General features: G+C 45.2%; 2 protein-coding genes and 1 long non-coding RNA gene across 3 annotated transcripts; 1 reads left to right on the top strand and 2 right to left on the bottom strand.

The window, feature by feature from the left end:
- Positions 1–14,191: 14,191 nt before the first annotated feature.
- LOC123452747 lies at positions 14,192–22,820 on the top strand. The gene is made up of 2 exons (XR_006632651.1): positions 14,192–14,269; positions 22,664–22,820. It is a non-coding gene; the product is annotated as an uncharacterized LOC123452747 (long non-coding RNA).
- Positions 22,723–28,246, bottom strand: LOC123452744 (probable inactive receptor kinase At2g26730). The gene is made up of 2 exons (XM_045129454.1): positions 26,514–28,246; positions 22,723–23,516 (listed from the first exon to the last, which is right to left on the bottom strand). The coding sequence occupies exons 1-2, from the start codon at positions 27,853–27,855 to the stop codon at positions 22,864–22,866; spliced, it is 1,995 nt and encodes a 664-aa protein (XP_044985389.1). The 5' UTR covers positions 27,856–28,246; the 3' UTR covers positions 22,723–22,863.
- A 10,970-nt stretch (positions 28,247–39,216) lies between these two features.
- Positions 39,217–40,649, bottom strand: LOC123398826 (probable arabinosyltransferase ARAD1). The gene is made up of 2 exons (XM_045093274.1): positions 40,395–40,649; positions 39,217–39,786 (listed from the first exon to the last, which is right to left on the bottom strand). Exons 1-2 carry the CDS (start codon positions 40,641–40,643, stop codon positions 39,235–39,237), a joined length of 801 nt encoding a protein of 266 aa, XP_044949209.1. The 5' UTR covers positions 40,644–40,649; the 3' UTR covers positions 39,217–39,234.
- Between the last annotated feature and the right edge of the window lie 31,440 nt (positions 40,650–72,089).

Here is a 72,089-nt window from a genome sequence, read left to right as displayed (position 1 = left end):
ATCCATCCGCCCATCCCTAAGAGGAATAAGCGAGAAGAATCAAAGAAGATGGTGATCCTCATGGGTTCATCAGAGGAAAAGAAGGATCTCTTCTCTTCATCAACACGAAGAGCAACCACAGACGCATCACTCATGCACAGGTACCCCCTGATACATCCCCACCAAATCTTAATATATTTGTATTGTTATCCTAGGACTCGGAAGGACTGTGTGAATTTTGGCTCAATTTCCACATCCCATGTTGCCTGATCAGTTGCTCCTTGGTGTCTTTCTTCAAAAAGGCTGGATATTGTCAAATGGTAACACATTTTTAGTTATTCTACTACACTGATCACACTTGTACTCCCTCCGCTTCTAAATATAAAACCTTTTAGAGATTCCACTATGAACTACATATGAATCATATTTTAGAATGTTGATTCACTCATTTTGCTCTGTATCTAGTCTATAGTGAAATCTCTAAAAGGTCTTATATTTAGGAACGTAGGGAGTAGATAGTATTAGATACTATACTCCACACACATGGCCATTGCATAATCTGGATTGTTGCCTTGATGTTTTTCTTTAACAAGGCAAAGAGCATATTGTTGTTACATTTCAATATGTTCCTCCTTATTCTATATTACTGAAGGCCTTTATAGATGCGATAATCTTGGCATGGAAGGTGCTCCATTAATCCATTCATCATCTTCTTTTCTAGTTCCTTGTTGATGCGCTTTTGTTTGGTTTTTTGTCGGGATGGGAACCGGACACCTGGTTCCTGTTCAAGACGTATGGAGAATTTGTGGTTTGGCATTTTGGTTGTGCAATGGGCATTGTGAACTTGTAGAAATGAAGTGATCTCAGATTGCAAATCCATCAAGCATCGTACTAACCTTTGTCAATGTTTCTACTGTAGCAATAGAGCGTCAGCAGCTTTTTGAAGCCCTCCCTACCAACTGTCTAACAAGACATATATGAAAGCCCCTGGTCGGTATCGTAGCAGTTTTGCGGTTTCTTTTGTGTAGCTTAGTTTTCTTTTGGCAATAATGATCCTCTACTCTTTGCAAACCTTCCTCCTCTAGTCTTGGTGTTGCGTTTGGTTAATTTGTTAGCCTATGCTTGTAGGCGTAGACTGTTTTTCTGTTCTATGAAATGCTAGCTTAGATTGAGTTATTATTATTTTGTTAATTTGATGTTGGTGTAGACTTTGTTTCCATATAGGCATGTAAACCACAGCCGTAACCCAGATTGAGGTTTCTTTTATATTTGATGTCCTCCTTAGCTTACAGCTTGGCCCATTGTTTGTTGTAGGTGGCATGGAGCTTGGCCCATTGTTTGTTGTAGGTGCCCATTGTTTGTTAAAGTGAAGACTTGCATTGGAAGCGCTAGAGAAAATGGAAACTTGTGACTTGTTTATTGATATGCCTGGCTGGTGACAATATCTCTAGTTGGTTTGTGTCTTGTGCTTTGTTTCTTGGCAGGTGGTTGTGCGGAACTGTTGGAGGCTGGGATTGAAGTCAATGAGCTTGTCGGTGTTGCCATGTGACTTTGGTGGAGAGGAATTCGAGACCTGTGGTGCTTTTTCCCTGTTTGGTTTGAAGTGTTGTACAGCTAGCTAGTGTTGGAATGAAAACAGCAAGTTGAAAACATTTTTGCTTGCTAATTGATATTTTTTCGAAAAGGAGGCATCGCCCCGGCCTTTGCATCGAGTGATGCATGCAGCCATATTATTAATAAAAATGAGGTAGTCTGAGTGAATTACAAAGTAGTCCAAGAAACCAAAGAAAGAAGAAAACAAGAAAAAGAGTTACACGGCGATCAACGCCAATACCGACGATATCCATCAGCAAACAAGTACTATGGTCCAATCCTATTAGCATGCCGCCATCCATATCGGTTGAAGATAACCTGAGCTACCATCTCCCATCGGACACACCCACTAACCAAGGGCTCCCTGGTTTCCACAGGAGTGAGTAAGGACCACATGCGGATCAAGACGGTAGCCCTGAAGATAATCTGCAAAAAGTTAATATAATTCATTCTGTTAAAAACTAGATCATTTCTGCAGTTCCATATAGCCCACAGAATAGCACAAGTTCCAACTCGAATTAGTTTGGCGTAAAGTACATTAACCCCATCCAGCCACGTCCCAAATAACATGTGAATGCTAGTAGGCGGGGTAATATTGGAAGTAATTTGGATTGAACGCCATAATAATTTAGCCATATATTTTTGCTTTCTTGGCCGAGTCATAAGGAATGAGATTGTTGTAGAGGTGGTGTAGGTAAACGGTTGGCTTGCTAGCATATAGTAGGTACTATCCTTTTGCTTGGATGAGCCGTGAGCCATCCATGGGTTATTCTTGGCTGGCTGATGACTGTGGTGCAAATGGTGTAAATGATCCAGAATCTCATTCGTCGTGTTGATATGGGTTTACACTTCACATATAGCGAGCACATACTGTTTTATCATATCCTGAGCTATTATGGGGAGTAAGTTGTTTGTGCCTTGTGTAGCTTGCTGTGAAATCAAAGTTTTTTTTTGCACAAAGGTTGAGAAATTGAAGTTGTTGTGGTGAAGTTGTTGTCTTTGTTTATTTATGTCTCAAATGAATTGTTGAGACAGGAACGAGAGTGATATGCTAAAGAACTGAATTTCTTTTCTTTTTTGGGGGAGACATATTCATGCATGGGGTTCGATAATGAATGATTTATGTTATATGTGTTTGTTTCCTTGTTTATCATTACCCATTCTATGTAGTGAAGGAGATGTATGTATGTTCTAAGGTTCTAGGTATGCAATTGTGAATGCAGACGGATCATGATAAAATTATTCACTTTGGGATGTATTGTTGCCAGTAGGAGCCCAAAATTATGCGCTAAAGAAAGTAGTAGAAACAAGTGGCTTGCTAGCTCGGTAGCAAGTCAACACACACAGCCATACTTGTCGATCGTCCTGTCTGATGCCGATCGATACCATTATATTTTTGCGACCATTTCGTCCTCCTCCTGCTTTGCCAAGAAACACAAACGAGAGCCATGACAATGTCAAACCAAACCATTCGGTAGTGAGACAGAACACACACAATCATATTCGTCAGTCGGTCGTCTTGTCATACCGATTGATGCCATTATATTGTTGCGCCCAGTCTCTGCTCCTCTTACACGAACGTGTGTGTTCCAGGAAGAAGAGGAAAATACTAATAGTTGGGCCAAAGTAGTATGCGTAGTGTGTACATAGATATCCGTCTATGAAAAAAAGAAACAGAAAAAAAGATGGGTAGATACTACTCTTAGAAAGAGATGCAAAGGTTTCTACTTCCGCTTTACCTGTTCCGATTCCAGTTAAAGGACAGGTGGATGCTAGGGAATCCATGTGCACCTCTGACTTGATCCATATCCTGCTAGTTACGTGAGAGAGAAAATAAAATAATAAAGTATAGGTGGATGCTATGGAATCAATACGTAGCGATTTACTCCTTTCCTCGAAACCAAGCGCCCTCTCCTCCTCCCGTGTTGCATGCCATCCATCGTCTTATTCCATGCCTCACGCGGATTGACCTCCCATCCGACGGCTCCCCGTTTTCCTTCTTCCTCTATAAATATGGATCCAATCCCTCCTTGCCGCACCCCCCCTTCTCTCCATCTGCTCCTCTCCTCGCTTTATCTATGACGCATGCATACATGGAGTTCCAAATCCGAGCCACGCCGTTCCTTCCGGTGATGTGTTGTCCACAAGAGAGCACACCTACCGGCCCTATTGATCTCGTGGTCTTTTCAATCTTGTCCTGAAAACGTCCCTCTCGTCCTATTCGGTGACCTCCGTTCCATCCAATCCCTCCCCCTCTTTCCTTCTTTTGAAACTGATTTGGATAGAACTGTTCTCTAAACTTATTTGAAGGATTTATTTTGGGCGATGCATATGTCGGGCATGGCTGCATGGTGAGTAGCCGCATCACTGTGCGCATTGCAGAGGAGGTCTTGCATCTGCGCGCTTTGAACAACGGACGATGGAGGGCGGCCAGAGGAGGAGCAACAACTTCGGTACAATTTTTCTCAGTTTGCCTTGTGACTTTTACCGATTTGTAGGCTTGGCAAGAGATTGATTAGGTGCTAGTGTCCGGTGTGCATTTGCTTCCTAGTTTACATACAATTGGAGACTCTTTTTCATTTCCTGCTTTTTGTAAAGTTTGATGTTATGTCTTGCCTCCGATATATAAGTACAATACTGTACTGCAATTGTGTTTCACTGAAGAGCTGTATGAGGGTGCAGATTCAGTTAGATTCTTCCATTAGGAAAAAAATACTACTCGTACTAAACTACGGTTGTTGTTGTTGTTTGACTTTACACTACATTTAGTGTCTGCTGCTATTTTTTGGCTGAAAAATCTTCTCAGTCGACAGTAAATTAGAGACTCCGATAAGAAAGGATTCTAACTTGAAGTTAGATAAGCGTGCTAGCTTATAAATAAACTGTTATTATCCAACTGTCCAATTCATTATTTCAGAATAGGATATGATGTTTCATGATAACAGATGTGGCAAGGTATAGATATTTGGGTTTGCCAACATTTGGATTTTTCAAAAGAAATTTTGCTTGCTGCTAGAAAAAGAACTTTATTAATTTAGTTATTTATAGGAACTTGGATTGTGTTTGTGGGGGTGTTTCATTTCTGTCAGCCAGCAAAATTGTTAATGTGCATACTGGTAAAACTTCAATTAACCGAATCGTGGGAACATCATGCATGCTGCGCTCTGACGGCTAAATAAGCAAGCCATGTTGATGCTACAAGAAAGTTGTCATACTAAGCTTGTAATGTGCATACTCCTAATGGCTCAATCAACTGAATCGAGTGACCCTCCTGCTCCACTCTGCACTTATATAATTCAGCAAGCCATCCTAATGATCAAAACAAGCTATTATACTAATTTGTTAAATATGAACTAGTATAACTCAGGCGACGAACTTATTTCGGTCGATCCGTGGCATGGTAGTAAATCAAGGCAAGATGACAAGCGAATGGCCTTTAGTTTCACAGTCTTGTGCTGGTTAGACTATCGACATTTATGTCTTTCTTTCTTGTGCAAAACAGAACACTCAACATTCACCAAAGATTGTTGTAATGGCACATGTGCAAGACGGAACCTTCAAGATCCACCAAATAAAGATTGAGATATATGTGTAGGAGGAAACGCCAGTAGTTTAGGTCTGTTCTCTCTCTCCCTCTCTACAGTTATTAGTCGTCAAGTAATATGAATAAAGTAGTTGTTGTGGCATGCATTGTTTCCCTCCCGCTTCGATGTGAAATGAACAAAATACAAGAAGACATTTTATTCTTCCCGACCCGTTATGCTGCCGAAATTTCTAACGAAAATTTTAAGACTTTGTCAAAATTTTGGCCTTATTTGTAAGGAAATGAAAACTTTAGGGTGCCGGTTGCAAAATGTTTGGCCTTGTTTGTAAGAAAAAAGGTTATGCAAATAATGCAGAAAGAAATGTTTGGCCTTGTGAGCGTGTCTCTCGAAATGAAAAACAACGCGTTTTTGTGCGAGAAACACGGTTTTGCTTCCGTGAGAGACACTTTTGCATTTGTTAGAGGCACCGCCACGCCTCTCGGACAGAATCAAATCCATTTTTTGGCTTTGTTTTGAGTTTTAAATTTAGTTTTGCCCAAAAGGTAAGAAAGTCCGGTGAAAAACCAAAAAAGCCAAAGAAACAAGCTAAAAACGCGTGCGAAAAAATAATCCAAAGGAAGCGACCTGAATTTTATAATGAAAATACTATTATTATTATTATTATTGTATAGATTTGAACTAAATACAGGATGTTTATTTTCGGACGAGCGATCAGAGTACAATGTTTTATTTGTAGTTTCTTCTCCCGGGTACAATACGCGAATCGAATCGAAGAACAGGTGCAATGAGTATGGATTTTGTTTGAAGAATTTTCTCATGTCTCATGGTTATGTTAAGAACTTTGTATAAGCGTTATGTAGTTTCAATTCTAGTCGAGACCTGATCCGCTAATAGTTGCACTATATTTGATTCTTTTTTTAAAAGACTGTATATCCACTCATGGTAATCAACAATTTTTGTCAAGAACAATACAATATTAATACATGGTTTTCATGTGTCTATTGTAGGACAGACCAAATGCATGGCTATGAGATCGTTAATTTGTCTGTGCATTTATATCACATCTCTTGCACTTGAGCAGGATCATATCCTCAAGCTTCATGGTAATGATTTCGTTGTGCGATTGAGGTTCTTTGTCTTCATAGAACAATGGCTTTAACTTGGAGTAGCTAGGTTGACGAAGATGACTTCATTGATGAAGATAACTTGGACTAGTAAACATGTAGATGCAACTGTAAACCTCTCGCCCTCTCTAGAAACTGCCTACAGTAGAGCGCATGGCGAGTTCTAGGTGTTCCTCTTTTCTCGTTGGCAAGACCAATGGTATCCTGCGCTTCCGATGGACATTATGCCTGCCGGAGGGGCGGGAGATCCTGGATCTGGTGCCTGGCGGTGTATATAGTCCTAGATTTACTAGGTTTTGTGTTTTTTTGCATTGGTGTCACGGCGAAGGATGCCTTGGTGTGTTGAATAAAGTGGCCCGGACTCCTTTGCCTACCTGTTGTCGTTCTTGGCGCTGGCGAGAAGCTGGGGTCCTTTTGGTCTCGCTTGTCTGCTTTCTCTTCTTCGTGTCATACTTTTAATGCCATTGCAATTTCTAGTATCCTAGGTTGTGCTTCTCCTGATGGTGATGATTCTGGTATACTAGTTACTGGATTTAGCCCTCAAGTTTAGACCTGTGAGTTTTTCTGCTACATTGTTTTGTTTACATATATGTGCCAGTGTAGTATTGTTGTAGGATATGCTGCTATGGGGAGTAGGGATCATTTTGTGGTTTGGTTCATCCTAGCTTATTTCATTTCTAGATAACATGATTACTAGCATCCACTTATGATTTGTATGATCTGTGTGTGTAAACGGACAGTTGATTGGCTAGTGCTCCCGTCCTGTTCTTTTTGATGTGCTAAACTTATTTATTTGTTTGATTTGGAGTAGCAGTAACCCGACTCCATGGACGACGACCAGGACCCTATGCCCAAGCTGACGATGAGGATATCATTTGGTCTGACCTGAACGGCGACCATGAAGACGCCCTGCACAAGGTCGATCCCTAGCGTACCACCATGACCTTTTTTTACTATTATTTTGATGTGGTTCAAAATTCTCCTTTTCTAATCGTTCATTCTTCGCGTGACAACTCTTCTAAGTAGGATGGTTGTGTGATCTCTCTGTAATTTCCGATGAGATTCTGTATGAGGCTAGTTGAATTTTGGCTCTTTTTTGTATCATATTTGCTCTCACATGATGTATGTGTGGTTGACGGTCACGTAATAGCTAAGGTTTTTGTTTTGCTATTGAACGGGAGTACTTCGGTTTGCACGCTATCTAGCTCACTATTACTGTCACCCGAACATGCTATTGGCTGGACATTTGGTTAGCGCTCCTGTGTTGGTGGACTTCCTTGTAGCTGTAGCTTTCCTGTAGTGGTCCTTGTAGCTGTAGCTTTTTTGTAGTGTTGAGAACAAGAATTTTTTAAAGATATCATTTTTGCATTCAAAACTATAATTAATCGGAACCTGGTGATTTCTTTTTGATGTATGCAAATGATGTGACCCATGAATAGGAAGCAACCATATTAGTACCTGTCTTTTTCGGAAATTGGTGTATTTATCGAAAATACATTTCTGAGCCCAGGCTCATCTGCACCCCTGCTGAGCAAAAAATCAAAACAAATACTAAAACAATTCAAAAAATTCCAAAAAAATTAGGTGATAGATAATTTAATGCATGAGGTTCGCTCCAAATTTTGTAAAATTTGAACATCTAAGCACCTCTCGGCATTAATGACAAATCCGGGGTCTCTAAAAAACTTTAATGTACATGCACTGTTTTGACCTGATTTGTCTTTTTTGCCGAGAGCTGCTCCGATGTTCAAATGATATATAAATTGGAGCGGACTGCATGCACGGAATTATCTATCACCCAATTTTGTTTTGGATTGTTTTGATTTTTTTAGTATTTATTTTGATTTGTTTACTGAACGGGTGCACATCAGACTGGGCTATTTTTTTTGGTGTTATAAAGTTCATTTGTGAAAGCTGGACTATTTTTCTGTTGGGACATGCAAGTATTATGCTTGTAGAACATGCTGGTTACTTAATAGTTGGTATACTTTATCGTGCTCTTACACTTTTCCTCCATGCAGCCACTTGACCCTGTGTTGTTGGCAAAGAAAAACTTTTTGCTGCAGTAATCGATGATCAACCCTACCAAGTTGTGTGCATAAGCAATCCATGGACGGACTCCAGAGTTGATCCATCCATCCGCCCATCCCTAAGAGGAATAAGCGAGAAGAATCAAAGAAGATGGTGATCCTCATGGGTTCATCAGAGGAAAAGAAGGATCTCTTCTCTTCATCAACACGAAGAGCAACCACAGACGCATCACTCATGCACAGGTACCCCCTGATACATCCCCACCAAATCTTAATATATTTGTATTGTTATCCTAGGACTCGGAAGGACTGTGTGAATTTTGGCTCAATTTCCACATCCCATGTTGCCTGATCAGTTGCTCCTTGGTGTCTTTCTTCAAAAAGGCTGGATATTGTCAAATGGTAACACATTTTTAGTTATTCTACTACACTGATCACACTTGTACTCCCTCCGCTTCTAAATATAAAACCTTTTAGAGATTCCACTATGAACTACATATGAATCATATTTTAGAATGTTGATTCACTCATTTTGCTCTGTATCTAGTCTATAGTGAAATCTCTAAAAGGTCTTATATTTAGGAACGTAGGGAGTAGATAGTATTAGATACTATACTCCACACACATGGCCATTGCATAATCTGGATTGTTGCCTTGATGTTTTTCTTTAACAAGGCAAAGAGCATATTGTTGTTACATTTCAATATGTTCCTCCTTATTCTATATTACTGAAGGCCTTTATAGATGCGATAATCTTGGCATGGAAGGTGCTCCATTAATCCATTCATCATCTTCTTTTCTAGTTCCTTGTTGATGCGCTTTTGTTTGGTTTTTTGTCGGGATGGGAACCGGACACCTGGTTCCTGTTCAAGACGTATGGAGAATTTGTGGTTTGGCATTTTGGTTGTGCAATGGGCATTGTGAACTTGTAGAAATGAAGTGATCTCAGATTGCAAATCCATCAAGCATCGTACTAACCTTTGTCAATGTTTCTACTGTAGCAATAGAGCGTCAGCAGCTTTTTGAAGCCCTCCCTACCAACTGTCTAACAAGACATATATGAAAGCCCCTGGTCGGTATCGTAGCAGTTTTGCGGTTTCTTTTGTGTAGCTTAGTTTTCTTTTGGCAATAATGATCCTCTACTCTTTGCAAACCTTCCTCCTCTAGTCTTGGTGTTGCGTTTGGTTAATTTGTTAGCCTATGCTTGTAGGCGTAGACTGTTTTTCTGTTCTATGAAATGCTAGCTTAGATTGAGTTATTATTATTTTGTTAATTTGATGTTGGTGTAGACTTTGTTTCCATATAGGCATGTAAACCACATCCGTAACCCAGATTGAGGCTTCTTTTATATTTGATGTCCTCCTTAGCTTACAGCTTGGCCCATTGTTTGTTGTAGGTGGCATGGAGCTTGGCCCATTGTTTGTTGTAGGTGCCCATTGTTTGTTAAAGTGAAGACTTGCATTGGAAGCGCTAGAGAAAATGGAAACTTGTGACTTGTTTATTGATATGCCTGGCTGGTGACAATATCTCTAGTTGGTTTGTGGCTTGTGCTTTGTTTCTTGGCAGGTGGTGGTGCGGAACTGTTGGAGGCTGGGATTGAAGTCAATGAGCTTGCCGGTGTTGCCATGTGACTTTGGTGGAGAGGAATTCGAGACCTGTGGTGCTTTTTCCCTGTTTGGTTTGAAGTGTTGTACAGCTAGCTAGTGTTGGAATGAAAACAGCAAGTTGAAAACATTTTTGCTTGCTAATTGATATTTTTTCGAAAAGGACGCATCACCCCGGCCTTTGCATCGAGTGATGCATGCAGCCATATTATTAATAAAAATGAGGTAGTCTGAGTGAATTACAAAGTAGTCCAAGAAACCAAGGAAAGAAGAAAACAAGAAAAAGAGTTACACGGCGATCAACACCAATACCGACGATATCCATCAGCAAACAAGTACTATGGTCCAATCCTATTAGCATGCCGCCATCCATATCGGTTGAAGATAACCTGAGCTACCATCTCCCATTGGACACACCCAGTAACCAAGGGCTCCCTGGTTTCCACAGGAGTGAGTAAGGACCACATGCGGATCAAGGCGGTAGCCCTGAAGATAATTTGCAAAAAGTTAATATAATTCATTCTGTTAAAAACTAGATCATTTCTGCAGTTCCATATAGCCCACAGAATAACACAAGTTCCAACTCGAATTAGTTTGGCGTAAAGTACATTAACCCCATCCAGCCACGTCCCAAATAACATGTGAATGCTAGTAGGCGGGGTAATATTGAAAGTAATTTGGATTGAACGCCATAATAATGTAGCCATATATTTTTGCTTTCTTGGCCGAGTCATAAGGAATGAGATTGTTGTAGAGGTGGTGTAGGTAAACGGTTGGCTTGCTAGCATATAGTAGGTACTTTCCTTTTTCTTGGCTGAGCCGTGAGCCATCCATGGGTTATTCTTGGCTGGCTGATGACTGTGGTGCAAATGGTGTAAATGATCCAGAATCTCATTCGTCGTGTTGATATGGGTTTACACTCCACATATAGCGAGCACATACTGTTTTATCATATCCTGAGCAATTATGGGGAGTAAGTTGTTTGTGCCTTGTGTAGCTTGCTGTGAAATCAAAGTTTTTTTTTGCACAAAGGTTGAGAAATTGAAGTTGTTGTGGTGAAGTTGTTGTCTTTGTTTATTTATGTCTCAAATGAATTGTTGAGACAGGAACGAGAGTGATATGCTAAAGAACTGAATTTCTTTTCTTTTTTGGGGGAGACATATTCATGCATGGGGTTCGATAATGAATGATTTATGTTATATGTGTTTGTTTCCTTGTTTATCATTACCCATTCTATGTAGTGAAGGAGATGTATGTATGTTCTAAGGTTCTAGGTATGCAATTGTGAATGCAGACGGATCATGATAAAATTATTCACTTTGGGATGTATTGTTGCCAGTAGGAGCCCAAAATTATGCGCTAAAGAAAGTAGTAGAAACAAGTGGCTTGCTAGCTCGGTAGCAAGTCAACACACACAGCCATACTTGTCGATCGTCCTGTCTGATGCCGATCGATACCATTATATTTTTGCGACCATTTCGTCCTCCTCCTGCTTTGCCAAGAAACACAAACGAGAGCCATGACAATGTCAAACCAAACCATTCGGTAGTGAGACAGAACACACACAATCATATTCGTCAGTCGGTCGTCTTGTCATACCGATTGATGCCATTATATTGTTGCGCCCAGTCTCTGCTCCTCTTACACGAACGTGTGTGTTCCAGGAAGAAGAGGAAAATACTAATAGTTGGGCCAAAGTAGTATGCGTAGTGTGTACATAGATATCCGTCTATGAAAAAAAGAAACAGAAAAAAAGATGGGTAGATACTACTCTTAGAAAGAGATGCAAAGGTTTCTACTTCCGCTTTACCTGTTCCGATTCCAGTTAAAGGACAGGTGGATGCTAGGGAATCCATGTGCACCTCTGACTTGATCCATATCCTGCTAGTTACGTGAGAGAGAAAATAAAATAATAAAGTATAGGTGGATGCTATGGAATCAATACGTAGCGATTTACTCCTTTCCTCGAAACCAAGCGCCCTCTCCTCCTCCCGTGTTGCATGCCATCCATCGTCTTATTGCATGCCTCACGCGGATTGACCTCCCATCCGACGGCTCCCCGTTTTCCTTCTTCCTCTATAAATATGGATCCAATCCCTCCTTGCCGCACCCCCCTTCTCTCCATCTGCTCCTCTCCTCGCTTTATCTATGACGCATGCATACATGGAGTTCCAAATCCGAGCCACGCCGTTCCTTCCGGTGATGTGTTGTCCACAAGAGAGCACACCTACCGGCCCTATTGATCTCGTGGTCTTTTCAATCTTGTCCTGAAAACGTCCCTCTCGTCCTATTCGGTGACCTCCGTTCCATCCAATCCCTCCCCCTCTTTCCTTCTTTTGAAACTGATTTGGATAGAACTGTTCTCTAAACTTATTTGAAGGATTTATTTTGGGCGATGCATATGTCGGGCATGGCTGCATGGTGAGTAGCCGCATCACTGTGCGCATTGCAGAGGAGGTCTTGCATCTGCGCGCTTTGAACAGCGGACGATGGAGGGCGGCCAGAGGAGGAGCAACAACTTCGGTACAATTTTTCTCAGTTTGCCTTGTGACTTTTACCGATTTGTAGGCTTGGCAAGAGATTGATTAGGTGCTAGTGTCCGGTGTGCATTTGCTTCCTAGTTTACATACAATTGGAGACTCTTTTTCATTTCCTGCTTTTTGTAAAGTTTGATGTTATGTCTTGCCTCCGATATATAAGTACAATACTGTACTGCAATTGTGTTTCACTGAAGAGCTGTATGAGGGTGCAGATTCAGTTAGATTCTTCCATTAGGAAAAAAATACTACTCGTACTAAACTACGGTTGTTGTTGTTGTTTGACTTTACACTACATTTAGTGTCTGCTGCTATTTTTTGGCTGAAAAATCTTCTCAGTCGACAGTAAATTAGAGACTCCGATAAGAAAGGATTCTCACTTGATGTTAGATAAGCGTGCTAGCTTATAAATAAACTGTTATTATCCAACTGTCCAATTCATTATTTCAGAATAGGATATGATGTTTCATGATAACAGATGTGGCAAGGTATAGATATTTGGGTTTGCCAACATTTGGATTTTTCAAAAGAAATTTTGCTTGCTGCTAGAAAAAGAACTTTATTAATTTAGTTATTTATAGGAACTTGGATTGTGTTTGTGGGGGTGTTTCATTTCTGTCAGCCAGCAAAATTGTTAATGTGCATACTGGTAAAACTTCAATTAACCGAATCGTGGGAACATCATGCATGCTGCGCTCTGACGGCTAAATAAGCAAGCCATGTTGATGCTACAAGAAAGTTGTCATACTAAGCTTGTAATGTGCATACTCCTAATGGCTCAATCAACTGAATCGAGTGACCCTCCTGCTCCACTCTGCACTTATATAATTCAGCAAGCCATCCTAATGATCAAAACAAGCTATTATACTAATTTGTTAAATATGAACTAGTATAACTCAGGCGACGAACTTATTTCGGTCGATCCGTGGCATGGTAGTAAATCAAGGCAAGATGACAAGCGAATGGCCTTTAGTTTCACAGTCTTGTGCTGGTTAGACTATCGACATTTATGTCTTTCTTTCTTGTGCAAAACAGAACACTCAACATTCACCAAAGATTGTTGTAATGGCACATGTGCAACACGGAACCTTCAAGATCCACCAAATAAAGATTGAGATATATGTGTAGGAGGAAACGCCAGTAGTTTAGGTCTGTTCTCTCTCTCCCTCTCTACAGTTATTAGTCGTCAAGTAATATGAATAAAGTAGTTGTTGTGGCATGCATTGTTTCCCTCCCGCTTCGATGTGAAATGAACAAAATACAAGAAGACATTTTATTCTTCCCGACCCGTTACGCTGCCGAAATTTCTAACGAAAATTTTAAGACTTTGTCAAAATTTTGGCCTTATTTGTAAGGAAATGAAAACTTTAGGGTGCCGGTTGCAAAATGTTTGGCCTTGTTTGTAAGAAAAAAGGTTATGCAAATAATGCAGAAAGAAATGTTTGGCCTTGTGAGCGTGTCTCTCGAAATGAAAAACAACGCGTTTTTGTGCGAGAAACACGGTTTTGCTTCCGTGAGAGACACTTTTGCATTTGTTAGAGGCACCGCCACGCCTCTCGGACAGAATCAAATCCATTTTTTGGCTTTGTTTTGAGTTTTAAATTTAGTTTTGCCCAAAAGGTAAGAAAGTCCGGTGAAAAACCAAAAAAGCCAAAGAAACAAGCTAAAAACGCGTGCGAAAAAATAATCCAAAGGAAGCGACCTGAATTTTATAATGAAAATACTATTATTATTATTATTATTGTATAGATTTGAACTAAATACAGGATGTTTATTTTCGGACGAGCGATCAGAGTACAATGTTTTATTTGTAGTTTCTTCTCCCGGGTACAATACGCGAATCGAATCGAAGAACAGGTGCAATGAGTATGGATTTTGTTTGAAGAATTTTCTCATGTCTCATGGTTATGTTAAGAACTTTGTATAAGCGTTATGTAGTTTCAATTCTAGTCGAGACCTGATCCGCTAATAGTTGCACTATATTTGATTCTTTTTTTAAAAGACTGTATATCCACTCATGGTAATCAACAATTTTTGTCAAGAACAATACAATATTAATACATGGTTTTCATGTGTCTATTGCAGGATAGACCAAATGCATGGCTATGAGATCGTTAATTTGTCTGTGCATTTATATCACATCTCTTGCACTTGAGCAGGATCATATCCTCAAGCTTCATGGTAATGATTTCGTTGTGCGATTGAGGTTCTTTGTCTTCATAGAACAATGGCTTTAACTTGGAGTAGCTAGGTTGACGAAGATGACTTCATTGATGAAGATAACTTGGTCTAGCAAACATGTAGATGCAACTGTAAACCTCTCGCCCTCTCTAGAAACTGCCTACAGTAGAGCGCATGGCGAGTTCTAGGTGTTCCTCTTTTCTCGTTGGCAAGACCAATGGTATCCTGCGCTTCCGATGGACATTATGCCTGCCGGAGGGGCGGGAGATCCTGGATCTGGTGCCTGGCGGTGTATATAGTCCTAGATTTACTAGGTTTTGTGTTTTTTTGCATTGGTGTCACGGCGAAGGATGCCTTGGTGTGTTGAATAAAGTGGCCCGGACTCCTTTGCCTACCTGTTGTCGTTCTTGGCGCTGGCGAGAAGCTGGGGTCCTTTTGGTCTCGCTTGTCTGCTTTCTCTTCTTCGTGTCATACTTTTAATGCCATTGCAATTTCTAGTATCCTAGGTTGTGCTTCTCCTGATGGTGATGATTCTGGTATACTAGTTACTGGATTTAGCCCTCAAGTTTAGACCTGTGAGTTTTTCTGCTACATTGTTTTGTTTACATATATGTGCCAGTGTAGTATTGTTGTAGGATATGCTGCTATGGGGAGTAGGGATCATTTTGTGGTTTGGTTCATCCTAGCTTGTTTCATTTCTAGATAACATGATTACTAGCATCCACTTATGATTTGTATGATCTGTGTGTGTAAACGGACAGTTGATTGGCTAGTGCTCCCGTCCTGTTCTTTTTGATGTGCTAAACTTATTTATTTGTTTGATTTGGAGTAGCAGTAACCCGACTCCATGGACGACGACCAGGACCCTATGCCCAAGCTGACGATGAGGATATCATTTGGTCTGACCTGAACGGCGACCATGAAGACGCCCTGCACAAGGTCGATCCCTAGCGTACCACCATGACCTTTTTTTACTATTATTTTGATGTGGTTCAAAATTCTCCTTTTCTAATCGTTCATTCTTCGCGTGACAACTCTTCTAAGTAGGATGGTTGTGTGATCTCTCTGTAATTTCCGATGAGATTCTGTATGAGGCTAGTTGAATTTTGGCTCTTTTTTGTATCATATTTGCTCTCACATGATGTATGTGTGGTTGACGGTCACGTAATAGCTAAGGTTTTTGTTTTGCTATTGAACGGGAGTACTTCGGTTTGCACGCTATCTAGCTCACTATTACTGTCACCCGAACATGCTATTGGCTGGACATTTGGTTAGCGCTCCTGTGTTGGTGGACTTCCTTGTAGCTGTAGCTTTCCTGTAGTGGTCCTTGTAGCTGTAGCTTTTTTGTAGTGTTGAGAACAAGAATTTTTTAAAGATATCATTTTTGCATTCAAAACTATAATTAATCGGAACCTGGTGATTTCTTTTTGATGTATGCAAATGATGTGACCCATGAATAGGAAGCAACCATATTAGTACCTGTCTTTTTCGGAAATTGGTGTATTTATCGAAAATACATTTCTGAGCCCAGGCTCATCTGCACCCCTGCTGAGCAAAAAATCAAAACAAATACTAAAACAATTCAAAAAATTCCAAAAAAATTAGGTGATAGATAATTTAATGCATGAGGTTCGCTCCAAATTTTGTAAAATTTGAACATCTAAGCACCTCTCAGCATTAATGACAAATTCGGGGTCTCTAAAAAACTTTAATGTACATGCACTGTTTTGACCTGATTTGTCTTTTTTGCCGAGAGCTGCTCCGATGTTCAAATGATATATAAATTGGAGCAGACTGCATGCACGGAATTATCTATCACCAAATTTTGTTTTGGATTGTTTTGATTTTTTTTAGTATTTATTTTGATTTGTTTACTGAACGGGTGCACATCAGACTGGGCTATTTTTTTTGGTGTTATAAAGTTCATTTGTGAAAGCTGGACTATTTTTCTGTTGGGACATGCAAGTATTATGCTTGTAGAACATGCTGGTTACTTAATAGTTGGTATACTTTATCGTGCTCTTACACTTTTCCTCCATGCAGCCACTTGAGCCTGTGTTGTTGGCAAAGAAAATTTTTTGCTGCAGTAATCGATGATCAACCCTACCAAGTTGTGTGCATAAGCAATCCATGGACGGACTCCAGAGTTGATCCATCCATCCACCCATCCCTAAGAGGAATAAGCGAGAAGAATCAAAGAAGATGGTGATCCTCATGGGTTCATCAGAGGAAAAGAAGGACCTCTTCTCTTCATCAACACGAAGAGCAACCACAGACGCATCACTCATGCACAGGTACCCCCTGATACATCCCCACCAAATCTTAATATATTTGTATTGTTACCCTAGGACTGGGAAGGACTGTGTGAATTTTGGCTCAATTTCCACATCCCATGCTGTCTGATCAGTTGCTCCTTGGTGTCTTTCTTCAAAAAGGCTGGATATTGTCAAATGGTAACACATTTTTAGTTATTCTACTACACTGATCACACTTGTACTCCCTCCGCTTCTAAATATAAAACCTTTTAGAGATTCCACTATGAACTACATACGAATCATATTTTAGAATGTTGATTCACTCATTTTGCTCTGTATCTAGTCTATAGTGAAATCTCTAAAAGGTCTTATATTTAGGAACGTAGGGAGTAGATAGTATTAGATACTATACTCCACACACATGGCCATTGCATAATCTGGATTGTTGCCTTGATGTTTTTCTTTAACAAGGCAAAGAGCATATTGTTGTTACATTTCAATATGTTCCTCCTTATTCTATATTACTGAAGGCCTTTATAGATGCGATAATCTTGGCATGGAAGGTGCTCCATTAATCCATTCATCATCTTCTTTTCTAGTTCCTTGTTGATGCGCTTTTGTTTGGTTTTTTGTCGGGATGGGAACCGGACACCTGGTTCCTGTTCAAGACGTATGGAGAATTTGTGGTTTGGCATTTTGGTTGTGCAATGGGCATTGTGAACTTGTAGAAATGAAGTGATCTCAGATTGCAAATCCATCAAGCATCGTACTAACCTTTGTCAATGTTTCTACTGTAGCAATAGAGCGTCAGCAGCTTTTTGAAGCCCTCCCTACCAACTGTCTAACAAGACATATATGAAAGCCCCTGGTCGGTATCGTAGCAGTTTTGCGGTTTCTTTTGTGTAGCTTAGTTTTCTTTTGGCAATAATGATCCTCTACTCTTTGCAAACCTTCCTCCTCTAGTCTTGGTGTTGCGTTTGGTTAATTTGTTAGCCTATGCTTGTAGGCGTAGACTGTTTTTCTGTTCTATGAAATGCTAGCTTAGATTGAGTTATTATTATTTTGTTAATTTGATGTTGGTGTAGACTTTGTTTCTATATAGGCATGTAAACCACAGCCGTAACCCAAATTGAGGCTTCTTTTATATTTGATGTCCTCCTTAGCTTACAGCTTGGCCCATTGTTTGTTGTAGGTGGCATGGAGCTTGGCCCATTGGTTGTTGTAGGTGCCCATTGTTTGTTAAAGTGAAGACTTGCATTGGAAGCGCTAGAGAAAATGGAAACTTGTGACTTGTTTATTGATATGCCTGGCTGGTGACAATATCTCTAGTTGGTTTGTGGCTTGTGCTTTGTTTCTTGGCAGGTGGTGGTGCGGAACTGTTGGAGGCTGGGATTGAAGTCAATGAGCTTGTCGGTGTTGCCATGTGACTTTGGTGGAGAGGAATTCGAGACATGTGGTGCTTTTTCCCTGTTTGGTTTGAAGTGTTGTACAGCTAGCTAGTGTTGGAATGAAAACAGCAAGTTGAAAACATTTTTGCTTGCTAATTGATATTTTTTCGAAAAGGAGGCATCACCCCGGCCTTTGCATCGAGTGATGCATGCAGCCATATTATTAATAAAAATGAGGTAGTCTGAGTGAATTACAAAGTAGTCCAAGAAACCAAAGAAAGAAGAAAACAAGAAAAAGAGTTACACGGCGATCAACGCCAATACCGACGATATCCATCAGCAAACAAGTACTATGGTCCAATCCTATTAGCATGCCGCCATCCATATCGGTTGAATATAACCTGAGCTACCATCTCCCATCGGACACACCCAGTAACCAAGGGCTCCCTGGTTTCCACAGGAGTGAGTAAGGACCACATGCGGATCAAGGCGGTAGCCCTGAAGATAATTTGCAAAAAGTTAATATAATTCATTCTGTTAAAAACTAGATCATTTGTGCAGTTCCATATAGCCCACAGAATAGCACAAGTTCCAACTCGAATTAGTTTGGCGTAAAGTACATTAACCCCATCCAGCCACGTCCCAAATAACATGTGAATGCTAGTAGGCGGGGTAATATTGAAAGTAATTTGGATTGAACGCCATAATAATGTAGCCATATATTTTTGCTTTCTTGGCCGAGTCATAAGGAATGAGATTGTTGTAGAGGTGGTGTAGGTAAACGGTTGGCTTGCTAGCATATAGTAGGTACTTTCCTTTTCCTTGGCTGAGCCGTGAGCCATCCATGGGTTATTCTTGGCTGGCTGATGACCGTGGTGCAAATGGTGTAAATGATCCAGAATCTCATTCGTCGTGTTGATATGGGTTTACACTTCACATATAGCGAGCACATACTGTTTTATCATATCCTGAGCAATTATGGGGAGTAAGTTGTTTGTGCCTTGTGTAGCTTGCTGTGAAATCAAAGTTTTTTTTTTGCACAAAGGTTGAGAAATTGAAGTTGTTGTGGTGAAGTTGTTGTCTTTGTTTATTTATGTCTCAAATGAATTGTTGAGACAGGAACGAGAGTGATATGCTAAAGAACTGAATTTCTTTTCTTTTTTGGGGGAGACATATTCATGCATGGGGTTCGATAATGAATGATTTATGTTATATGTGTTTGTTTCCTTGTTTATCATTACCCATTCTATGTAGTGAAGGAGATGTATGTATGTTCTAAGGTTCTAGGTATGCAATTGTGAATGCAGACGGATCATGATAAAATTATTCACTTTGGGATGTATTGTTGCCAGTAGCAGCCCAAAATTATGCGCTAAAGAAAGTAGTAGAAACAAGTGGCTTGCTAGCTCGGTAGCAAGTCAACACACACAGCCATACTTGTCGATCGTCCTGTCTGATGCCGATCGATGCCATTATATTTTTGCGACCATTTCGTCCTCCTCCTGCTTTGCCAAGAAACACAAACGAGAGCCATGACAATGTCAAACCAAACCATTCAGTAGTGAGCAGAACACACACAATCATATTCGTCAGTCGGTCGTCTTGTCATACCGGTTGATGCCATTATATTGTTGCGCCCAGTCTCTGCTCCTCTTACACGAACGTGTGTGTTCCAGGAAGAAGAGGAAAATACTAATAGTTGGGCCAAAGTAGTACGCGTAGTGTGTACATAGATATCCGTCTATGAAAAAAAGAAACAGAAAAAAAGATGGGTAGATACTACTCTTAGAAAGAGATGCAAAGGTTTCTACTTCCGCTTTACCTGTTCCGATTCCAGTTAAAGGACAGGTGGATGCTAGGGAATCCATGTGCACCTCTGACTTGATCCATATCCTGCTAGTTATGTGAGAGAGAAAATAAAACAATAAAGTATAGGTGGATGCTATGGAATCAATACGTAGCGATTTACTCCTTTCCTCGAAACCAAGCGCCCTCTCCTCCTCCCATGCCGCATGCCATCCATCGTCTTATTGCATGCCTCACGCGGATTGACCTCCCATCCGACGGCTCCCCATGTTCCTTCTTCCTCTATAAATATGGATCCAATCCCTCCTTGCCGCACCCCCCTTCTCTCCATCTGCTCCTCTCCTCGCTTTATCTATGACGCATGCATACATGGAGTTCCAAATCCGAGCCACGCCGTTCCTTCCGGTGATGTGTTGTCCACAAGAGAGCACACCTACCGGCCCTATTGATCTCGTGGTCTTTTCAATCTTGTCCTGAAAACGTCCCTCTCGTCCTACTCGGTGACCTCCGTTCCATCCAATCCCTCCCCCTCTTTCCTTCTTTTGAAACTGATTTGGATAGAACTGTTCTCTAAACTTATTTGAAGGATTTATTTTGGGCGATGGATATGTCGGGCATGGCTGCATGGTGAGTAGCCGCATCACTGTGCGCATTGCAGAGGAGGTCTTGCATCTGCGCGCTTTGAACAGCGGACGATGGAGGGCGGCCAGAGGAGGAGCAACAACTTCGGTACAATTTTTCTCAGTTTGCCTTGTGACTTTTACCGATTTGTAGGCTTGGCAAGAGATTGATTAGGTGCTAGTGTCCGGTGTGCATTTGCTTCCTAGTTTACATACAATTGGAGACTCTTTTTCATTTCCTGCTTTTTGTAAAGTTTGATGTTATGTCTTGCCTCCGATATATAAGTACAATACTGTACTGCAATTGTGTTTCACTGAAGAGCTGTATGAGGGTGCAGATTCAGTTAGATTCTTCCATTAGGAAAAAAATACTACTCGTACTAAACTACGGTTGTTGTTGGTGTTTGACTTTACACTACATTTAGTGTCTGCTGCTATTTTTTGGCTGAAAAATCTTTTCAGTCGACAGTAAATTAGAGACTCCGATAAGAAAGGATTCTCACTTGATGTTAGATAAGCGTGCTAGCTTATAAATAAACTGTTATTATCCAACTGTCCAATTCATTATTTCAGAATAGGATATGATGTTTCATGATAACAGATGTGGCAAGGTATAGATATTTGGGTTTGCCAACATTTGGATTTTTCAAAAGAAATTTTGCTTGCTGCTAGAAAAAGAACTTTATTAATTTAGTTATTTATAGGAACTTGGATTGTGTTTGTGGGGGTGTTTCATTTCTGTCAGCCAGCAAAATTGTTAATGTGCATACTGGTAAAACTTCAATTAACCGAATCGTGGGAACATCATGCATGCTGCGCTCTGACGGCTAAATAAGCAAGCCATGTTGATGCTACAAGAAAGTTGTCATACTAAGCTTGTAATGTGCATACTCCTAATGGCTCAATCAACTGAATCGAGTGACCCTCCGGCCCCACTCTGCACTTATATAATTCAGCAAGCCATCCTAATGATCTAAACAAGCTATTATACTAATTTGTTAAATATGAACTAGTATAACTCAGGCGACGAACTTATTTCGGTCGATCCGTGGCATGGTAGTAATTCAAGGCAAGATGACAAGCGAATGGCCTTTAGTTTCACAGTCTTGTGCTGGTTAGACTATCGACATTTATGTCTTTCTTTCTTGTGCAAAACAGAATACTCAACATTCACCAAAGATTGTTGTAATGGCACATGTGCAAGACGGAACCTTCAAGATCCACCAAATAAAGATTGAGATATATGTGTAGGAGGAAACGCCAGTAGTTTAGGTCTGTTCTCTCTCTCCCTCTCTACAGTTATTAGTCGTCAAGTAATATGAATAAAGTAGTTGTTGTGGCATGCATTGTTTCCCTCCCGCTTCGATGTGAAATGAACAAAATACAAGAAGACATTTTATTCTTCCCGACCCGTTATGCTGCCGAAATTTCTAACGAAAATTTTAAGACTTTGTCAAAATTTTGGCCTTATTTGTAAGGAAATGAAAACTTTAGGGTGCCGGTTGCAAAATGTTTGGCCTTGTTTGTAAGAAAAAAGGTTATGCAAATAATGTAGAAAGAAATGTTTGGCTTTGTGAGCGTGTCTCTCGAAATGAAAAACAACGCGTTTTTGCGCGAGAAACACGGTTTTGCTTCCGTGAGAGACACTTTTGCATTTGTTAGAGGCACCGCCACGCCTCTCGGACAGAATCAAATCCATTTTTTGGCTTTGTTTTGAGTTTTAAATTTAGTTTTGTCCAAAAGGTAAGAAAGTCCTGTGAAAAACCAAAAAAGGCAAAGAAACAAACTAAAAACGCGTGCGAAAAAATAATCCAAAGGAAGCGACCTGGATTTTATAATGAAAATACTATTTTTATTATTATTATTGTTATTATTATTATTATTATTATATAGATTTGAACTAAATACAGGATATTTATTTTCGGACGAGCGATCAGAGTACAATGTTTTATTTGTAGTTTCTTCTCCCGGGTACAATACGCGAATCGAATCGAAGAACAGGTGCAATGATGCATGAGAGCGCGTGAATCTATTATCGCAAAGGTAAAGGGGACTGAATAGATCACAAAAAAGACATTTACTTTTCTTGAAAGAAAATAATGAAACTGACAGAGGGGAAGAGATGAGACTGACAGAGGGGAAGAGAGAAAGAAGAAAATACAATTAATTCATCCAACAAAACAATGCCGAGATGTCCGGGGCTACGATGTCTGGGCGGCCGGGGACCGCTCCTCCTCGGAGGTGGTCGCCCGAGCGCTCTCCTCCGTCGTGGTCTGCCCGTGGCCGGCCCCGATCTCCTCGATCATCCTGACAACGTCCGGCGCGTCCGGGCGCGCGTCGGGCACGGTGGCCACGCAGGCCATGGCCACCTGCAGCAGCGCCACCATCTCCTCCTCGGCGCTGGCGCCCAGCCGCACGAGCTCGACGTCGAACACCTCGGCGGTCCACTCCTCGCGCACCACCGACTGCACCCACCGCGGCAGGTCGAGCGTGCCGCCGTCGCCCTCCTGCAGGGACGCGTGCGTCGGGGACTTGCCGGTGAGGAGCTCCAGCAGGAGCACGCCGAGGGAGTAGACGTCCGCTTCCAGCGTGGGCCGCCGCGTGTCCACCACCTCCGGGGCGCGGTAGCCGTTGGAGCCCGCGCGGACAGACGACGGCGCGTAGATCGGGTGGAGGCAGAAGTCGGAAAGCGCGGCGGCGTCGTGGTCCGGCCGGAGGAGGACGTTGGTGGACTTGACGTTGCCGTGCGCGAGCTTGTGCGCCGAGTGCAGGTGCGCGAGCCCGCGGGCGGTCGACAGCGCCGACCGCATGCGCGCGTCCCAGTCCATGGGCGTCCGGCCGGAGCCCCGGCTCCCTGCATTCGAATTCAAATTCCATTCCGGTGAGGAAATCCTTTGACGATCAACAGTCTGACATTAGCAAACTTGCAATGTGATGTGCTTCTACAGTACGACTGATTAAATGAATGGGACTTGATCTGACAACTTGAATGAATGCTCAAATAGTCTGCTGGTAATCTAAAGACACCCACCACAATCATGCAAGACTAAAGAGAGGAACGAAATCAGTCATCGTGATTGATCATCTGGTCCACAATTAAAGAAGACAAGTGAGCAACATTTTAAGAAAAGAAAAATGTGGTAGCTCGTACGAGTACTATGCAATACAATGGTTTGGATCTTTACAAGAGGGCAGTGCAGCACATCATGCACTGTTGCAACAACCACCGAAGCAATCAATCAGCTCCCGTAGTAGGTTAATGAAGCAGGACCCAAACCTAAGATAGATCCTCGTTGAAACAGAGCAGACATATTGGGGCAATAGGTATGATCTGCTAGACATTCCACACCATCAAATACGGACGGAACAGTAGGTCAAAAACAGCGGTGCTAATCATACTCGCCCAAAAATGTACTACCAGCTTCATCATTGAAAAAAACACAAACGAGCACTAGCATCAAAACACAAGAGGAACTTCAACCGTACGACCCAAACGGACGTGTATTTTATCTGTATTCTATTCGTTTGGGTCATCCGTCTGCTCGTCCGTGTCCGGTTTTTTCAATGGGTTGATCGGTGCGTCCAACGAAGGCGGATGCATTTTTTGACATGTCCGCTTCGACATTTCGTCAAACACCTGATGGGCGAGTCTTTCCTTGAACTGCCAGCTCTGTGCCGTCGTCCTACTCGCGGACAAGGCCAGCGCCCGGCCGCCCCGAGCTTCCGCATCCTGCGCCATGTGCTTGCCCTGTCTCTGCGCAATGTGCTTGCTTGCTCCAGCCTCGTGCTCCAACGAAGGAGCAGCAGCACACTAGCAACAACAGCGAAATGGCCGCCTCGTGCTTCAGCATATGAAGCAGCAACAAAGTAGCAACAATAACAAAGAGGAAGGCGCCCCAATGCATAACCACCCCGAACTCCCACATCACCCGCCCTGCTCTGCGCCCGCCCGTGCTCCGCCCCGCGGCGCGTGCTCGTTGAGCCAACTGTTGGTGCACATGATCACATCTTCTACTTCGGCCTAGCAACCGACAAGCATGCCATTGACTCCGATGAAGCTCTCGGTTCTCCCATGCTGGAGTTCCCAGGCACCCCGAACATACAGGTGGTCCTTTATAGCCCTAACAAGCCATTTGAGCATGTCTTTGTGGTCGATAGAAAGAGGAAGAGGAGTGGCCTGATTGAGGAGGAGATCAGTATTTTACCAACATGACTGAGGCCGTGTAGGAGGTGGTAACTACTATTAGGGAGAGCAACTCCCTCGACGTCCACCCTGACCTGTACAACGCCGTCATGGAGCAAGGTGGCTTTATCGATTAGGCTCTCATGGCAGCTCTTAGGCACCTGCTGGACAACAAGTTCCAGGGTGTTAGGTTTGTTGCCATGGCAGATGTTCATAGGGTGCTCTCTCACAGGAGCTGGCTGGACAAGCACTACTACTAGAGCTTATTGCTGGTTATCGCATGCATGATCCTGGACGGCGATGGCGATGACGACATAGATTTTGTATAGCTAGGGCTTGAAACTATTTGATGGTCTTCATATTTTGTTGAGGTGCAATATACTAACCCCTCATGATGCTCGTAAACTTGTGATGGTAGGATGATACCCTCTTTCAAATGTGGTGATAGGATGATACCATAGTAGTGCTACGTTGAACTTGCTATACCATATGATCATTACATGCTTACTACTTCCGCTCCGTTGCTTGCTGCTTGATTGCTCCATTGCTTCTTGCTGCTTCAACTGTTGCTCTTGTGCACTGCCAGGACAAATGGCATGTGGTGTTGATCGGGAGGGCATCGGGTGTTTACAGTTCAACAACAGCCGCCGCAGAGGATTTAAGACTAGTCAGGCGGTCAGAAAATGCTTACACCAAGTATGCACAAAAACATGCTTTATTGTTGAAGTTGGTGTGGTAGATGTGATCATGTGTAAGATAAGAAGACCCCGCACTTTGGGGGTGAAGAACTTTATCATCATAATGTAGTTTGTCGTCATTGCATTGTTGTGACGTTGATGTGATAGATGTGATCATGTGTAAGATAACCTCGCATAGTAGAACACATGGTTCGCACCTATACAACCAAATTACGTACCTATAAACTAATGCGATGCAGCAAGTACGATGTGGCATGCGTACGTAGATATATACTGCTAGCTACCTTCATTGTGAGCAGGGTTATTATTGACCGTGGGACCCGGCACATGGCGACTCTTTACGCCCTCCCACCAGTGCACACGGGCATTTCCCTCTCACTGAGGATTATCAAATGTGCTACAGTAGTGACATCACGGTACTGTATGCCCATATGATAACGACGGATATGGCGCCAAGGGTGCAGAAACGCCACACTACCCTTTCACTGGCGCTACTTGGCTATTCAGTCCAGTGAGTGAGTGAGTCCCTTGTGTGGAATGTAAAGAGAAGAGGGCCATGGCCATCGTCGTGGTCGCTTTACAGGCCAAATACCTCGCGGCCAGCGCACGCACACCATTATCTGTCTCTCTGTCTCTCTCGGCCAAGTGTCGCGTCGCCCCCACCATGAGCATTTCCAGCACCGACCCCATCATCTCCTCCTTTGATCCCATGCACATGCCAGGATTTTCACCTCACTCCATCGGGCATCAAAGCCACGACCAAAGAGAAAAAGATCGAGAAAACAATGATGAAACAAAAGAAAAAGACACGGAGCAGAGCAGGGCGAAAAGCGCGCCAAACAACCGCCGGCCGTCGACTCCACATGCCGTCACGTCGAATTGTTTGACTGAATTCCGGCGGCGGTGCTATGCAATGGCACTGCGATGCGGTTTTGGTTTCTGAAAAAAGAGGAGGAAGATTATGGCTGACCGTGGAGCATGGCGGAGAGGCTGCCGGCGGGGAGGTAGTCGTAGACGAGCAGCTTCTCGTCCTTGGAGAAGTAGTATGCGCGGACGGGGAGAAGGTTGGGGTGCTCCACGCCGCCGACCACCGTCTCCATGTGCGCCTCGAACTCGCGCCGGGACACCGACACCTCCTTGAGCCGCTTCACCACCACCGTCGTCCCCTCCTCCAGCACCGCCTTGTACGACGTCCCCGCGCTCCCCTTCCCCAGCACCTCCGCCGACGCGCGCAGCAGGTCCTCTAGGTCGAAGCTGTACCCCGCGCCCTTCCCCACGAACACCAGCCGGCTCGCCTCCCCCGTCCCGCCTCCCGCCGCGGCCACAGACCCGGAGGTTCCGGCGTCGTCCTTTGGCGAGGACGCCGTGCCCGTGCCGTCGCCGGACGACGCCGGCGGTCTTGTTGTGCCTGTCGCCGCGGCCGCCGTGCCCTTTGCGCCGTCCGTGCGCGCGCCTCGCCGGGACCTCTTGCAGCAGAACAGGATGGCCAGAACTAGCAGCAGCGCGACGACCACGGCGGCCACGATGATGCCGACGATCGCAGCGGTGGATACCTTCTTCTTTTTCGGTGGCTTGCCGTCGCTCGGGCCCATCCCTGGCGCCGGCGACGGGGATGGGAAGAAGGGGCTGCAGGGGGGCAGCGGCGTGCCGCACAGCTGGAGGTTCCCGGCGAAGGCGTCGGCGGGGAACCGCGCGAGCGCCCGCGGGATGGACCCGTTGAGACGGTTGTTGGAGACGTTGAACACCTTGAGCTCGGGGTTGGCGATGCTGGGGATCTTGCCGGACAGCCGGTTGCCGTCGAGCCTGAGCGCGCGGAGCGCGGCGAGGCCGCCAAGCGCGAAGGGGATGGGGCCCGACAGGTTGTTGTGGGAGAGCACTAGCCGCTCGAGCGCCGCGAGCCCGGAGACCCCCGGCGGGATGGCGCCGGAGATGGCGTTGTCCTGCAGGAAGACAGAGCGGAGGGCGGAGAGCCGGAGGATGTCGTCGGGGATGGCCCCGGACACGCGGTTGGCGCGGAGGGACAGCACCTGGAGGTTGGTGAGGCGGCCTATGGTGGACGGCGGGATGGGGCCGACGAGCCCGACGCCGGGTAGGCGCAGCTTGATGACGGTGGAGTTGGCGGCGTCGCAGGTGACCCCGACCCACGCGCAGGCCGGCGTGGACGCGCTCCACCCAAGCTTGCGCTCGTGGGGCGTCGCCGCGAGGAACGCCAGCAGCGCCGACTGCTCGCTCGCCGGCGGGTCCGCGAGTGCCAGGCATGCCAGCAAGGCGACTACGGCGGCCGCCAGCAGCAGCGCCGCCGCGGACGCCATTGCGAGTTGAGACGGGCGCGTCGGCTACGAGCTAGGCGGCATTGCTGGGGCTAGAGCAGAGCTGGAGCTGAAGCTTGGTTTGGGCGAGGAAGAAGCGGGAGGAGGGGATCTGATGCGAGAGTGAGGGAGAAGAGCAGCATGGACATGGTGGTTCAGGCAGGACAAGCGCGGTTTTGGTGGGGAAGAGATTGGGGACGGTTGGGCCTCGTTTTTTCGCACTGGACCGGGCCCACATCAGCCTATGGCAATACGACGATGGGGCCTTAATATTCTCATGGATAAAAAAAACAGAATTAGATAATGGAAGAATGTTGTCGACTGAAAAACAGTGGAGCGTCCAGCTTAGCTTAGCTAGCGACCAAAGGAGAAAGAGAGGGATCTTGATGTGGCTTGGGGACGAGGCAAAGCGCGAAAATCCTGCCCGCGCTGTCCGAAGAGCATTCGCTCGACACGGAGAGTGGTGCCGAGCGAGCCTTCTTCTTGCGTGCGTACGCCGTCGCCGGTCGCCGTCCGAGAGCTCCAACAACCGGGGGCACGTTAACGACCGGCCCACTGGCCCGGCGCTTCATACTCATGCTGGAGACGAGACTTGCCGCATGCATACATAGTTTGTTCGTTGTAAAATCGTTCGTCGTGGTGTCATACCCATTTCTGTGTTTCTTTTGTTTCTCAACTGATTGATGACGGCTTGTGTCCTGATTGATGACGGCTTCTGTCCTGACATACCCTAGCACGGCGAGCGCTCGCGAAGCCGCCGCCGGCGCCGGAGCTCCGTCGATCGTCGGCCTCGCGCGCAGCCTTTTCTTGCCGCCGCGGATGACCACGCCGACGGGTGGCGTCGCGCCGGCGCCGTCCCATGCCGTCGCCGCACCGTCGAAGCTCCCCAATGCGGCGGGGTCGGAGAAAGGAAAAACATTCGCGAAGAAGAAGGCGGCGGACGGCTCCGGCAGCTCGAAGGCGAAGAAGAAGCTTGTTTGTGTTAAATTCCACATGTTCATTGCATTTTGATGAATGTTTCAAACTTATTTTGTGTCCAAATGCTATATATTTGCGCGCTCCTGGAGCAGCGCGCTCTGCATTTTTGCGCGCTGGAGCGGTGCGCGCGTTGCATTTTAGCGCGGCTGCTGGAGCCAGCGCTGCGTGACGCGTCAAACTAGGCGATGGGCGCGCGGCAAACATGTTTTTTGAACGCGGCGCGAAGCGCGGCTGTTGGAGATGCTCTTAGAACAACTTCAACAGATACGCTACGGTGCGACGCGCTATATTTTTTTGCAGCATGGAATTGGCCTTTTTTAACGCGCGGTGGCGCTTTTGCTCTAGCAAGTATAGTAAAATGAGGCGCCACACTGCCGCTCCAACAGAAGCTGTAAAATACAAGCGTGCTATATTTAAAGCGTTCGCGTCTAGTCCAAACAACATTTCTTTCACTACAATATAATAGATCTATAATAAATAGTTTAACTACAATTACAACTCAAACAAATAGTTTATTTTTCAATACAACAGATAGTTTAATAATATAACATGAAACATAAAAAAAAACTAATTTTGACGGTCATGTCATGCCCACCACTCCTTGATTAGATGCTTTCGAAGATCATCGTGCGTTTCGGCACGTCAAATGACATGATAAAAGGCAACACATCGGGCTAACCTCGTAGCCATCCTCCGCACTTGCACGGGATGTCCTAACTATTCATACTGAGAATAGTCTAAATCTTATCCACGGTCATTTTCGATGATCATGTTATGCATGATCACGCAAGCGTTCATGATATACCAATGGATCTTTTGATTCCAAAACCTAGCCGGTCCTCTTACAATAGCAAATTAGGTTTGCAAAATCTTCAAAGCTCTCTTCACATCTTTCCTAACCGCGGGCTGAGCATTGTGGACACTCGCGGAGGCCCCCAATGGGCAAGATATGGCAGCCGCCATACCTTAATTCTAAATAATAAAAATTGCATACTTCGTCCATTCTTAAATATAAATGTTTGTAAATATTTTACTATTAACTACACATGGATATATATATATATATATGTTAGAGTATAAATTCATTCATTTTGCTTCATATTTAGTCCATAGTAAAATCTCTAAGAAACTTGTATTTAGGAACGAAGGTAGTTCATATGCATATATCGATCTATCTGTTGTCTCGTTCAAACACATTCAAAAACTGATGAAAGAAAAAGGCCGCTGGCCTCATGGGTCGACCCATCCAGTTGTTGTGCCAGGAACCGGTCGAGCTCTATTCGATCGAGCTCCCATGCACAACCACGACCAAACTCCACCCGCACACACACAAGCGACTCAACCCTAAGCAGCTAGCACATCGATGACGGTTGTCCAGGTCACGAGGACACAGACGAACGACTGACGACATGGTAGCCTATGAAGGCCCCAAACTGAGGGCTAAGAGCATTTACAAACGGGCCTCTTAAACTTGAGCAGGCCGTCCGGATACTAACCAATCACAAAAAGTGGTTCACACGGGCAACGGATTTGACACTAATTAGTACGGATCCGTCGACTGGAGTGTCATCCCATGTGGGTTGGAGGAGACAATGATCGTCCGCACTGCACTTCGTCGCTCTGACATCCGGCCAACGGTAGAATCTGTCCAACGCAATTCATAGCTTTCATCCTCCAATGATCTGCGACGCACTTCGCCACACCTTACATTTTTTGTCCTCCGCCTCTGATTGTGGAAATCAAGATTTTTCTTACCTTACGGTGTCTTCAACGGCTTCACAAATGTTTGCCACCTGGGGTAGATGACATCCGTAAGATAGTAGCCATAGTTGTATGTATGGACATTTGCTACAAACTCCACCGGTGTGGTTTCACCATTTGCAATTTTATTCATAAGTGGTGACCGATTAAGAACGTTGATGTCATTCAAAGATCCAGGCATTTCAAAAAAACATGCCAAATTCAGGTCTCCTAATAGGCCACTACTTCAAGGATTATAGTTAAATCTTTGTTTTGGCCGTGGAATTAACCATGTCATGCCTTACGATAATTCTTCCAACTTCGATACATGCAATCTATTAAGCCAAGCATACCTGGGAGCAAGCGTTGCTCATCTCCAAAATCCTTGTGGTGTCTTCAACATTGGAAGCTCTCAAATATTCTGTAACAAACACTTGCACAATTCCGACTGCGAAGCGCTTGACACACATGATGGCTTGACTCTCACCCATGGCCAAGTGGTCATCAACGAGATCCGCCAGAATACCGTATGCCAACATACGCAAAGCGGCAGTAACCTTTTGAAATGTGCTATGCTCGAGTTCTCCGGCGACATTCCTCATTTGCTGAAAAAACCGATCGTGGCTCGCTTGTTTCTGTGCAATGCGTTTGAACAGCTCAATGCTCATCCTGAAACGGCGTCGAAAGTAGGACTCATGGTATGGGGCATTATCCGCAAAATAGTTCCTTATCAATCTGTTGTGGGTATCGATCTTATCCCTTCACAATTTCTGCGACCCATAACCGAACCACCATGCCTTGATTTTTATTGACGTGCATAGCTACGGTTATTGCGAGGTCCTCCTCCTCTTGCATATCAAATTCTTCATCGAAAGAATCGTAGGATGAGCTCATCTACAATATTCAAACTAGTTTAAAACCATGAAAAATGCATCAAAGTCGTCTACAAAATATAAAGTTGGAATATACATACCTTGCAAGCGTTTCGTCGAACACCTTGTGAGCGTCAAGCTCCAAACGACCGCCAGACGATGTTTGTCGGAAGGATGGTGCGCTCGAGCGGCGGCAACGAGTGAGGGAGGTGGAGAAAGCAGTGACGATGCACGGGGAAGGGCGGGGAAAGCGGTGGCGACGCGCCGGAGCAAGGGAGGAAGAATCCGCGCGACGACGCGTGTGCCTTGAAGGACCCGGCGGTTGGTGGAAAGGGCAGGGAGAGTCACGCACGCAGAGTAAACCATGCATAACACGCGTGCTAGTTTTCAACGTCTGCTGAAACGCTCATGTCCGCTCTGCGTGCGTTAAAAATGATCTTTTTCTAGCACGCCGCTTATATAGCGTGCTCTGTTCCCTATTTGTGCTACTGAGCCGGAGGACACCTTCCATGCTCTTTGTAGATGCCCCCAGACAGTGGCGTTATGGAAAGTGATGACGCAGCAGTGGGGTATCCCGGATATACGGCAGGTGCAACACACAGGGCCGGAGTGGCTCCTCCATATTCTGCTAGATCTATCTGAAGAGCATCGCATGTGTACACTAATGACGATTTGGCGTTGTTGAATGACCCACATGCTGATCATGTCAAAGGGAAGATGGTGTTGGAAATATGCCCTAGAGGCAATGATAAATAGTTGTTATTATATTTCCTGTTTAAATATAATCGTTTATTATCCATGCTATAATTGTATTGAATAAAAACATAGATACATGTGTGGATACATAGACAAAACAATGTTCCTAGCAAGCCTCTAGTTGGCTAGCCAGTTGATCAATGATAGTCAAGATTTTCTGACTATATGCAAGTGTTGTCAGTTGATAACTGGATCACATCATTAGAGGAATCATGTGATGGACTAGACCCAAACTATGAACGTAGCATATTGATCGTGTCGTTTTATTGCTATTGTTTTCCGCGTGTCAAGTATTTGTTCCTATGACCATGAGATCATATAACTCACTGGCACCGGAGGAATACCTTGTGTACATCAAACGCCGCAACATAACTGAGTGACTATAAATGTGTTCTACAGGTATATCTGAAGGTGTCCGTTGAGTTAGTATGGTTCAAGACTGGGATTTGTCATTCCTTGTGACAGAGAGGTATCTCGGGGTCCGCTCGGTAATACAACATCACACACAAGCCTTGCAAGCAATGTGACTAAGTGTAAGTCATGGGATCTTGTATTACGAAACAAGTAAAGAAACTTGCCGGTAACGAGATTGAAATAGGTATGCGGATACCAACGATCGAATCTCGGGCAAGTAACATACCGAAGGACAAAGGGAATGACATACGGGATTATATGAATCCTTGACACTGAGGTTCAACCGATAAGATCTTCGAGAATATGTAGGATCCAATATGGGCATCCAGATCCCGCTTTTGGATATTGACCGAGGAGTGCCTCGGGTCATGTCTACATAGTTCTCGAACCCGCAGTGTCTACACACTTAAGGTTCGGCGATGTTTAGTATAGTTGAGTTATATGTGTGATTACCGAATGTTGTTCGGAGTCCTGGATGAGACCACAGACGTCACAAGGGTTCCGGAATGGTCCGGAAACGAAGATTGATATATAGGATGGTTTCCTTTGGTCACCGAAAAGTTTCGGGCAATTCTGGTAGTGTGCCGGGAGTGACGAATGGGCTCCGGGAGTTCACCGGGAGGGGCCCACCCACCCGAGAGTGAGCCCAAGGCCCTAGGGTGGCGCCACAAGTCCTTAGCGGGCTGGTGGAGTCAGCCCAAGGAGCCCATGATGCCACATAAAGAAAATACCAAAAGAAAAGAAAAGGAAAAAGGAAAGAGGGAGGTGGGAAGGAAGAGGAGGACTCCTCCTTCCCAAACCGAATTGGAGGAGTCCTCCTCCTCCTCCCTGGTGGCCGGAGCACCCTTGAGGCCTTGTACCTCAAGGCTAGCCCCTCCCCCTCCCTCTTATATATAGTGGTGGTTTAGGGCTTTTTGAGACACAACTTTGCCACGTACAACTCTAGCCTAAACTACACAGTTCCACCTCTAGACCGGATTCCTGCGGAGCTCGAGCGAAGCCCTGCAGGAGTAGATCATCACCATCACCGGCGCGGCGTCACGCTGTTGGAGAACTCATCTACTTCTCCGTCTCTCTTGCTGGATCAAGAAGAACGAAATCGTCATCGAGCTGTACGTGTGCTGAACGCGGAGGTGCCGTCCGTTCGGCGCTAGATCGGAACGGATCGTGGGACAGATCGCGGGACGGTTCGAGGGACGTGAAGACGTTCCACTACATCAGCCGCGTTTTTAACGCTTCCTGTTGTGCGATCTATAAGGATACGTAGATCTAAATCTCCACTCGTAGATGGACATCACCATGATAGGTCTTCGTGTGTGTAGGAAAATTATTGTTTTCCATGCAACGTTCCCCAACAGATGGTCGCTAGTCCTCTGCTCAAATTACGTACTGTACCACATATGGTGCACCGTGAGGCTCAACCAGCCCGGTGGGAGGCGCCCCCGGCAGGCTGGGCAACGCTAAACATTGATCGGTCATTTTCAGCTCAAGATGGTATAGGCGGAGCCGGTATGGTACTCAGGAATGAAACCGGTGCAGTCATCTATTCATCCTGTCGTGAGCTTAGACATTGTGTGTCTGCACTTGAGTCTGAAATTGCTGCATGTATGGAAGGGATTTCCCTTGCAACCCAGTGGACTACCATGCCGGTCGTCATCCAAACGGATTGTTTGGATGTTGTCAAATTGATTACGGGTACTGATGATGACAGATCAGCTAATATAATGATGGTGCAAGAGATTAGATCATACCTCTTGCACAAAGGTAGGGACTTTTTAATCAAGCATGTTAGGCGGGAACAAAACTCAATTAGCTATTTTTTTAGCAAATATTGGTAGAATAAAGAAGCGCACTGTCGCGTGACTTCGGTCAAAACCAGATGAGGTGCCTCATCTTTGTAAGACAGACTTGGCCGTCGCTTGATTAATACATTCTCTTTCACACAAAAAAAAGAAGAAGTTGCTCTTACATGAGGAATCTGAGAGCAGCTCCGTACCAGCTTCCACCATCATGGCAATCGTTCCTATGTACTTCATCTGTCCTAAAATAAGTGGCGCAAATTTTATATTAAATTATTATAAATTTTATACTAAACAGTGATATTTATTTTGGAACGCGGTCGAAATGGAAGAATGGCGTCGAGAGAGAGAGAAACAACGGCTAGCTAGCAAGCAAGGAAGACCAGAATCCTGAGTGGCTTGTGGCAGCAGTAAAGTGGAAAATTCCGTCCGAGTTGTCCGACTCCGACCTGACCACACAAACAGATGTAAGGATCGACGAACTGCATGCGACGGCCAAAGGTCCTCCGCGTGTCGCCTGCAAATCATCCTGCAAATCGTCGTGCTCTGTATTAAAGGATATTCATGATTCACCAGAATCTGAATACATAAGTTCAAATAATACAGCTCCCCTAAAAGAAGTAGTGATCTTTAAAAAATCATATGAGAAAATCGATAATTCAACTCTGCTTCGAGGCTCAGCTGCTCACGCTCACGAAACAAATCAAAAGAAATACTAGAATAGTTAAAAAGAATCCAATTTTTTTGGATGATAGATAATTTGATGCGTGAGGTCCACTCCAAATTTCATATTGTTTGGACATCTGAAAAACTCTCAGCAAAAAAAAAAATCGGGTCAGAAAAGTTCATGAACAGTTAACCTTTTTTACATATCTAGATTTTTCTTTGTTGCTAAGAGCCTCTCAGATGTCAAAATAAGTTAAAATTTAAATCGGACCTCACACATTAAATTATCTGCCACCCATTTTTTTTTTGATTTTCTTTGAATTTTTCTAGTATTTCCTTTGATTTTTTTTCCCGTGAGCGGGGATGCAGATGAGCCCGGAAGGAGAAACATCACTCCCTTAGAAAAGCCGATACTCTATGCCAGTTAGACGACACAGGCGTCTGGCCGGTCACCTACTCATAGCAGGGGCGAATCTAGCCCAACGGGCCGCCCCGGACCCCTTTGTACACCATACAGATTGCTACAGTATTTCGCTACACTATACACATGATTTGAGCCTCATGCCTCGGGCCCGGGCCCTCGGCTTGGGGCCTAGATCCGCTACTGGGTCATAGGATCACACAATATTGAGCTCGTCGTCTTGTTTCACCCTCACCCTCCCTATGCGCAGCTTGTGCCTCGCAACAAAGAAAAGTTCCACGCACATCACCGTCCGCTCTCCTACTTTTGCCTCCACCCATTCTTCTCGTTGTTGTCCTCCCGCGCCAGTGCGGGCGGCTACCACGTCCCGAAAATCATGGACAAGCATCGGGTGGCATTTTCTCTAGGACGAATCAACATGGCGGTTTATATAAATTTCAAACTATGTCACATGGCATTTATTATTAAGAGAAGGCTTTTTGATTTATTAAAGAGATGACATTTTTTATTAAGATATGACATTTTTATTTATTTAAGAGAGGAGTTTTTTATTAAAAGAAATCGTTTTTTGCTATTAAGAGAAGGCAATTTTATGTTAAGAGATGGCATTTGTTTATTAAAAGATGACATTTTTGTTTATTAAGAGATGACATTTTTTATCACGGCATTTTCTTTCTTTTGTGTTCACATGGCAACTCAAATTATGGGACCACAGCAAGTTCAAATATATATTTAACATCCACGTTTCATAAATTCAGAACATGTCATTTTCAAGTTTTAGAGTTACTTTGTGTTTTTATACGGATGTAGCGTTGATGGGCTGTTACAAGGCAATGGCGATTCCATGTGTAAGCTGTGGGGTCAGCTGACCCCACAACCTTTGGATTGCAAGCCTACTTTTGTTCATATTTGTACCAAAAATTAAAGGAAAATGCTTGCCATCCTCCAGCGGATCTTAGCGGACGCGTCTGTCACCTTTTTTGCGTGACACGCGTCGAAATAAGGTCGCCCACACCATGTTTTGTCGAACATATTTATGCAACAGAAGCTATGTTTCGGAAACATATGCGATGTTGCGATGGTCCACGACATATTTATATCTTCCAACAAAACATTTTTTGGATATTATTTCTACAACAAGATATGAGTTGGAAAAAATGCCACAAAATCTCAGTTGCAAATTTTTGCTACAAACATCTGTTGCAAACATTTCAGCAACAAGACGTATGTTTCAAAAATAATTCCGCAACAAGACGTGTGTTGCAGAAATAATTTTGCAACAATGCCTATGTTGCAATAATGGAGACGCGTCCGATCGTTCGATGCTACAGATCTAACGGCTTGTGACCCGGATGATCCTTTTAAAAGATCAGTTGGAGGATGCGTAGCACTCCCCCAAATTAAAATATTTTAGAGAGATTAGTGCATGTGAACCCACAACTCTTCAGTACTGGCACCGCCGCTGTTACAAGGAGACCCCCGGCATGACGTCCGCGTATCGAAAATCACTAATTAAGGATCACTTCTTATAAAGGTCGCTCCAACCTTGCGATATTGCGATAAATGGGGCATTCCATGTGTATCATTTGTCACAATATTAGAGTTTTTTTTCGTACATTCATTTATTCAACACGGTTTATCTCTTAAATCGTACGCCTAATTTTTGATTCGTTTTCATCATTTGATATTTTGCATTGAGATATTCAAAACTAAACCCGATGTTGATAAGTTTTGATGAACTTTTTTCAAAAAAAAACAGAATGAAAAAAATCCATACCAGTTGAGGGAAAAAGCTGCGTTTTTCTTCGTTTCGAAGAGGCACAACCATACCTATCATGAACGCAAACTCATACTTTTCACGGAATAGGAAAAAGGAAAACTTGTTTTCTTATTTCCGAGAGCACGGCAGCAAACTCGTACCTCTCATGAAAGTAAAAAAGAATACATTTTTTCATTTTTAAGAAGCACGGCCATGCCTCTCGTAAATAATAAATAAATAAAATACATTTTTTTTCCTTTTTGAAAGGCACACTCACGGAAATAAAAAGAAAAGAAAGAACACATTTTTTTTCTGGAAGCAAATCAGTTCCTCTCACGAAAACAAACCCATGGCTCTTCTGGAAGTAAAAAAAAGTGTTTTCATTCCATTTTTTGAGAGGCACGATAGTGGCACTTACGAACGCAAACCCGTACCTCTTGCGAAAGTTAAAAAAACATATAATTTGTTTGTTTTCAAGAGAAGCAACAATGTCATTCGCGGAAGCAAACCCGTACCTCTCGTGGAAGTAAAAAAACACTTTTTTTATTTGTAACGCATGGCGCGAAAAAAAGCCTTTTTCTTGTAATTTTTTTGTCTAAAAGCTAAGAAAGACAAATGAGAAATCAAAAACAGAAAAATCTTTAAAAAGCTAAAAACATGTGCGAAAATAAAAAATAATAATAATAAAAAAGTCTAAAACTCCTTCCTTAATTGCTCCTGTGCGTGCCACAAATGGAGGGACCTTCGTCCACTCTCCATGCGGCTGATTTTTTTTATTTTTTTGCTCCTGGTTTTTAGGCGGGTTTATTGTAGTGTCAGGTTATTTCTACTAGTACAAATGCCCGTGCGTTGTAACGGGCAAAAAATGACGTAAAACCTGCTTGTGATAGTACATGCCATAAAAGTTTGATAAACAACAATAATAATCTTATACTGATATCGATTTACAAAGTATGAAGTGTCATTACTTATATACAATTTTGATAAACATCGATAATAATTTTATAATGTTGTCGAGTGTGGACGCAAAGAAACCAACCTAATATTCTTCATCTGATGGAAGAGTAGTGGTGCATGGAATAGTCTAGTAATCGGTTTTATATTTTGTTTTTCCAAAAAACACAAATATTTCAATATTTCAAAATAGTTAAACAAAATTGAAATTTTTAATCTTATTATTAGAATTGCACTAAATACTACAGATCTTCCTCTGTAGATGCTGAGAGCCAGAGATCCACTGCGCGTCATTGTTGGCCTGGTTGACAAAAATGACGTTATGATGCAATACATGAAGGTACATGGCTTGCGCGTCATTGTTGGCCTGGTTGACAAAAATGACGTTATGATGCAATACATGAAGGTACATGGCTAATGATGCTTCTTCTTCTTGGTACAACTTTGGCTTATATAGTTCCGAGCGTGTGGTTTGCCAGCTCTTGCATGCCTGATTAATCAGAAGATGATGATCCAGTTTATTAAGATTTCACATCTTCTCGAAGGGAAAAAGAAAGAAGAAAGGTGGTGGAGTATATTCCTGTAATTGTTGTGGTAGATGACAATATCTCTGTTCCCTTGGCCGTCTGTTGGTAGCATTTCTGTTGTTTGGTAGCACAGCAATATCTTGGTAAATTGAAGCTTTCTCATCTCATTTCCTGTGAAAGAGAAAATAGGTAGTACCAATATCTAGATAAACATTTGTTTTAATCATTTATACTACCAATATACATCAATCTGTATTCAGCCTTCACTACTGGCTAATGTGGGGAAATTCTCAATTTCTTTTGATATTTCTTCGGTGAACGAACAAACCCCAGACAACAACACATTGAGCAATATGGAAAACCATTCCTGAATAGTAGATAACGGAACAAGCGTTGGCCTACTGTTACATGCTCATATTTGCAACTATCAAGAGAAAAATAAATTGACTTGCAGTCAGCTGATCCTTTCGTGGGGTTCAGTGACTAAGGGAGGCAGTCATGTACAATGGCACCAAAGTGGGATCGATGCGCCTTCTGGCTTCCGCTTCTCCCGGGTGACTGCTTCTTGAATCATCGGCAACTTCTGATGAATCTTCTTCCATATATGGTTCATAGCACCATTTTCTGGGGCGGAGTCCCAGCTATCGTGCTGACTGTTTTCGTACTCAAAGATGTGCCGGACTCGGGCAAGGTTTCTTCTCAAATCATCCTTCTGCTGCTTGGAGATATTCCTTAGGTAGTTTGTTAGCCATTTGGGTCTCATTGCGTTACCGACTGACACAAAAATGGAGAACTCTGTGTAGTCAATCATCCCTTTGAAAGGAAGCTCAATGTCATCGCTGACAATGACTGGTATGCAAAGACTTGCAACAGCGTCAAATAGACGACATGAACTTGGGGTGTCACCAGCTGGGTGCAAGCAGAGTTCTGATGTCCGCATCCCTTTTATTGACTGTTCACTTCCTATGGCATTAGGAAAACCTTCCTCCATGACAACATCAGGCTCATTATCCATCAAGTCCCACAAATTTTCACGCACCAAACCACCCTGAAAACAAATAAGCGGATTGATCAGATAGATGGTTTTATTATAATTATTATTTTAGAAGCAGTATAAGCTAGGCTGAAGTTTGTTATTTCACTTAGATATACAAATCAAAGGAACAACCTAGTTTTAGCTTAATCATGTGATTCTGTTATCATTATTGATCTTCACAAAGAACCTCAGGAGTTGTACTACAAATGTACACTGCATAAGCGATAAAATCATGTTGAAAGTAAAATGATTTTCAGTGTTTTTAGATACAACACCTCAAATGATACTTCCTGGAACAAATATAGACATAGAGAGAGAGCCAAACATTTATATTTGAAAGAGCTAGCCTCACACATAACAGAGACCTAGAAGATGTTGTTTCTTCTTTTTATTTAGAGAGCTAGTTTCAGATATTACATAGGTTACATATAAAAACGATGTAACCCAGGCTCAAGAAGTAAATTACAAATACTATATGTACATGTTTGGACACCTTTTATGAAAATAATGATGAAATGCAAGTGAATAGTCAAGTACACGATGGGATCCAGATAGCAGATAAACCTTTCCAAATATAATGCATAAATCAGGAGCTTGGCTTTATGATAAATAATACGAACCCGATGCCTGTGTTTGGCTCCCTTGAAGTACAGAAGAGTGGGGCGATCCATATTTTCTGACAGGTGCAGGGTAGGGAGCAAATGTGTGTAAGGCACAATGACATCTTTGAGCAATGACACTTGAGTGTGCTGTATCATATGAGAAGAGTTGCTGCCTCCAGATTTTGAATCCAGTTTGTACCACCCACCAAAATCAACCACCAGTAGAATTGCAGGAGCAATCTCCGCCCGGACATGCCACATTGCCATAGGGTCTGTCAAAGAATGCCTCAGTATTTAACATGACCTGGTCATCCAAAAGAAAAATAAGCTGTTAGGCAAATCAATCTTCACCAAGACATAACTGCTAATCAAATCAATCTTCACCAAGAAATAAGCAATACGCCAAACTTCGGCACCAATTGCATAAACACATAGTATTCTCAATCCAATGCCCAAGAGCGCTAATATGTACACACACACTTGGAAGATCTACAATAAGTTTCTTTACTGGTATATTTCAGGTAAGCCACTACATGGGTGCGAAAACCTACAAAACCAATAAGTTATGCTTACATCAATTGAAATTATGCAAAAGGTACTATGATTTTTTTAGTAGCCTAACATATTTTTTCCCATCTGCTATACTTTGTTTTGTGAATGATTCCGAGAAAACTACCTTTGGCAAGAAGGTATGGCAAACATTCACAAGAAAACATATCACACCGATATATGAAAACATCACCCGGAATGGGCTCCTCTCCACAAAGACATCATGAATATTAACTCCACTCTCGCACTGGTGCGTGTATATGTACATGCCACTCGAAATCCCTTGCGTTTTACGCTTCATGGTGTCAGCGCATCAAACAATCTTAAGGTTCTCGTACAGGGTAACAGTCACTTGGCCTATGGAACATTGGCATCAAGTATCAGCAACTTAATTAGGCTACATTCCGAATAGACCACAACAATTGCAAACGGGCACAGTGATACAATACAGATGATCTAGAAAAGGGAAACATACCACTTGAACAGGTGCACAGTGCAGAACAAACATACGTAATTCATCTCAACTATTCACGGGTGAAAGATTCATGCAGAGTCTGCTATGTCGAAGGTGTTGGAATTATGCCCTAGAGGCAATAATAAATATAGTTATTATTATAATTCCTGTATCAAGATAATCGTTTATTATCCATGCTATAATTGTATTGAATAAAGACTTATATACATGTGTGGATACATAGACAAAACACTGTCCCTAGCAAGCCTCTAGTTGGCTAGCCAGTTGATCAAAGATAGTCAGGGTCTTCTGATTATATACAAGGTGTTGTTGCTTGATAACTGGATCACGTCATTAGGAGAATCACGTGATGGACTAGACCCAAACTAATAGACGTAGCATGTTGATCGTGTCATTTTGTTGCTATTGTTTTCTGCGTGTCAAGTATTTGTTCCTATGACCATGAGATCATATAACCCACTGACACCGGAGGAATGCTTTGTGTGTATCAAACGTCGCAACGTAACTGGGTGACTATAAAGATGCTCTATAGGTATCTCCGAAGGTGTTCGTTGAGTTAGTATGGATCGAGACTGGGATTTGTCACTCCGTGTGACGAAGAGGTATCTCGGCGCCCACTCGGTAATACAACATCACACACAAGCCTTGCAAGCAATGTGACTTAGTGTAAGTTGCGGGATCTTGTATTACGGAACGAGTAAAGAGACTTGCCGGTAAACGATATTGAAATAGGTATGCGGATACTGACGATCGAATCTCGGGCAAGTAACATACCGAAGGACAAAGGGAATGACATACGGGATTATATGAATCCTTGGCACTGAGGTTCAAACGGTAAGATCTTCGTACAATATGTGGGATCCAATATGGGCATCCAGGTACCGCTATTGGATATTGACCGAGGAGTCACTCGGGTCATGTCTACATAGTTCTTGAACCCGCAGGGTCTGCACACTTAAGGTTCGACGTTGTTTTATGCGTATTTGAGTTATATGGTTGGTTACCGAATGTTGTTCGGAGTCCCGGATGAGATCACGGACGTCACGAGGGTTTCCGGAATGGTCCGGAAACGAAGATTGATATATAGGATGACCTCATTGTTGGAATTATGCCCTAGAGGCAATAATAAATGTATAGTTATTATTATAATTCCTGTATCAAGATAATAGTTTATTATCCATGCTATAATTGTATTGAATGAAGACTCATTTACATGTGTGGATACATAGACAAAACACCGTCCCTAGCATGCCTCTAGTTGGCTAGAGAGTTGATCGATGATAGTCAGTGTCTTCTGATTATGAACAAGGTGTTGTTGCTTGATAACTGGATCACGTCATTGGGAGAATCACGTGATGGACTAGACCCAAACTAATAGACGTAGCATGTTGATCGTGTCATTTTGTTGCTACTGTTTTCTGCGTGTCAAGTATTTATTCCTATGACCATGAGATCATATAACTCACTGACACCGGAGGAATGCTTTGTGTGTATCAAACGTCGCAACGTAACTGGGTGACTATAAAGATGCTCTACAGGTATCTCCGAAGGTGTTAGTTGAGTTAGTATGGATCAAGACTGGGATTTGTCACTCCGTGTGACGGAGAGGTATCTCGGGGCCCACTCGGTAATACAACATCACACACAAGCCTTGCAAGCAATGTAACTTAGTGTAAGTTGCGGGATCTTGTATTACGGAACGAGTAAAGAGACTTGCCGGTAAACGAGATTGAAATAGGTATGCGGATACTGACGATCGAATCTCGGGCAAGTAACATACCGAAGGACAAAGGGAATGACATACGGGATTATACGAATCCTTGGCACTGAGGTTCAAACGATAAAGATCTTCGTAGAATATGTAGGATCCAATATGGGCATCCAGGTCCCGCTATTGGATATTGACCGAGGAGTCTCTCGGGTCATGTCTACATAGTTCTCGAACCCGCAGGGTCTGCACACTTAAGGTTCGACGTTGTTTTATGCGTATTTGAGTTATATGGTTGGTTACCGAATGTTGTTCGGAGTCCCGGATGAGATAACGGACGTCACGAGGGTTTCCGGAATGGTCCGGAAACGAAGATTGATATATAGGATGACCTCATTTGATTACCGGAAGGTTTTCGGAGTTACCGGGAATGTACCGGGAATGACGAATGGGTTCCGGGAGTTCACCGGGGGGGGGGGGGGGAACCCACCCCGGGGAAGCCCATAGGCTTTGGGGAGACACACCAACCCTTAGTGGGCTGGTGGGACAGCCCCAAGAGGGCCTATGCGCCAAGAGAAGGAAATCAAAGGAAAAGAAAAAAAAGAGGGAGGAAGTGGGAAGGGAGGGGGACTCCTCCCACCAAACCAAGTCCAACTCGGTTTGGGGGGGGAGTCCTCCCCCCTTTGGCTCGGCCGACCCCTTGGGAGTCCCTTGGACCCCAAGGCAAGGCCCCCCACCCTCCTCCTATATATATGGGGCTTTTAGGGCAGATTTGAGACGACTTTCTCACGGCTGCCCGACCACATACCTCCATAGTTTTTCCTCTAGATCGCGTTTCTGCGGAGCTTGGGCGGAGCCCTGCTGAGACGAGATCATCACCAACCTCCGGAGCACCGTCATGATGCCGGAGAACTCTTCTACCTCTCCGTCTCTCTTGCTGGATCAAGAAGGCCGAGATCATCGTCGAGCTGTACGTGTGCTGAACGCGGAGGTGCCGTCCGTTCGGTACTAGATCGTGGGACTGATCGCGGGATTGTTCGCGGGGCGGATCGAGGGACGTGAGGACGTTCCACTACATCAACCGCGTTCTCTAACGCTTCTGCTGTACGATCTACAAGGGTACGTAGCTCACTCATCCCCTCTCGTAGATGGACATCACCATGATAGGTCTTCGTACGCGTAGGAAATTTTTTGTTTCCCATGCGACGTTCCCCAACACTCATTTGATTACCGGAAGGTTTTCGGAGTTACCGGGAATGTACCGGGAATGACGAATGGGTTCCGGGTGTTCACCGGGGGGGGGGGGCAACCCACCCCGGGGAAGCCCATAGGCCTTGGGGTGGCGCACCAGCCCTTGGTGGGCTGGTGGGACAGCCCAAGAGGGCTCTATGCGCCAAGGATAGAAAATCAAAGAGAAAAGAAAAAAAAGGAGGTGGGAAAGGAGAGAAGGACTCCACTTTCCAATCCTAGTTGGACTAGGATTGGAGGAGGACTCCTCCTCCCCTTGGTGCGCAGCCCTTGGGGCTACTTGAGCCTCAAGGCAAGCCTCCCCTCCCTCCTCCTATATATATGGAGCAATTAGGGCTGATTTGAGACAACTTTTTAAAGGCAGCCCGACCACATACCTCCACGGTTTTACCTCTAGATCGCGTTTCTGCGGAGCTCGGGCGGAGCCCTGCCGAGATCAGATCACCACCAACCTCCGAAGCGCCGTCACGCTGCCGGAGAACTCATCTACCTCTCCGTCTCTCTTGCTGGATCAAGAAGGCCGAGATCATCGTCGAGCTGCACGTGTGCTGAGCGCGGAGGTGCCGTCCGTTCGGCACTAGATCATGGGACGGATCGCGGGACGGTTCGTGGGACGGTTCGCGGGGCGGATCGAGGGACATGAGGACGTTCCACTACATCAACCGCGTTCACTAACGCTTCTGCTGTGCGATCTACAAGGGTACGTAGATCGGAAATCCCCTCTCGTAGATGAACATCACCATGATAGGTCTTCGTGCGCGTAGGAAAAAAATTGTTTCCCATGCGACGTTCCCCAACAGTGGCATCATGAGCTAGGTTCATGCGTAGATGTCTTCTCGAGTAGAACATAAATTTTTTTGTGGGCGGTGATGTGCGTTTTGCTGCCCTCCTTAGTCTTTTCTTGATTCCGCGGTATTGTTGGATTGAAGCGGCTTGGACCGACATTACTCGTACGCTTACGAGAGACTGGTTTCATCGGTACGAGTAACCCCCTTGCTCAAAGATGACTGGCAAGTGTCGGTTTCTCCAACTTTAGTTGAATCGGATTTGACCGAGGAGGTCCTTGTATAAGGTTAAACAGCAATTCATGTATCTCCGTTGTGGTGTTTGCGTAAGTAAGATGCGATCCTACTAAATACCCATGGTCACTACGTAAAACATGCAACAACAAAATTAGAGGACGTCTAACTTGTTTTTGCAGGGTATGCTTGTGATGTGATATGGCCAACGATGTGATGTGATATATTGGATGTATGAGATGATCATGTTGTAATAGATAATATCGACTTGCACGTCGATGGTACGGCAACCGGCACGAGCCATAGGGTTGTCTTTAAACTAACGTTTGTGCTTGCAGATGCGTTTACTATTTTGTTAGGATGTAGCTTTAGTAGTAATAGCATGAGTAGCACGACAACCCCGATGGCGACACGTTGATGGAGATCATGGTGTGGCGCCGGTGACAAGAAGATCGTGCCGGTGCTTTGGTGATGGAGATCAAGGAGCACGTGATGATGGCCATATCATGTCACTTATGAATTGCATGTGATGTTAATCCTTTTATGCACCTTATTTTTCTTAGAACGACGGTAGCATTATGAGGTGATCTCTCACTAAAATTTCAAGTAGAAATTGTGTTCTCCCCGACTGTGCACCATTGCTACAGTTCGTCGTTTCGAGACACCACGTGATGATCGGGTGTGATAGACTCAATGTTCACATACAACGGGTGCAAAATAGTTGCACACGCAGAACACTCGGGTTAAGCTTGACGAGCCTAGCATGTGCACACATGGCCTCGGAACACATGAGACCGAAAGGTCGATCATGAATCATATAGTTGATATGATTAGCATAGGGATGCTTACCACTGAAACTATACTCAACTCACGTGATGATCGGACTTGAGCTAGTGTAAGTGGGTCATGAACCACTCAAATGACTAGAGAGATGTACTTTTTGAGTGGGACTTTAGCAAGTAATTTGATTAAGTTAAACTCTAATTATCTTGAACATAGTCTAAGTCCACTTTGAATATATTTGTGTTGTAGATCATGGCTCACACGACAGTCACCCTGAATATTAATACGTTCCTAGAGAAAGCTAAGTTGAAAGATGATGGAAGCAACTTTGTAGACTCGGCTCGTAATCTTAAGCTGATCCTACAAGCTGGGAAGAAGGATTATGTCCTTAATGCTGCGCTAGGAGATGAACCACCCGCTACGGCTGACCAGGATGCTTAGAACTCTTGGTTAACACGTAAGGAGGACTACTCAGTAGTTCAATGTGCAGTCTTGTATGGCTTAGAACTGGGACTTCAATGTCGCTTTGAGCGTCTTGGAGCATATGAGATGTTCCAGGAGTTGAAGTTTATCTTTCACAAGAACGCCCGGATCGAGAGGTATGAGACCTCCGATAAATTCTATGCTTGCAAGATGGAGGAGAATTCGTCTGTCAGTGAACATGTGCTCAAAATGTCTGGATACTCAAACCGTCTAGCTGAGCTGGGGATTGAACTCCCGCAAGAGGCTATCACTGACAGAATTCTTCAATCACTGCCGCCAAGCTATAAAGGCTTTGTGTTGAACTACAACATGCAAGGGATGAACAAGTCACCCGGCGAGTTGTTTGCGATGCTGAAAGTCGCAGAGTCTGAACTCCGTAAAGAGCATCAAGTGTTGATGGTGAATAAGACCACTAGTTTCAAGAGAAACGGCAAAGGCAAGAAGGGTAATTCAAAGAAGAGCGGCAAGCCTGTTGCCAATCCGACGAAGAAACCCAAAGCTGGACCTAAGCCTGAAACAAAGTGCTACTATTGCAAGGGTATGGGTCACTGGAAGCGCAAGTGCCCCAAGTATCTGGCTGATAAGAAGGCGGCCAAAGAAAAATCAGGTATATTTGGTATACATGTTATTGATGTGTACTTAACCGGCTCTCGTAGTAGTGCCTGGGTATTCGATACCGGTTCTGTTGCTCATATTTGCAACTCGAAACAGGAACTGCGGAATAGGCGAAGGCTGGCAAAAGATGAAGTGACGATGCGCGTAGGAAATGGTTCCAAGGCTGATGCAATCGCCGTCGGCACAGTTTCACTTCAGTTACCATCAGGATTAGTTATGAACTTGAATAATTGTTATTTAGTGCCTGCGTTGAGCATGAACATTATATCTTGATCTTGTTTATTGCGAGACGGTTACTCTTTTAAGTCAGAGAATAATGGTTGTTCTATTTCTATGAGTAACATCTTTTATGGTCATGCACCCAATGTGAGAGGATTGTTCATATTGAATCTTGATAGTGGTACACATATACATAACATTGAGACCAAAAGAGTTAGAGTTAACAATGATAGCGCCATGTTTTTGTGGCACTGCCGCTTAGGTCATATTGGTGTAAAGCGCATGAAGAAACTCCATACCGATGGACTTTTGGAGTCACTTGACTTTGATTCACTTGACACGTGCGAACCATGCCTCATGGGCAAGATGACTAAAACTCCGTTCTCTGGAACAATGGAGCGTGCCACTGACTTGTTGGAAATCATACATACCGATGTGTGCGGTCCGATGAGCGTGGAGGCACGCGGCGGATATCGTTATTTTCTCACCTTCACTGACGATTTGAGTAGATATGGTTATGTCTACTTAATGAAGCACAAGTCTGAAACATTTGAAAATTTCAAGCAATTTCAGAGTGAAGTTGAAAATCATCGTAACAAGAAGATCAAGTTCCTACGGTCTGATCGTGGGGGTGAATATCTGAGTTTCGAGTTTGGTGCTCACTTAAGACAATGTGGAATTGTTTCACAGTTGACACCGCCTGGAACACCACAGCGTAATGGTGTGTCCGAACGTCGTAATCGTACTTTATTAGAGATGGTCGATCTATGATGTCTCTTACCGATTTGCCGTTATCGTTTTGGGGTTATGCATTAGACACAGCTGCATTCACTTTAAATAGGGCACCATCAAAATCCGTTGAGACGACACCATACGAACTGTGGTATGGCAAAAGGCCAAAGTTGTCATTTCTTAAAGTTTGGGGATGTGATGCTTATGTCAAAAAGCTTCAGCCTGAAAAGCTGGAACCCAAAGCGGAAAAGTGCATCTCCATAGGTTACCCAAAAGAGACAGTTGGGTACACCTTCTATCTCAAATCCGAGGGCAAAGTGTTTGTTGCTAAAAACATAGCTTTTCTCGAGAAGGAGTTTCTCTCGAGAGAATTGAGTGGGAGGAAGATAGAACTTGATGAGGTTGTCGAACCTCTCATCCCTCTGGATGGTGGCGCAGGGCAGGGGGAAACCTCTGTCGTTGCGACGCCGGTTGAGGAGGAAGTTAATGATGATGATCATGAAACTCCAGTTCAAGTTTCTGTTGAACCACGCAGGTCGACGAGATCACGCGCTGCTCCAGAGTGGTACGGTAATCCCGTCTTATCAATCATGTTGTTAGACAACAATGAACCTGCAAATTATGAAGAAGCAATGGTGGGCCCAGATTCCAACAAATGGCTAGAAGCCATGAAATCCGAGATAGGATCCATGTATGAGAACAAAGTGTGGACTTTGGAGATACTACCTGAGGGCCGCAAGGCTATTCAGAACAAATGGATCTTTAAGAAGAAGACGGACGCTCACGGTAATGTGACCGTTTATAAAGCTCAACTTGTGGCAAAGGGTTTTTCACAAGTTCCAGGAGTTGACTACGATGAGACCTTCTCTCCCGTAGCGATGCTTAAGTCCGTCAGAATCATGTTAGCAATAGCTGCATTTTTCGATTATGAAATCTGGCAGATGGATGTCAAAACGGCGTTCCTTAACGGTTTCCTTAAGGAAGAGTTGTATATGATGCAACCCGAAGGTTTTGTCGATCCTAAGAATGCTAACAAGGTGTGCAAGCTCCAGCGATCCATTTATGGACTGGTGCAAGCATCTCGGAGTTGGAACAAACGCTTTGATGAGGTGATCAAAGCATTTGGGTTTATACAAGTGGTTGGAGAATCTTGTATTTACAAGAAAGTGAGTGGGAGCTCTGTGGCGTTTATAATATTATATGTGGATGACATATTGCTGATTGGAAACAACGTAGAGTTTTTGGAGAGCATAAAGGATTACTTGAATAAAAGTTTCTCTATGAAGGACCTAGGAGAAGCTGCTTACATTCTAGGCATTAAGATCTACAAGGATAGATCGAAACGCCTGATAGGACTTTCACAAAGCACATACCTTGATAAAGTTTTGAAAAGGTTCAAAATGAAACAGTCCAAGAAAGGGTTCTTGCCAGTTTTACATGGTACGAGATTGAGTAAGACTCAGTGCCCAGCAACTGATAAAGATAGAGAGCATATGAGTACCGTCCCCTATGCTTCAGCCATAGGATCTATCATGTATGCAATGCTGTGCACTAGACCGGACGTCAGCCTGGCCATAAGTATGGCAGGCAGGTTCCAGAGTAATCCAGGAGTGGATCACTGGACGGCGCCAAGAATATCCTGAAGTACCTGAAAAGGACTAAGGAGATGTTTCTCGTGTATGGAGGTGACGAAGAGCTCGCCGTAAAGGGTTACGTCGATGCAAGCTTTGACACAGATCCGGACGACTCTAAGTCGCAGACCGGATACGTATTTATTCTTAATGGGGGTGCAGTAAGCTGGTGCAGTTCCAAGCAAAGCGTCGTAGCTGATTCTACATGTGAAGCAGAGTACATGGCTGCCTCGGAGGCGGCTAAGGAGGGTGTCTGGATGAAGCAGTTCATGACGGATCTTGGAGTGGTGCCAAGCGCACTGAATCCAATAACCTTGTTCTGTGACAACACGGGTGCCATTGCCTTAGCAAAGGAACCACGGTTTCACAAGAAGACTAGACACATCAAACGACGCTTCAACCTCATCCGCGACTACGCCGAAGGGGAGGACGTAAATATATGCAAAGTGCACACGGATCTGAATATAGCAGACCCGCTGACTAAACCTCTTCCACGGGCAAAGCATGATCAACACCAGAACTGTACGGGTGTTAGATTTATTACAATGTAATTCGCATGATGATGTGAGGGCTAGATTATTGACTCTAGTGCAAGTGGGAGACTATTGGAATTATGCCCTAGAGGCAATAATAAATATAATTATTATTATAATTCCTGTATCAAGATAATCGTTTATTATCCATCCTATAATTGTATTGAATAAAGACTTATATACATGTGTGGATACATAGACCAAACATTGTCCCTAGCAAGCCTCTAGTTGGCTAGCCAGTTGATCAAAGATAGTCAGGATCTTCTGATTATATAGAAGGTGTTGTTGCTTGATAACTGGATCACGTCATTAGGAGAATCACGTGATGGACTAGACCCAAACTAATAGACGTAGCATGTTGATCGTGTCATTTTGTTGCTACTGTTTTCTGCGTGTCAAGTATTTGTTCCTATGACCATGAGATCATATAACTCACTGACACCGGAGGAATGCTTTGTGTGCATCAAACGTCGCAACGTAACTGGGTGACTATAAAGATGCTCTACAGGTATCTCCGAAGGTGTTCGTTGAGTTAGTATGGATCGAGACTGGGATTTGTCACTCCGTGTGACGGAGAGGTATCTCGGGGCCCACTTGGTAATACAACATCACACACAAGCCTTGCAAGCAATGTGACTTAGTGTAAGTTGCGGGATCTTGTATTACGGAACGAGTAAAGAGACTTGCCGGTAAACGAGATTGAAATAGGTATGCGGATACTCACGATCGAATCTCGGGCAAATAACATACCGAAGGACAAAGGGAATGACATACGGGATTATATGAATCCTTGGCACTGAGGTTCAAACGATAAGGTCTTCGTAGAATATGTGGGATCCAATATGGGCATCCAGGTCCCGCTATTGGATATTGACCGAGGAGTCACTCGGGTCATGTCTACATAGTTCTCGAACCCGTAGGGTCTGCACACTTATGGTTCGACGTTGTTTTATGCGTATTTGAGTTATATGGTTGGTTACCGAATGTTGTTCGGAGTCCCGGATGAGATCACGGACGTCACGAGGGTTTCCGGAATGGTCCGGAAACGAAGATTGATATATAGGATGACCTCATTTGATTACCGGAAGGTTTTCGGAGTTACCGGGAATGTACCGGGAATGACGAATGGGTTCCGGGTGTTCACCGGGGGTGCAACCCACCTCGGGGAAGCCCATAGGCCTTGGGGATGGCGCACCAGCCCTTGGTGGGCTGGTGGGATAGCCCAAGAGGGCTCTATGCGCCAAGGATAGAAAATCAAAGAGAAAAGAAAAAAAAGGAGGTGGGAAAGGAGAGAAGGACTCCACTTTCCAATCCTAGTTGGACTAGGATTGGAGGAGGACTCCTCCTCCCCTTGGTGCGCAACCCTTGGGGCTCCTTGAGCCTCAAGGCAAGCCTCCCCTCCCTCCTCCTATATATATGGAGCAATTAGGGCTGATTTGAGACAACTATTCAAAGGCAGCCCGACCACATACCTCCACGGTTTTACCTCTAGATCGCGTTTCTGCGGAGCTCGGGCGGAGCCCTGCCGAGATCAGATCACCACCAACCTCCGGAGCGCCTTCACGCTGCCGGAGAACTCATCTACCTCTCCGTCTCTCTTGCTGGATCAAGAAGGCCGAGATCATCGTCGAGCTGCACGTGTGCTGAACGCGGAGGTGCCGTCCGTTCGGCACTAGATCGTGGGACGGATCGCAGGACGGTTCGCGGGGCGGATCGAGGGACGTGAGGACGTTCCACTACATCAACCGCGTTCACTAACGCTTCTGGTGTGCGATCTACAAGGGTACGTAGATCGGAAATCCCCTCTCGTAGATGAACATCACCATGATAGGTCTTCGTGCGCGTAGGAAATTTTTTGTTTCCCATGCGACGTTCCCCAACAGAAGGAACAATTAGTTACGCAGCCAAGGGTACTACTCCTGCTGGTAATGCACTGGGAGCAGGGATAGTTGGTGAATGGATTTTGCACAAGGAATCAAGCGCACCATCAGTTAGGATTGACCCACAAAATCTTAGGGGGGGTCAATGATGGCAGATGTTGAGGCGGTGGAAGGAGAATATAATCTTGGGGATTGGGTGGAGCGAGAGGTGAGAGCACGTACCACCGGGAGAGCATCGATGAAGTTGCTTTAGATGGTGTCGAGCGGCCGCGTGTTGTAGTCCGCCGGTGTGCAGATCGCCGCCAGGTTTATCGTCTGCGCGGAGCAAGGGCAGATCCAACCGGCCAGCCACAGAGACGCAAGAACAAGACCGTCAGCGGCTTTCCAGAATCTCAGGGGACGAACGCCGATATTATTATTTTTCGAGCGACGAACGCGCGACTGGCAACTGAATCAAGAAACTGAATCCGAAGAAAATCGTTCCATTTTTTCGCGGGCCAATCCGCCATTGGAGGCACCACGAGAGGAAGGGGGAGGGAGGGAGGGGAAGTACTAGATCGGCCATCTTGACGAGGCCATCGAGGCGGGGGTCGTTCTTGATGTTGAGGCGGTGGAAGGAGATGCGTCCGGCGAGGTGGGGAGGCGGCGGGTCGACGAGGTCGCGGATCTTGTGGGAGTAGATGTTGACGGCGAGGACGACGTGCGGGGTCTCGGCCATGAGCTTCTCGCAGAGGTGGGAGCCGATGAAGCCGTCAGCGCCGATCATGCAGATGGTGAGCGGCACCACGGCGCCGCCGTCCAGATCCACCCTGCCCCCGCTCGCCATGCTCTCGCTCCCTCGCTCCCCCGGCGGTGGATGGAAGGAAGGAATGGGGTGGGGGCGCCGCGAGCGGGACGGGGGAGATTTCTTCGCTGGCGCTCACGCTGACGGCCGCTGCGGGCAGGACGGGAAAGATGCGGGACAGGGAAGATGACTAAAAACAGGACTGCGGGTTGATTCCGAAAAAATAGAAGGATTTTTATGTAAAAGTGGCGTGACGAACGGCAGAAGCACTGCGTGCTTTATTATTAGGGAGAGATATGTACATACTGTAGCATCTGGGTTAAAGTATCTCTAGAAGACCCCGCAAAAGTTGATACTTAAAAATGCATATAATAGTCATTATAAATCGTTTTTATGACGCGAAATTTCTTCGAACAGAGCAGACGTCGTAAATGAAACTGTATCCCACTGTAGTACATTTTTTACCTTTTTCCTCCCATCCCGACGAGCCGTCTCTCTGGCCCCGACGTGCCTCACCCTCGCACCCTGGCTCGCCCTGATGCCACCCGCCTCGTCCCAGCATCGCCCATTCCGGGCCACGCATGCAGTGAGGAGCCATGCGCCGCCCGCCCTGACCGCACGCTCCCTGGCGCGTCCGCCCATCCCTGGCGCGCCCGCCCGTCCCTGATTTGAGCCCGGCACTGCCCGCCGCTGCACGCGTGTTCACCGACGTGGCCGCGCGAGCTCCCTCACCCGTGCCTCGCTCTTCTCCGGTGTCGCCCCGTCCTGATTCGGGCCGTTGTTGGCCTGCTCCGCCCTGCCTGTGGACGGCCTTGCCTCGGCAGTGGAGGTCGAGCTGGCCGCAATTTGGACCGCCGACGATAAATTCAGGCGTGCGGCGGCTTCATTCGACATACGGTGACGAATTCCGATGAGTTCCACGTACATTGTGGCTAGTTCCGCGGCGGCGCGTTTGCTCCGACGAGGTTTGACCAGTTTACATGTTGAACTGTATACTGCCTCCAAAACTACACATATAAGGTTTTCGCGGATGGATTTACCGTGCCCCCTAAAAAGTTTACGGATCGAACAAGTTTTATGAGATCTGCTCCACGCCGTTTTTTCGACCGATACTGTAAACACATCATTTTTTTATGGATTTAATCATTATACGGGTCTGTTAGGGACGTTCTCGCTGCAAATGGGCGTACTGTGGCCGAGCCATTACTGACTGGCATCTTTGCTCCAAATATGCGCTGTAGCATCCGTTTTACTATATCCCACCCTTTTTGGCCGGCTTCTATTTTTGACACAGTGGAAGATACACATTGAACATTGTATAATATCCGTTGAACATTTCTAATATACAATGAACATTTTAAAAATACATGATGAACTTTTTGTATTATATGATGTTATTGTCTTATTGATGATCATTTTTTAATAATACATGAACATATACGTTGAAAGTTTTTCAAATATGCATTGAACATTTTTTTAATATACGTTGATCAATTTTTTAATATACGTTGAGCAACTTTCTAATACATATTGAAAATTTGTGTAATATAAGCTAAACAAATTAAAAAAATATAGTGAACATTTTTATATTGGTTGAGTAATTTGTAATATATGATGAACATTTTTGTAATCCATGATGAACTTTGTATAGTATAGGGTGAACATTTTCTTAATATACAATGAACATTTTCATAAGACAATATGAACTTTGTATAATGAAACAGAAAAAATAAACAATGAAGGAAGACCTTAACTAGTTAACATGCATCTAGTGATAATAAAAATGATAAAGATAATGATGATGTTCACGTAGATGCTCAACCAGATAGTAATAAAGAACCTGATAATTGATAGTCTCCAGCATATCGATAATTAATATCTTGAGAAGAGTCGGCTGATCCAAAGAGCAAGCTGCATAGTGCTTCCTCAAACAACTAACTCCTCTGTTCGCTCCCCCTTCCCACGCGAGGGCGAACCCTAGCCCCCTTCTCCTCCAGCCCAACTCACTACCCTCCTCCCTTGCCGATGTCGACATGCGCCGTCGAGCTCTTGCCCGCGTGTTGTTGTCAGTGGTGGGATGATCTTTCCGTGAGCACGCGACGGGGGCACGGAGGCTCCTCCTGGCGACGGTGTTGCTTGGCCGACGACGGGGTGGTTCATGCGGGCCTCGGGTGCCTTAGGCGCGGCGGCGCGGTCGTTGGCTGCAGGGTGGTGCAGTGGTGTCGGAGCTCATCCGACGACGTTCGCTAGGCCCAGATCTGCTCCCTTTGGGCCCATTTGGGTTCGGGCAGGCCGGTGGCTCTCTACACGGCGGCGAGACTCCCTGGAAGTGGAGGTGGGGCGGCGATCTTCTGTGGGTGGCAGCGGCATTGGCAACCGGCGTGCTGCAGTGTGGTTGTCGGCTTTGGTCCCGTCCGTGCTAACTCCAACGAGTACTTTCCGCGGAGACGTACACGTACGCAGCAACGTAGCTAACCAGGCACACAACTAGCTGGATGGATTTGCAGAGGTGGCCAGCTAGCTTCGTATCGCGTCACCAGTAGGCAAAACACGAGAACAAGAGACGCTGGGTTTTGGATGGCTAAACCAGGGCCTTGTCGGTCCTGTTGATCTATTGCTTTGTATTGATCTGATCTGGTTACAAGGGGTAGCTTACACGAGTATATAAAGAACTAAAGCTAGCCTAATACACTTCGAGTCGGTTTGATTGTTCCGGTCCAACCCGGACACGGACAGCGTGGTTATTTCCAACAATCACCCCCCTAAACACGATGTCCTCACTTCACAGCTTGGACGCCGATCCTTCTCCGCATCTCTGTAAACTTCTGTCGTCCCAAAGACTTGGTCAGGATATCTGCAAGCTGATCATCGGTGCAAACGTAGTTGACTTTAATCTTGCCTTCTTCCACGCACTGCCGTATGTAGTGATACCTCATATCAATGTGCTTGCTCCTGTCATGATGCACTGGATTCTTACATAGAGCAATCGCAGACTTGTTGTCAACATAGAGCACCATTCCTTTCGGTTCTTTGTGTGTGAGGTCACCGAGTAGCCTTTCTAAAAACACACCTTGACACGCCGCGGTTGCAGCTGCAATATACTCCGCTTCACAGGATGATAATGCGACCACCTTCTGCTTTTGTGATAGCCAACTCACTATGCTCCCGCCCAAGAAATATGCCACTCCCGAGGTACTTTTATGGTCGTCCACATCTCCTGCCAGGTCACTATCACTATAGCCAAGTAGCTCCACCATCTCCTTCTTATTCCCTCTCAAATAGACACAACCGAAGTTTGTTGTCCCTTTGATGTATCTGAGTATATGTTTCACAGCTGTCCAATGTTCCTTCGTGGGTGCTTCCATGAAGCGACTCACTATGCCAACGGAATAGGCCAAGTCTGGTCGTGTATTCACAAGATACCTTAGACTTCCGACCACACTCCTATACTCCGTTGCATCAACCACGGGTGCTTTGCTTCTCTTGCTAAGTTTAAGACGAGGCTCCATCGGAACAAAAGTTGGTTTGCAGTCCTCCATGCCACAACTTTCAAGAATCTTCTTTGCATATGCCTCCTGGCATAGTGTGATCCCCTCAGGCTTTTGTTGTACCTCAATCCCGAGATAGTAACTCAAGAGCCCTAGATCACTCATCTTGAATAGCTCCTTCATTTATAGCTTGAATCTAGCAATCTCCTCTTCATCTGCTCCGGTTATCAAAAGATCGTCGACATAGATGCTCACTAAGAGACGATCCTTGCCTTTGCCTCGCTTATACATAGCATGCTCGAGTGGACTTTTCTCAAAACCAAGAGAAACCGGTGTACGGTCAAGCTTGATGTTCCATGCCCGAGGAGCTTGACATAGCCCGTACAATGCCTTGTGTAGTTTCAGCACCTTGTGTTCCTCTCCTTCTTTGATGTACCCCGGTGGTTGCTTGACATAAACTTCTTCTTCCAACTCCCCGTTCAAAAACGCGGATTTTACATCCATGTGATGTAGCCTCCAAGATTCTTGAGCCGCAAGAGCTATAACTAGCCTCACCGATTCCATCCTTGTAACTGGAGCAAACACTTCTTCCAAATCCACACCTTGCTCTTGCACGTATCCCTTAGCTACGAGCCTTGCTTTGTATTTCACAAGATTTCCATCGGCATCCTTTTTGACCTTGCACACCCACTTGAGCCCTATAATTTTATGGCCGCTGGGAGGATCCACGAGCTCCCATGTTTTGTTGTCTCGGATCGACCCCAACTCCTCATCCATAGCACGACGCCAACACTCCTCCGCGTTTGCTTCTTCAAACTTTGTCGGTTCCTCGACACTAAGCAAACATTGTCGTCCTCTTCTCTTAATTTTCACCGGATTTATAGTTTGAAATGTTTCCTTCGGATATAAATCCACCACTGATCGCAGACGTACTGGTGTTGGCGGACGTTCCCTCGTCTCCTCTTTCGTCGAAGACAAAGAATTTTCTGCTGAAGTTGCCACACTTCCGATTTCTGGCGATTGGAGCACCCCTGTACTGGCTACACATCCACGAGGTGAACCAGGTGAAACTGGTGCACGTACAAGAGAACCATCAGCCCCATGCACGTGGCTTGGTGTACTCTGGGTCATACCACCATCACGTGAACCTCCAGGAGAGGTGCCACAGCCTGGGCTACCAGCGCTACGGGGAACGCTGTCAGGCGTGCTGCAGGCTGCAGCTTGTATGGCTCCCTTGCCTCAGTGGCTGCATGTAGACCCAGCAGCGCTAGAGGACGTGCTGATCGCGGGCTCAAGCGACACGGCCGACCTAGCTGGCGTGTTTTCAGTAGCACCTGCGTTCGAAGGATCGCTCTGTCCCGACGACCTCTTCAGTTGATCGTCAGCTTCTGTATGTTCAGGTTCGTCGTAAACGACATTAAAAATGTCATCTGATGACGGGTATACTTGCTCGGTGGAGTTCCAATTCCATGACCTCGCTTCTTCAAAGACCACATCACGCGTCACAACCACCTTGTTGTTCGAGGGGTTGCACGCACGGTACGCCTTTGTGCCCGCTTCATAGCCAACCAATATCATTGGAGTACTCCGATCCGCCAATTTGCTAGTATGCCCCGCCACTGTCTTCACATGCGCCACGCACCCGAAAGTACGAAGATGATCAACCGCGGGCTTGTGTCCGTACCATGCTTCGTACGGCGTCATTCCAACCACACTCTTGGTTGGAGCCCGGTTCAGCAAATAAACGGCCGTATTGACCGCCTCACCCCAATACTTCCCTGGCATGCCTTTACTCTTTAACATGCTCCGTGCCATCGCCACCACAGTTTGGTTCCTCCGCTCCACAACACCATTTTGCTGTGGTAAATATGGAGCCGTAAGATACCGCTTGATCCCGTGTGTTTCGCAGAATCTTGTGAATTCACGAGACTTGAACTCACCCCCCCCCCCCGATCGGTACGGAGGGCCTTCATCTTGGCTTCGGATTCCACTTCGGCCGCCATCTTTACTATCCTGAAGGCTTCCAAAGCTTGATCCTTCGTCTTCAACAACACAATCCACATGTATCTGCTGAAGTCGTCGGCGATGAGCAGGAAATATCTATTTCCGGCAGGGGTGGCCGGTGTAATCGGCCCGCACAAATTTCCGTGGACCAACTCAAGAACTTTACTCGCTCTAAAGTTTCCCTCTCTTGGGAACGGGGCCCTCCTTTGTTTCCCAATAAGACAACCGTCGCACACTTGGTCGACATGTTCGATGCACGATAGACCACGTACCATCTCTTTTTGTCCAAGTTGCCGAAGAGCCTGGAAATTTAGATGTCCGTAGCGTGCGTGCCACTTCCATGCCGAGTCATCCATGCTCGACAAGAGTCATACTGGATCCACACGAGACAAGTTGAGGATGTAAAGTCTGTTCGGTGACCTCTGCACCTTCATAATTAGCATCCTCTGGCGATCATACCCCCATAGATAGCCATCTTCGAGCACAATCTTGCAACCACGCTCCTCGAGCTGGCCAAGACTTATGATGCTACTCTTTAGCTTGGGAATATAGTAAACATCCGTGAGTACCTTGTGGCCGCCATTCTTCAACTCAAACAGGACAGTACCTCGCCCTGCGATGTCAACGGTCCGTCCATCGCCGAACCGAACCGTGCCTCCCACCGAAAGTCTGAGCTCAGAAAACTGGTCCTTGTCGCCGGTCATGTGGTTGCTAGCTCCCGTGTCGAGGTACCACACGTGCCTCGCCGAGTTCATCCTCTTCTTGTCATGAAGAAAAACTGCCTCCTCTATGAGCGTAACAACCTCCGTAGCTGGCACCTTAGGAGTTGGACTATCCTCGTCCATTAGCTCGCATACTTCGACCATGAGCATCATGTCGCCATCATCGCCTTCCTTGGCCATGAAAGCTTTCTCCTTCGGTGGTTTCTTGCACTCCGACTTGAAGTGCCCCATTATGCCACAGTTGTGACACTTGATCTTGCGCTTGTCGAACTTCTTTTTCTTCTTCGGAGCGCCGTCACTGGCGTTCTTCTGAATTTGTTTGTTTGGCGCACGACCTTGGCGAGTGTTTTTGCTTGAGCCCTTGCCACTGAGCCCGCGTGAGCATGACATGCTCATCATTCTTCCCGTCCCCGAGACTATACCACATACGCTCGTCGTGAGCCTTGTAGCGTCCGACGAGATCATCAATGGAGAGTGTCGCGAGATCGACGCACTGCTCGATCGCCGTGACAATTTGCAGGTACCGGGGAGGAGCCGCGCGCAAGAACCGACGGACAACCGAGGCCTCCGTGAGGTTTTCTCCAAGTGCGCGGATCCGATTGACGAGAGTAGCAACGCGTGAAGCGAACGCGTCCACGGACTCATTGTCGCCCATGACCAAAGTCTCATAGTTCCTTAAGAGAGTTTGGAGATTGGCTTGCTTGACGCGGTCGTGTCCCTCGAACATGAGCTTCAAGGTATCCCACACCTCCTTCGCCGTTTCTTTGGCGATCAGGTGTTGGAGGACATCCATCGACATCACCGAGTAAATCGCCGATGCCGCCTGCCGATCCTTCCAGTGCTCGGCTCCCCCCTTCTTGAAAGCGTCGCCTCCTGGATCGACTGCGTCCCACAACACGTTGGCGCGGAGACCACGCTCCATCAGTGCCTTCCAGACCCCGAAGTTCTCGCGGTCAAATCGTGGGTACGACGAACTCGCTGGAGCAGCAAATACTCTAGCTGCACCGGAGTACGCCGCGAGCTGCTTGTCCTTGTCGTCCTTCGACATGATCTTCCGTTACTAGAAGATCAACCTTGCTCTAGATACCAATTGTCGGCTTTGGTCCCGTCCGTGCTAACTCCAACGAGTACTTTCCGCGGAGACGTACACGTAAGCAGCAACTCGTAGCTAACCAGGCACACAACTAGCTGGATGGATTTGCAGAGGTGGCCAGCTAGCTTCGTATCGCGTCACCAGCAGGCAAAACACGAGAACAAGAGACGCTGGGTTTTGGATGGCTAAACCAGGGCCTTGTCGGTCATGTTGATCTATTGCTTTGTATTGATCTGATCTGGTTACAAGGGGTAGCTTACACGAGTATATAAAGAACTAAAGCTAGCCTAATACACTTCGAGTCGGTTTGATTGTTCCGGTCCAACCCGGACACGGACAGCGTGGTTATTTCCAACAGTGGTGAGGGGACTTTGCGGGTCCTGGGCTAGTGGTGGCTTGGGCTCGGCCGAGCTGGTGGTGGCCTGGTTTTTTCCTGTGTCCACGTCCAGTCGGCTTCCGCGCCGGCGATGAAGGTAGTGCCCTCCCGCTTGGCTGCGTTGTTGGTGTCTCCGGGTCCGTTGTCCCCCTTCTTCCTTCCTCTTCGGCTCGTGCCAATGGTCTCAGTTTGGCGATGAAGTGAGCTCCAAGACCATGGTGGTGCATCTCCGGAGGGAGCAGCGGTTGTCGGTGGTCTTCTTCGTTTCGTCAAGCTGCCGGTCGGCATTTATTTCTACTTATTTTTCTTGTTTCTTTCTTTGGGTTTGATGTGCTGCGGCCCCATCATGCTTGTCATATTGTTTGAGTGCTTTATAAAATAAAGGAGGACCTTCATCGTCATTAATATCTTCAGAACGTATGAAGACCCCCTCCCCTTGCAAAAAAATTGCATGTGAAGACTTTGGTTTTTAGTTTCACTTTTTCTTATTGAGTCATAGGGCGGCAGGAAACTTCCATGCGGCGGTTGGGAGTTCAGGCGCGGCTGATTCTAATTTTGCAGCAGCCGCACAGGTACTGCAAATAGGGCATTTTGTGCTAAAATTTGAGGCTGCCCAAAGAAAATCATCACCATTTTGCATATAAGGCATCCCTTGGAGCTGCGTTTTTGTATTATAAGTTTTTTCGGCACGACATATTTTTTCCATGTCCCATGTTAGAGATGCTCTAATAAGCAGCATTGAATGGAAATTGAATGAAGCTACTATGTTTGGAAACATGAATATTCTTTTGGGAGTGTGTGTTATGAAAAGAATGGAAAAATGTTTTCGACTGAGAGAGAAACAACGGCTGGCTACCAACCAAGGAAGACGGGAATCTTTAGTGGCTTTGGGCCGCAGTAACGTGGAAAATTCCGTCTGTCCAAGCTGTCTGACCACACATCCACACAGAGGGAGAAAAAATAAATAAGAAACTGATGGATCGACCGCATGCGACAGCCGGCCGGCTTGCTGATCATGCATGATCCGCCGCCACCTGCGCGCGGTTGCTATACTAGCACACGGACGTACAAACTACGTACAGGTCAGAGGGAAGTAAAGTATTCTATCCATAAACAAACGTGATCTAATAATAATTTAGAAAAGCATCATTAGGATGGATGGAGTTGCGAACAAGGATGACTATGTTCGGTTTGGCGTGGATCCAGAAAAGAAGGGAACGATGATAACGCTGAAAATATCACCACTGGAAGGATCAAAACTACGTTACCTGAGACATGACGTTCCTTCTTATGAAAGAGTCATAACGTGAGCCAGAAGTATTCAAGCAAGATTAAAAAGACCTAAACCTTCGTTGAGAGGATTGTGAAACAACGTCGTACTTGATTTGTGTACTTCATGTTGAAATTTGGAGGTGGGCATTAGGCCCATTAGAGAATTTCAGAAAAATCTCCAAGGGCCCATGTAGGTGGTGGCATGACAAGGTGGTGGGAGTTTAGTCCCACCCCGCTAGTGGAGGAGAGTTTGGACCCCTTTATAAGGGTCTCTCTTCCACATGCTATTGAAGAGTGAGAAGAGAAGGTGCCCTCGCGCACTCCTCCGCCGCCCGCCTTGCCACGCCACGCCTCGTCACCACGTGCCGTGGGTTGCGGGAATGTAATGCTTTTGCTGCTGCACTGAAACCGGATAAGTTTACCGGTATTTTTTTCAAGCGTTGGCAAACGAGAACCACCTTATGGCTCACAGTATGAACGTGTTCTGGGTAGCCGGTGTCACTCCTACGGAAACTATCACTCCTGAACAGGAGAAGATGTTTAAGGAGGCCACCGTCCTATTCCTTGGAGCAGTCATTAGCGTGATCGAAGATAAGCTGGTTGATGCATACTTACATATGCATGTTGCCAAGGACTTGTGGGAGGCGCTCGAATCTAAATTCGGGGCCACCGATGCTGGGAGTGAGATGTATGTTATGGAGCAGTTCCACGATTACAAGATGGTTGACAACCGTTCTGTATTGGAACAAGCTCATGAGATAATATCCATAGCTAAGGAACTTGACGTTCTTAAGTGCAATTTGCCGGGCAAGTTTGTCGCGGGCTGTATAATTGCTAAGCTCCCTAATTCCTGGAGGAACTTTGCTACTACTCTGAAACATCAGAGGCGTGAGTTCTCAGTAGAGGACATCATCGGCCATCTGAGTGTTGAGCAGAACTCGAGAGCAAAGGACTCCAATGGAAAAGCGGTGGAAAGCTCTTCTGCTGCCAATATGGTACATCAGAGGAACTTCAATTCTCACAAGCCCAAGGAAAAGAATTCTGTCCAACAGAATACCAACTTCAAGAAGAAGGGAAAGAAGCCCTTCAAGAAGAATAAGAAGGGAGATGGCTGCTATACTTGTGGTTCAGAGGAACATTGGGCGAACAAATGCCCAAACAAGTACAAGAAGCCGGCGCAGGACTCCAAGTCTGCCAACATGATTGTGGGCAACAATGAAAGTGGTGCATCTGGGTACGGTAATTTACTTACTGTATTTACAGTTTGTCAGTCCACCGATTGGTGGGTGGACACGGGTGCAAATATTCATGTGTGTGCTGACTTATCATTGTTCTCTTCTTATCAGGCCACCGGTCGCGGGTCCGTATTGATGGGGAATGGCGCGAGTGCTTCTGTTCTTGGTGTTGGCACGGTCGATCTGAAGTTTACTTCGGGAAGGATCATGCAGCTGAAGAACATGCAGCATGTCCCCGCCATCAAGAAGAATCTCGTTAGTGGCTCCCTTCTGTGTAGAGAAGGGTTTAAGTTGGTGTTCGAGTCTAATAAAGTAGTAGTTACGAAATATGGACTTTTCGTTGGAAAAGGATACGAATGCGGAGGTCTGTTCCGCCTTTCTCTAGCAGATTTTTGTAATAAAGTCGTGAACAATATTCATTCGAGTGTTAATGAATCTGAAGTTTGGCATTCACGTCTTTGTCACATAAGTTTCGGTGTTATGTCGCGGCTAGCAAAACTGAATTTAATCCCAACTTTCACTTTAGCCAAAGGTTCTAAGTGCCATTCGTGTGTGCAAGCAAAGCAACCTCGCAAGCCTCACAAGGCTGCAGAGGAGAGACACTTGGCACCATTAGAACTCATACATTCTGATCTTTATGAGATGAATGGTGTGTTGACTAAAGGTGGAAAGAAATACTTCATGACATTGATAGATGATTCAACTAGATTTTGCTATCTGTATCTGTTAAATACTAAAGATGAGGCTCTACACTACTTTAAAATCTATAAGGCAGAAGTTGAGAATCAACTTGAAAAGAAAATTAAACGAGTCCGGTCTGATCGTGGTGGAGAGTACTTCTCAAATGAATTTGATTCATTTTGTGCAGAACACGGCATTATTCATGAGAGGACGCCTCCCTATTCACCCCAGTCAAACGGGGTTGCCGAGCGGAAAAACCGTACTCTAACTGATTTGGTTAACGCCATGTTAGATACATCGGGTTTATCCAAGGCATGGTGGGGGGAGGCTATATTGACCGCGTGTCATGTCCTCAATAAAGTTCCTACAAAAGATAATGAGGTCACTCCCTACGAGGATGTTGGAATTATGCCCTAGAGGCAATAATAAATATAGTTATTATTATAATTCCTGTATCAAGATAATAGTTTATTATCCATGCTATAATTGTATTGAATGAAGACTCATTTACATGTGTGGATACATTGACAAAACACCGTCCCTAGCATGCCTCTAGTTGGCTAGCCAGTTGATCGATGATAGTCAGTGTCTTCTGATTATGAACAAGGTGTTGTTGCTTGATAACTGGATCACGTCATTGGGAGAATCACGTGATGGACTAGACCCAAACTAATAGACGTAGCATGTTGATCGTGTCATTTTGTTGCTACTGTTTTCTGCGTGTCAAGTATTTATTCCTATGACCATGAGATCATATAACTCACTGACACCGGAGGAATGCTTTGTGTGTATCAAACGTCGCAACGTAACTGGGTGACTATAAAGATGCTCTACAGGTATCTCCGAAGGTGTTAGTTGAGTTAGTATGAATCAAGACTGGGATTTGTCACTCCGTGTGACGGAGAGGTATCTCAGGGCCCACTCGGTAATACAACATCACACACAAGCCTTGCAAGCAATGTAACTTAGTGAAAGTTGCGGGATCTTGTATTACGGAACGAGTAAAGAGACTTGCCGGTAAACGAGATTGAAATAGGTATGCGGATACTGACGATCGAATCTCGGGCAAGTAACATATCGAAGGACAAAGGGAATGACATACGGGATTATACGAATCCTTGGCACTGAGGTTCAAACGATAAGATCTTCGTAGAATATGTAGGATCCAATATGGGCATCCAGGTCCCGCTATTGGATATTGACCAAGGAGTCTCTCGGGTCATGTCTACATAGTTCTCGAACTCGCAGGGTCTGCACACTTAAGGTTCGACGTTGTTTTATGTGTATTTGAGTTATATGGTTGGTTACCGAATGTTGTTCGGAGTCCCGGATGAGATCACGGACGTCACGAGGGTTTCCGGAATGGTCCGGAAACGAAGATTGATATATAGGATGACCTCATTTGATTACCGGAAGGTTTTCGGAGTTACCGGGAATGTATCGGGAATGACGAATGGGTTCCGGGAGTTCACCGGGGGGGGGCAACCCACCCCGGGGAAGCCCATAGGCCTTGGGGGAGCCACACCAGCCCTTAGTGGGCTGGTGGGACAGCCCACAAGTGCCCTATGCGCCAAGGAGATGAAAATCAAGAGAGAAAGAAAAAAAAAAGAGGAGGTGGGAAGGAAGGGGGACTCCCTCCCACCAAACCTAGTCCAACTCGGTTTGGGGGGGGGAGAGTCCTCCCCCTTGGACTTGGCCGACCCCCTTGGGGCTCCTTGAGCCCCAAGGCAAGGCCCCCTCCCTCCCACCTATATATACGAAGGTTTTAGGGCTGATTTGAGACGACTTTTCCACGACAGCCCGACCACATACCTCCACGGTTTTTCCTCTAGATCGCGTTTCTGCGGAGCTCGGGCGGAGCCCTGCTGAGACAAGGTCATCACCAACCTCCGGAGCGCCGTCACGCTGCCGGAGAACTCTTCTACCTCTCCGTCTCTCTTGCTGGATCAAGAAGGCCGAGATCATCGTCGAGCTGTACGTGTGATGAACGCGGAGGTGCCGTCCGTTCGGTACTAGATCGTGGGACTGATCGCGGGATTGTTCGCGGGGCGGATCGAGGGACGTGAGGACGTTCCACTACATCAACCGCGTTCTCTAACGCTTCTGCTGTACGGTCTACAAGGGTACGTAGATCACTCATCCCCTCTCGTAGATGGACATCACCATGATAGGTCTTCGTGCGCGTAGGAAAATTTTTGTTTCCCATGCGACGTTCCCCAACAGAGGAGTGGTCGAAGAGAAGGACGACGCTCTCGTACTGACGTACTTGGGGCTGCTTGGCGAAAGTCAATGTACCGATCCCCAAGAAGCGTAAGCTTGGACCAAAGACTGTTGACTGCGTTAATTTGGGATACGCTAAGAATAGCGTAGGCTATAGATTTCTAGTAGTGAAATCTGAGGTACCTGACGTGAAGGTCGGTACAATAATGGAGTCGAGGGATGCTACATTCTTTGAGGATATATTTCCCATGAGAGATATGCAAAGCACTTCTAGACAGGAATCTGAGATAACTCCTGAGCCTGCCATTCCTATGGAATACTATGAACAAACACATGATGAAAATCCTGAGGAGGATGACGAGGAAGCCCGTGGTAGGGGCAAGAGACAAAGGACTGCAAAGACCTTTGGTGATGATTTCTTCGTATACCTCATGGATGATAATCCCACTTCTATTTCAGAAGCGTATGCTTCTCCAGATGCTGATTACTGGAAAGCTGCGGTCCGTAGCGAGATGGATTCCATCATGGCTAACGGGACATGGGAAATCACTGATCGTCCCTATGGTTGCAAACCATTGGGATGCAAGTGGGTGTTCAAAAAGAAGCTTAGGCCCGATGGTACGATTGAAAAGTACAAGGCTAGGCTTGTGGCCAAGGGCTATGCCCAGAAAGAGGAAGAAGATTTCTTCGATACTTATTCACCTGTGGCTAGACTGACCACCATTCGAGTACTACTCTCATTGGCGGCCTCTCATGGTCTTCTCGTTCATCAAATGGACGTTAAGACGGCTTTCCTGAATGGAGAGTTAAATGAGGAAATCTATATGCAACAGCCAGATGGCTTTGTGATAGAAGGTCAGGAAGGAAAGGTGTGTAAGTTGCTGAAATCTTTATATGGTCTGAGACAAGCACCTAAGCAATGGCATGAGAAGTTTAATACAACTCTGACATCTGTTGGCTTCGTTGTTAATGAAGCTGACAAATGTGTATACTATCGCCATGGTGGGGGCGAAGGAGTTATATTGTGCTTGTATGTTGATGACATACTGATATTTGGAACCAACCTCAAAGTAATTGAGGAGGTTAAGTCTTTTATGTCTCAAAACTTTGAGATGAAGGACCTTGGGGTGGCTGATGTTATCTTGAACATCAAGCTGTTGAGAGATGATGAGGGTGGGATTACACTTCTGCAATCCCACTATGTTGAGAAGATTTTGAGTTGCTTTGGATATTCAGACTGCAAAATTTCTCAAACACCATATGATCCTAGTGTGCTTATTAGAAAATTTAAAGGCACGGCTATAGATCAATTGAGATTCTCTCAAATTATCGGTTCACTTATGTACCTAGCTAGCGCAACGAGGCCTGACATCGCGTTTGCTGTGAGCAAACTTAGCCGGTTTGTTGCAAACCCGGGCGATGTTCATTGGCGTGCTGTTGAAAGAATTATGCGCTACTTGAAAGGTACTGTCAACCACGGGCTTCACTATACGGGATTCCCATCGGTACTTGAAGGGTATAGTGATGCGAATTGGATCTCTGATGCTGATGAGATGAAGGCCACTACTGGGTATATGTTTACTCTTGGGGGTGGTGCTGTTTCCTGGAAGTCTTGCAAGCAAACGATCTTAACAAGATCGACAATGGAAGCAGAATTAACAGCATTAGACACATCTGGTGTCGAAGCAGAATTTCTTCGAGATCTTTTGATGGACTTACATGTGGTTGAGAAGCCGGTTCCGGCTATCCTTATGAACTGCGATAATCAGACGGTTATTGTTAAAGTGAAGATTTCAAAGGACAATATGAAGTCCAACAAACATATAAGAATGAGATTGAAGTCTGTGAGACGTTTGAGAAACTCCGGAGTGATAGCGTTGGATTATATCCAAACGGCTAAGAATCTGGCAGATCCCTTTACTAAAGGGCTATCACGTGTTGTGATAGATAGTGCATCGAGGGAGATGGGTATGAGACCCACATGAGTTGCCATGGTAGTAACCCAACCTATATGATCGGAGATCCCGTGAAGTAGGACCTGGGAAAACAAGCCAGTGGTGAACTGAGGAGAGTAACTTTACTAACCCACTCCGTTGGAGATGCAATACTCTCGGATACTGTATGGTAGGATGACTACTGTCTTAATGTGTTCTAAAGCTTAGATATAAGCAAGATGTTGTCCTACAGAGCGATCTTTGGAGGAACACACCTATATGAGCTTGACTGCTGGTCACAGTCTATGAGGTTTGGGTGATCTCTAGTAAACTCGTGAATAGGCCAGGAGTGTGAATAATATGCTCCACCCGAGGGGTCACCTTCGGCAGTCTAGTACTAGTAAGACTTGTGGTGAAGCTCCTTTACGCCAAACTGACAATTCAAGGCATAGTCCATTGTTCAGTTGTAAAGGGGTGTAGCTACTTGTTCTAGGTGAAGCTCAACCTTAACAGGTCTTCACTGAAATGCTGCTATATTAAAACAGTGATTGGAACGAGGGAACACGATGTGCCCTTGAGATCTGGTGGGGGATTGTTGAAATTTGGAGGTGGGCTTTAGGCCCATTAGAGAATTTCATAAAAATCTCCAAGGGCCCATGTAGGTGCTGGCATGACAAGGTGGTGGGAGTTTAGTCCCACCCCGCTAGTGGAGGAGAGTTTGGACCCCTTTATAAGGGTCTCTCTTCCACATGCTATTGGAGAGTGAGAAGAGAAGGTGCCCTCGCGCACTCCTCCTCCGCCGCCCGCCTCTCCACGCCACGCCTCGTCACGACGCGCCGCGGGTTGCGGGAATGAGCCGAACCGAGCTCATACCTACGCGCTTATTTTTGCCGGTCAGGAACGGAGAAAACGTAAGAATCAGATCACATCTGCCTCACGCGTTCGTTCCTTGACTGCTGCTGTCGCCGGCGACTCCGTCCCGTTTACCGCGTACACGGTCGACGGGAGAGCAGGCCTCCGAAACCTCGTCTCTCCGGTTCCTGTACGGGAGAGGGGCGATTAGGTTTTTGGGGAGCGATCACGCGACTGCTCGCCTCCGCCCGTCTGCTTCGTCTACGTCCGCGTCGCCCTCGTCATCGGCATGTCTTCACCAAGCGAAGCTGACCGTCTCCGCGAGGAAGCCAAGATGAAGACGGCAGAGGATATTGCCGCCGCCGCCGCTGCTGCTACAGCCAACTGGCCGATTGGAGGGTATGACTCGTTTATCCTCATGTTCGTATTTATCCTAGCAGTACTGCTTGTCTGCATAGACGTATCCACTATATGCGTAGTATGTGCTAGGTTAGCTCAAGATCAGTATGTCATTAGTCTAGTCAATGCCATGCTAGTTATTATCTCGTGGATTAATATACTCGGAAAATTGCCTATTTACTCAACAATCCAAAAACCTAATTTATGTAGGAATTTTTCGAGTAATGGTTTTGCTACTGCACTAAAACCGGATAAGTTTACCGGTACTTTTTTCAAGCGTTGGCAAACGAGAACCACCTTATGGCTCACAGCTATGAACGTGTTCTGGGTAGCCGGTGTCACTCCTACGGAAACTATCACTCCTGAACAGGAGAAGATGTTTAAGGAGGCCACCGTCCTATTCCTTGGAGCAGTCATTAGCGTGATCGGAGATAAGCTGGTTGATGCATACTTACATATGCATGTTGCCAAGGACTTGTGGGAGGCGCTCGAATCTAAATTCGAGGCCACCGATGCTGGGAGTGAGATGTATGTTAAGGAGCAGTTCCACGATTACAAGATGGTTGACAACCGTTCTGTATTGGAACAAGCTCATGAGATAATATGCATAGCTAAGGAACTTGAGGTTCTTAAGTGCAATTTGCCGGGCAAGTTTGTCGCGGGCTGTATAATTGCTAAGCTCCCTAATTCCTGGAGGAACTTTGCTACTACTTTGGAACATCAGAGGCGTGAGTTCTCAGTACAGGACATCATCGGCCATCTGAGTGTTGAGCAGAACTCGAGAGCAAAGGACTCCAATGGAAAAGCGGTGGAAAGCTCTTCTGCTGCCAATATGGTACATCAGAGGAACTTCAATTCTCACAAGCCCAAGGGAAAGAATTCTGTCCAACAGAATACCGACTTCAAGAAGAAGGGAAAGAAGCCCTTCAAGAAGAATAAGAAGGGAGATGGCTGCTATACTTGTGGTTCAGAGGAACATTGGGCGAACAAATGCCCAAACAAGTACAAGAAGCCGGCGCAGGACTCCAAGTCTGCCAACATGATTGTGGGCAACAATGAAAGTGGTGCATCTGGGTACGGTAATTTACTTACTGTATTTACAGTTTGTCAGTCTACCGATTGGTGGGTGGACACGGGTGCAAATATTCATGTGTGTGCTGACTTATCATTGTTCTCTTCTTATAAGGCCACCGGTCGCGGGTCCGTATTGATGGGGAATGGCGCGAGTGCTTCTGTTCTTGGTGTTGGCACGGTCGATCTGAAGTTTACTTCGGGAAGGATCGTGCAGCTGAAGAACGTGCAGCATGTCCCCGCCATCAAGAAGAATCTCGTTAGTGGCTCCCTTCTGTGTAGAGAAGGGTTTAAGTTGGTGTTCGAGTTTAATAAAGTAGTAGTTACGAAATATGGACTTTTCGTTGGAAAAGGATACGAATGCGGAGGTCTGTTTCCCCTTTCTCTAGCAGATTTTTGCAATAAAGTTGTGAACAATATTCATTCGAGTGTTAATGAATCTGAAGTTTGGCATTCACGTCTTTGTCACATAAGTTTCGGTGTTATGTCGCGGCTAGCAAAACTGAATTTAATCCCAACTTTCACTTTAGCCAAAGGTTCTAAGTGCCATTCGTGTGTGCAAGCAAAGCAACCTCGCAAGCCTCACAAGGCTGCAGAGGAGAGACACTTGGCACCATTAGAACTCATACATTCTGATCTTTGTGAGATGAATGGTGTGTTGACTAAAGGTGGAAAGAAATACTTCATGACATTGATAGATGATTCAACTAGATTTTGATATGTGTATCTGTTAAATACTAAAGATGAGGCTCTACACTACTTTAAAATCTATAAGGCAGAAGTTGAGAATCAACTTGAAAAGAAAATTAAACGAGTGCTGTCTGATCGTGGTGGAGAGTACTTCTCAAGCGAATTTGATTCATTTTGTGCGGAACACGGCATTATTCATGAGAGGACGCCTCCCTATTCACCCCAGTCAAACGGGGTTGCCAAGCGGATAAACCATACTCTAACTGATTTGGTTGACGCCATGTTAGATACATCGTGTTTATCCAAGGCATGGTGGGGGGAGGCTATATTGACCGCGTGTCATGTCCTGAATAAAGTTCCTACAAAAGATAATGAGGTCACTCCCTACGAGGAGTGGTCGAAGAGAAGGACGACGCTCTCGTACTTACGTACTTGGGGCTGCTTGGCAAAAGTCAATGTACCGATCCCCAAGAAGCGTAAGCTTGGACCAAAGACTGTTGACTGCGTTAATTTGGGATACGCTAAGAATAGCGTAGGCTATAGATTTCTAGTAGTGAAATCTGAGGTACCTGACGTGAAGGTCGGTACAATAATGGAGTCGAGGGATGCTACATTCTTTGAGGATATATTTCCCATGAGAGATATGCAAAGCACTTCTAGACAGGATTCTGAGATAACTCCTGAGCCTGCCATTCCTATGGAATACTATGAACAAACACATGATGAAAATCCTGAGGAGGATGACGAGGAAGCCCGTGGTAGGGGCAAGAGACAAAGGACTGCAAAGACCTTTGGTGATGATTTCTTCGTATACCTCGTGGATGATAATCCCACTTCTATTTCAGAAGCGTATGCTTCTCCAGATGCTGATTACTGGAAAGCTGTGGTCCGTAGCGAGATGGATTCCATCATGGCTAACGGGACATGGGAAATCAGTGATCGTCCCTATGGTTGCAAACCATTGGGATGCAAGTGGGTGTTCAAAAAGAAGCTTAGGCCCGATGGTACGATTGAAAA

This window comes from Hordeum vulgare, chromosome 5H (genome assembly GCF_904849725.1).
Source record: "Hordeum vulgare subsp. vulgare chromosome 5H, MorexV3_pseudomolecules_assembly, whole genome shotgun sequence".
Classification (NCBI taxonomy): Eukaryota; Viridiplantae; Streptophyta; class Magnoliopsida; order Poales; family Poaceae; genus Hordeum; species Hordeum vulgare.
This window is presented reverse-complemented; position numbering and strand designations above follow the sequence as displayed.

Bases quoted from the DNA above. Each gene is read 5' to 3' on its own strand.
- LOC123452744 (XM_045129454.1), bottom strand. From the start codon at position 27,855: ATGGCGTCCGCGGCGGCGCTGCTGCTGGCGGCCGCCGTAGTCGCCTTG. The intron at 23,517-26,513 runs GTCAGCCATAAT...ATTCGAATGCAG, and splicing joins CCTCTCCGCCATGCTCCACG to GGAGCCGGGGCTCCGGCCGG.
- LOC123398826 (XM_045093274.1), bottom strand. From the start codon at position 40,643: ATGGCAATGTGGCATGTCCGGGCGGAGATTGCTCCTGCAATTCTACTG. The intron at 39,787-40,394 runs GTTCGTATTATT...ATTTGTTTTCAG, and splicing joins GAGCCAAACACAGGCATCGG to GGTGGTTTGGTGCGTGAAAA.